The 72,089-nt window shown below is 43.4% G+C and overlaps 1 protein-coding gene across 3 annotated transcripts; it reads right to left on the bottom strand.

The window, feature by feature from the left end:
* Window positions 1-39,790: 39,790 nt before the first annotated feature.
* Fam114a2 (family with sequence similarity 114 member A2) lies at window positions 39,791-70,194 on the bottom strand. Of its 3 annotated transcripts, none has more exons than XM_051180630.1 (14): window positions 70,067-70,194; window positions 65,887-66,104; window positions 65,463-65,562; window positions 65,071-65,163; window positions 62,070-62,158; window positions 59,950-60,081; window positions 59,332-59,490; window positions 57,856-57,979; window positions 50,890-50,969; window positions 48,780-48,902; window positions 47,830-47,969; window positions 45,815-45,887; window positions 42,254-42,307; window positions 39,791-40,301 (listed from the first exon to the last, which is right to left on the bottom strand). In XM_051180630.1, the coding sequence occupies exons 2-14, from the start codon at window positions 66,085-66,087 to the stop codon at window positions 40,167-40,169; spliced, it is 1,503 nt and encodes a 500-aa protein (XP_051036587.1). In that variant the 5' UTR covers window positions 66,088-66,104; window positions 70,067-70,194; the 3' UTR covers window positions 39,791-40,166. The 3 variants fall into 3 exon arrangements, with proteins under 3 accessions (XP_051036587.1, XP_051036590.1, XP_051036588.1); XM_051180633.1 differs by having other exon boundaries at window positions 65,908-66,104; XM_051180631.1 differs by having other exon boundaries at window positions 65,887-66,101; window positions 70,067-70,165.
* Window positions 70,195-72,089: the final 1,895 nt, after the last annotated feature.

Raw genomic sequence — 72,089 nt, 5'->3', positions numbered from 1 at the left:
TACAAACAACAGAAATATGTGCTCCGTGTCTTCATTTACCAGGCTGACTGGAAGTAAATGACTTAATCATGAAACATCTTTGTAGAGAAAATTCCTCAGTAGAAACAAATAGACACGGTGATGCTAACCACCAGCCACATGTAACCACTGAGAGGTGGAAAATCTGAAATTAAGATGTCTTAACTATGTAAAACACAGATAGACACACACACAGATGTGGGGAGGAAGGAGAGAGGAAGACACACACAAATAGAGCAGGGTAGAGAGAATGGGACATACACAGAGAGAAAGAGACACAGACTTTTGTGTGTACCTGTGTGTGTGTGATATGTGTACGCACCTGTGCATGGGAGGACCAGAGGCTGACATAGATGTGTTCTGCTATTGTTCTCTATCTTCTCTTTTTAGATAAGCTCACACATTGTCTAAACTAACTGTCCAGGATGCTTTCCATAACTTGCTGTCTCCATTCCCTCACATTACAGATGTGTACAACTACACTGCAGATCTAAACTTGGGTTCAGAACTTGCATCACAGGCACATTACCCACAGAGCTATCTCCCCAGTCCAACTTCAGAGTCATAGTACAAAAAGAAGGAAAAAAAGAATGTTATTGCATTAATATTTTTGCTTTGGTTACATTATTTTAAGCTTCTGATATATTAAGTTCAATAAATTAATTTCAATTAATTTCTCCTGTTCACTTTCCTGTTCTTGAATATGGATAACTTTAAAAGGGTAGCATGAGCTTTGGGGGGGATTCTTAGTATTTTTGTTTTGTTTTGGTTTGTTTTGTGGGAGTTGTTTTTACTTTTTTTTTATTTTTGAGACAGGGTTTCTCTGTAGCTTTGGAACCTATCCTAGAACTCTTTCTGTAGACCAGACTGGCCTCAAACTCACAGAAATCTGCCTGTCTCTGCCTCCCGAGCACTGGGATTAAAGATGTACGCCACTAATACCCAGCTACTATGTGTCTCAAACATATATACCCCTCCAACTCACACCTTCAACTCCTTCCAGATCTTCCCCGTTTCTCCCTCACAACTTCATGTCCTCCATTTTTTTTTTAATTCATTCAGTCCAATTTGTGCTGCCCATATATATCTGGGTGTGGAGCCATTCACTGTGGCATGAGCAACCTACCGGAGTCACGCCCAAAAAATTTGACCCTCCCTCCCCCAACAGCTGTCAATAGATCCTAACCTCGTACAGAGCTTTAGAATGTTTTTTGCCAGGAATTTCCAGTCCTGTGACTCCTGACAAGCAAGTACCACAAAGGACTCTGGGCACATGAATTTTCTGACTCGTTAATTTTCATGCCAGAGACAGGTGAACCTGTCCTTGCTTATAAAGCTCCAATATCAAATCATAAGCATCACTGAAAAGAATGAGCTTCCTGGATCTCAGCTCCCCACCACTCAGGGTTCATAACACACTCCCTCCCGGGGATTTTTCTCTGATTTTTTCATCAATTTCAAATGTTTTCCCATCTGATCACATTAACAGAGCCTCTTGAATTAGAACTTAATGACTTTTGGTGTCTATGTATTTCACTTTACATCGCCCAGAGCAAGACCAAATCAGGTTTGTATTACTCTTCTCCCTGCCCCAGCAACAGGCCCTCTAATTCTTTGTTTCAGTTTGAGCTCTCAGAAGACAGTAGTCAGAACAGATGGATGAGTCCACTGAGCCCCAGGAATATGACTACATCATTCAGCCAGTTTCCCAAAGCGAACCACTCTGACTTCCCACAAGTGTTTTCCTGCTTTCCTGTGCCAAACCAAATATAAATGTCTGGACTTGTTTGTAGAAAGACACACTCTTCTCAGGAGCCCACAGAACTGACCCTAAGCAGGCCCCATTGTGGGTCACAAAGTGTGTCTTAATGAATAAAGAAGAACCTAAATTATACCATTATTTTATAGGACTATGGTGGAATAAGATTAGAAATCAATAAACTACTCAAATACTTAGGGATTGAACAATGAATTGTTTGTTTGTTTGTTTGTTTGTTTGTTTGAGACAGGGTCTCACTGTGTAGCTCTTGCTGTCCTGGAACTCATTATGTAGACCAAGCTAACATCAAACTCATAGAGAGCTCCACCTGTCTCTGCTGAGATTAAAGAGATGCACCACCAACTTGAGAAATGAATTCTTGAATTACCAGGCTATCATTGAATAAATGGTAACAGTGACAAAAACCACTAAAATCAAATGAAAATGAAATCAGAACTTTCCAGAACCTTTGGGAGGCTGTGAAGGCAGCTCTGAGAGGACAGATTACAGCTGTGAGCACTTACACTAAAAGAAAAAATCAGAGAGTTCAAAGAAACAACAAGTGATGCAACCACAAGTTCTAGAAAAGAAGAAGCCAAACCCCAAAGCAGCAGACAGCAGGAAACAGCAAGGGTCAAAGCAGAGATGAATTAGAGAACAAATGGAGAACACATAGAAACAAACAAAACAAAATGGGGGTTCCTTGAAAAGATACACAAAGCTGACAAAGCCCTAGGCAAACCAGCCAAAAGGGAGGGAGGGAAGCTAGGGATGAATATATGAGTGTGAAAACAAATTCCACTTAAACCCAAATACTTCTAAAACACATAGACTCATAGTCAAAAAAAAAATCTGGAAGAAATAAACCAATACCTAGACACGCATAAACTACCAAAATTAAATTTTAAAAAAATGAATGACTTCAACAGACCTATAAAAGGCAACAAGCCTTAAAGGAAGGCAGGCCATGGCTGACCTTTCCAGAGATCCAAGGAGGCAAACACCAACGGACCTCACAGTATCCTGCAAAGTACCCTGTTGCCAAAACCAGATCAGGATGAAACAGCAACAAAACAACAAAAGAAAGCCATCTGTCAGTCCTGGATAAACACACAGCTCCTAATAAAATTCCAGCAAATCATACTCAAGAACACATTGAGAAGATCATGTGACAAAGGACAAAGTTGGTTCATCACAATGCAAGGTTGGTTCAACACACACAAACCAATAAATGCAATAAAACTCACAGTCAAGCACAGGCACTGTATAGTCATCAGGAAAGAAAAGGGCTTGGATGAAGTTCAACAGCTCTTCCTGATCAAAGCTCTGGAGAATCTAGGGAAAGAAAGAGATTGCAGATCAGAGGCATTTTTGTTTCATGGATCTCTAAGGCATAGTAATTAAAACTTAACATGGAAGTCTGGCTCTCACACAGCCCCCAGAATTCCAGGAAGATATCTGACCTTAGGCAAGCAGGGCTTACAGGTAAGAGGCATTTTTGTTTTACAGTTCTCTTAAGCACAGTAATTTTAATTTTTGTTTTGTGTTTTGTTTTTCAAGACAGAGCTTCTATGTAGCTTTGGATCCTGTCTAGAACTCGCTCTGTAGACCAGGCTGGCCTCAAACTCCCAGAAATCCCCCTATCTCTGCCTCCAGAATGCTGGGACTGAGATTAAAGGTATGTACCACCACCAGCCAGTCCTAAACTTTTAAACACAATGTTCACCATCACAAAGATCCTATTTTTGCATGCTGACACAGAGACAATTTTGAAAAAGAAACTCACTTATGAATCAAAGACAGTTGACAGAAATCATTTTACTTTGGTCTTAAGGTTAGGACTATAGCTATGCATCATGTGTTTGGAGGAAACTACTCTCAAATCAACCAGAGGTAAGGGCACCGAAGAGCAGAGGCCGTGTTCCTTCTGGTGGTACATGATTGTTCTGGCCTCAAGATAGGTTGGTGTGCACTTAAAAATGATTTTTCATTATTTTTAAAAGTGATTGCCTAAAAATTCCTGGCACCATTTGGGGAAAATCTTGAGGACAAAGAAAACACAGTAATGCAAACTGCCTTGAACTTGAAGGGTTGGCCACTCTCCACGGGAGATCGAAGGCCTTGCTACATATACAATGGGGTTCTTGCGGTGTAGCTACAGGGATGTTCTCTTTAAACATGTAAACAGGTTTTACAGTCATGAAATCCTCCAGAGACCAACCTCAGGGGAAGACTGCAAACCAAGATGAGCCCATCTGTCCCCTGATATGGAAAGCAGGACGTCCGGAGAAGGCATAAACAATGTCTTCCTCCTTCTCCAACTCTATTAGACTGATAAACATCTATTAGTATTTCACTTTTTACAAGACTTCAGCATCGAGTATCTGAGGTCAAAGGCACTCCTATTTTGCTTTATCTTAGCCAGGATCTTGGGGACTGAGAAGAGATGAAACTTCTCCTCCACTTTGGGAATGACAATGGGATCTGTCCAGAGATGCAGAAACAGATGCATAATGCTGTGTCAGCATGGACGGGGAAGTGTCTGCCACTAAGCCTGTCTGGTATTAAACACTGCTTGCCACTGGGGGAAATGCCTGGAACATGGGAGGAGCTTATTAAATGAATGAATGAACCTGTGGAAATGGAGATTTGAGTTGACTGGGTTGGGGATGTGGGGACCTAAATGGAGCCATGAAGCCAATTCTAGAAGACTCAGATGAGATGTAAAAATCCTGATGACGCTTGTGGGAAACTTTCAGCCAAAGATATATCTAATTTTCTAGGATTCTAAAACTCTAGACACAACCAAGGGAGGATATCAATAGTCAGCTGTTTACTTTTTAGATAGAAAGAGATCAGTGAAATGTTAAGCCTTCATTCTAATTATCTCCTTTTTATCATAGTCTAACTCCTTACCCCTCCTCCAGAAACATGCTCCAAAGCAATAGGAGGATTGGGGGGGGGAGGTCAGGGTTTCTCTGTGTATCAGCCCTAGCTGTCCTGGAACTTGCCCTGTAGACCAGGCTGGCCTCAGGCTCACAGAGATCCACCTGCCTCTGCTTCTACTGGGATTAAAGGAGTGTGCTACCACCATCTGGTGGGGATTTTAGTTTTTATTCATCTACTTATTTACTTCTGTGTTGCTAGGGGTTGAAGCTGAGTCTTGTGCATGCCAGACAAGGACCCCACTATGAGAATTTACCTTCAACCCTTATATAAGTTTTATTGGGGTGGAGACATAATCTAGTTGCCAAGGCTGGATTTGAACTTAAGACCATCCCACCTCAGCCTTCCAAGTAGCTGAGACTGTAGACTGCACAGTACACTCAGAAATAAACTATGACGTACCAACCACAATCAATTTAAATGTGCCAAAATAAGCTGGGAATATAGCCCAGTGGCTCAATGTTTGCCCACCCTGTGTCAGAACCGAAGTATTAGAGGCTGGAGAAAACACAACTAACGTGTTTCCATGCCCTCAAACTTTCCCTTCCAGTTACAAAGCAGTGTTGAGCATTAGATTGCCAGATAAAATGCTAAGCATAGGGTTATAATTTAAGACAAACTTGGTAACTATGTCTTTTAAAACGAGACATATATGACCCCAGACACACATTAACATCCACAACCCATTGGGAAGAGAGCACTTATGGTAAACTGTGTCAAAATCTGAACCCCCTAGGAAAAGTCACTGCTCACTCCAAAGTACACAGATAAAGCTTGCTAAACTCTCTCCTAAGCCCTTTGGTGCATTTCCTACTGGCAACACCTGGAGCAGGCGCTGCCCTCTTTGTATATTCTTGTGGGTTTTTTTGCCAACTTGAGCCTTTAAAAAAAATGGGATAACACAAGGGCAAAGCTTGGGAGAGCTGGGGTGATGAACACAGCTCTACCAGGCTCAGGTCAGGCTACCAGCAGTAACTGTAAACCCTGTTTTATATGTCACAAAGCTCCCTACACTCTCTGTGAGTCCTCAGTCCAAAGCTCCCAGTATGCACTTTAATCAGTGGTTCCTCTCCTGATTCCAGTCATCTGGCCCATTTCTGTTGGTAAGCTGCTCATGGGAGGTCCTGATGCAGCCAGGCTAGTCTCATTGATAAACTGTGTCTAATTTCAAGATCTGTGATGTATCTCCATACCAGCATCCATTTGTCCATAGAAAACACAATGTCAAAGTAAATAAAAAATAATAATTAGCAAAGGCAGACATTCAAAAAGAGAGAAGACAGAGGGTACCAAAGTCATATTATAGTCTTCATTCCAGGCCTTGCCTAGGGCTCAGCTGCAGCAGCTCTGCCTATGGTTTCCATGAAAACAAATCATGTACATCCAACAAGCTTCCCTCTTACCTGGTCTAATTAAAGCCATCTTCTGTGACTTAGATACAGCCACAGCTATTATCACAAATAATTCACTTTTGAACTTGCCTCTCAACATAACGGATTTCAGGTACCCTGAACAAAGCATGGCAAGCTGATGAACAGAGGATGGATCAACTGACTTCTCAGAGTATACTCTTGGGCAGAGCAGCCAAAACTCCCATTCTTTCATCCTAACCCTGAAGTGTGTAACTTCAGTGTTACACACTGAAGTGTGTAAATACGGGCCTGCTCTGCTTTGATGCTGAAACACACAGCTGGTAAGGTGACCAGTGGTGTCACCCTCCCAGAGCTTTATATGTGTGCACATTCACAGACATAGACACATATGTACACATGGAGACACGCTCATACACAAACACACACAGACATAAACACACATACATATACATAAGCTAACAGACACATATGCTTACAGAGAGACATACACATATACACATACCAGACATAAACACATATACAAAACATACAAATATACATGCATATACACATAGATAAAAAATACAGGCAGACATAAGCACATACACAAAACACACATATGCACATAGATAAAAAACACATACACACATGCACACAAAGAGAAAGAGAGAAACATACACTCAGGTGTGAGCTGCTCTCAGGAAACATGAACAAAGCCTCCTCTCCACAGCCAGGCATCAGCCACAGAAACAAACTGATTCAAAGCCAGTGCAATGAGTGAACCAAGGAGCTGAATCAGGGCTATAAATAAGAGCAGAGGCAGCCTATGGACAGCTACACTGCTAAAGACAATATGTTTACCTCTCCAAGCAACCATTAAATGTCAACATATCCTTGGGTAGAAGGAAGGGCCCTGTGAGCCCCTCCCCAACTCCCATGAAGGGAAGATAAGGGACCCAATCTAGTTCAGGTGTCCCTTGGGCAATCACAGTGCAAGCTGCTGAAGAGGGCAACAGGCAAGTCACACCTGGAGGACACCATTCCAGCACACACATATGCACAGAAAGACACACACATATATGCACACACATATATTCATACAAACACATGTGAACAAGCATGCATAGGTGTGTACACATACAAGCACACATGTACGCACATATACTTAAGTGAACAAACTTGCAGAGATGTGTGTACACACATACAGAGGCACACACATGTGTGAAAGCACACATACACAAAAGCACACACATATGCACACAAGCCCACTCGAGTGCACACAGGCAAGCTTGCACATACACATAAGTACTCACATGTGCACACACGTACATACAAACTCAGAAGTAGAGGAGAAATTTCAAATCCAAGATATGTCTCAAAGGAAGAAACAGAAAGAATTGCTGATGCATGAAACACATGGAGGGAAGGAAGACAATTTCCGTGCCCTCTGGGGAGAATGATGACTTAGGCTATGGGGGCTGTTTCCTTTTCTTCCAGTGATCAGCCTGCCCCCTCCTTTCAGGAAAGTGTCCTCTCTGTATTTCAGAAAGGTAATTCAAAATGTCTGCTGGCCTGAGCATCGGAGAAAATAAAGTTCAACACAGACTGGTGAAGCTGTCTGTTAAACAGCAGTATATGGAGAGCATCTAAAGGACTACTATCTCAGTGTACACACCCCCGGGGGGGAAACTGGAGCACACACACACAGGGTACAGAATGTGTAACTGAAAGAAGAAACGCTCTAGATCCCTTCAGCAATCACACAAGTGTGACCCCCCCACCCACCCACCCGCCCCATCAGAATAGTGTGATCTAAAGGCACAGCAACCCCACCCACCCCTGGGACAGAAGACAGGGCAGGGAGCACACTATGAGAGATGAAAACAAGCCATCAGAACGCCCAAAAGAGCAGCTTGGTGATACTTCACAAAGAGTGAAATGTGTTTACCCTCAAACCCAGCAGTTCACCCCTCGGATGTGTCCCTATAGAAAAAGGACAATGGCATATTATAACTACAATGCATTCACAATGGGCATGCTCATAATAGATAGACAGATAAATAACCAAATAAATAAAACCTGGCCATGAACATGGGAACTGGTCATTGAAGCAAGTTGTGTGACACACTAAAAGTGGTGAGGAGGATCCGTTTCATTCACTGCCATAGGAGGGACATTGATAGTCTAATCAGGAAGCAAACAGTTGCAAATAGTGTGGAAACTCTGGCCGGATCTCCTAACTTTGAACCATTTTTCCAGGATACAGGATTTGAAAGATCCTAAAAGAATATGCACCACAATATCCCCAGGTTAGCTATGGATAATTAGGTTAGACTGGAAACCTACTTTCTCTTATTCAAGATTGTATGGAGGCAGGGGCTCAGAGGACAGCACCCCAGAGTGAGTTCTCCCTTGCCTTGTTTGAGGCAGGGTCTCTCTTGTGTTTGTCATGCTGCTTACTCCAGGCCAGCTGGTCAGTGAGCTTCTGGATGATTCCCCTGCCTCTGCCTCCCATCTCGCCATGGGGGTGCTGGGATCACAGATGTGTACCATGTAAATTTTGTTTTTAATATGCAGTTTGGAGATCAAACTCAGATCATCAAATCTTATGGCAAGAACATTAACCCACTGAGCTCTCTCCCCAACTCCTGCATTATCTTTTAAAATATACTTTCCAAGGTAGCATGGGGCTGCAGTTCAGCTACCAACACCCATTTTAAAAAGCTAGTCACATGGAGGGTAAATCTATAATCCCAGTGATAGTGGGAGACAATTAGCCAGTCAGCCTAACCAAATCAGTGAGCTTCAGGTTCAGTGAGAGACTTCACCTCAGAAAAAAATGTTGGAGAGTGATAAAGGCAAGCATTCAATGTTGACCTCTGGCCTCTGCATACACTCATATACATGTGCACACACACACAGAGAGACAGAGAGAGAACACCTTTTTATGATTTTTTGTGTGCATGCACATGACCATGTGCACGTGTTCATGTGTGCATAGACATAAATGCACACGTGTGCACATGGAAACCAAAAGACAACTTTGGGTGACAATTCTCAGAAGACATCCACCTCATTTTTTGAGACAAGCTCTCTCTGGAACCTGCAATAGCTCATTAACCTATGATCAGAGGCCACTCAGGCCCAAACATCTGCCTGTCTTCTATTCCTCACAGCTGGGATTGCAGACACAGCCTCTCATCTGGCTTCTGTATGTAGGTTCTAGGGATCAAACATTGGTCCTCACACCTGCTAGGCAAGCACTTTACTGAGATATCTTTCTACCCACCTTCTTTCTGATTTTTCTAAAGAGAAATGTTATAATCAGAAAAAAAGCTCATAAAAATATCATTGTGTAAAAATTAACTTGATAGCAATTAAATACTACAATATTCTAAAGGCCTAAATATATGAGTAAAAACTCTCAGAAGTTTAACTTGTGTGTTTAAAATGTTTAGATATTCAGCTTTATAAGCTGTCAAAGAGGTGGAGACTGAAATAAACATTCCAATTTAGTGAATTTTCTTTTTAAGTCAAAGCACACAGTACAGGTCTTTGCACAACACGATCAAACACTGTCAGCAGACAGGTAAAATGGTGACATCCTCTACAAAACAATGCTGCAGTATTGTTGAGAGGCTCTTAATTCTTTGGTTAATCCCCATACTTAAGTGCAACATTTGTATTTTGCAGAGTCTTTTAAAGCAGACCTGAGTTCAGATGCACAGATAGACAAGACTTGTTAATCGTAAACAGAAACTTTGAAACACGTATCAGTAGATGAGGATGGCTTTGTATATTTCAGGACAGAATGTCTTAAGACAATAGAAATAGTGTAGTGATTATGAAAAGCCTATAATACAAAAACACTTACTCTTTAAAATATGTGACACTGAATATGTGTGTATAATTTATGCAAATTATATGTGTATATGTAAAGACTAAGTCAAAGAAAATTAATGAGGAAAAGACCATTAATTCTTTTAAATCTCATTTTATTAAAGAATTTTGTATTTGCAGACAATGTGTCTTGATCATGTTGGCCCCTCAATTTTTCCTAGATTCCCCCATGTACCCCTCCCAACTTCATACCCTCTACTTTTCTTTAACTCCTTTTATAACCCATCCAACTTGTCCTGCTCATATATTTATGGGTATGAATCCATCCAATGGAGCATGGGTAGCCAGGCAGGGGCCACAACCCTGAGGAAAACTGATCGTCTCTCGTCTCTTCCTCCCCCCCAACCCCCCCCCTCCGCCCCAGCAGCCACCAGCTGCTGGTAGCTCCTCAGCTAGGATGAGTACTGGTGAGCCACTCCCCACTGGCTTGATCTTGTTCATGTCTTATGCCAGCAACCACAGCTGCACTCACTTTTAAAATATGTAAATTATGTGTATGTGTTAAAACTTAGTCAAAGAAAATAAATGAGAAAAAGAAAAACTATAACAAATTCTTAAAAATAGACTGTCAATAGTAGGGCTAGGGGTAATTTCTCTTTTTTGTGTGCTTTCCTCTATTTTCAAAATGTTAAGCTATGAATACAGAATGCTGTTGTAATTGAGCTTTACTACCAACTTTCTTCCCTGGATGTGTTAGATTTTTCTGCTCCATGAAGTTACAGCAATTAAATATCCTATTTGGAATACAGAGTCTTTCTGAATAGCTCATTTTTCATATTATTGCCTTGTCAAAACCTCCCCCAGTTTCCTGTTGCCTAGGATATGAAGGTCAAAGGTGGTATTAGCATGATGATCAAAAACCCAGTAAACTGCTCTCAGCCTCCTGGTCAACCTCATTTTCTAGTTACTACCCCTACAGTGATGTCTGTGTGCTCACTCTGACGACTAATAATTCAGTCCTAGCCTTGAGCCTTGCTCCAAGCTGTTCCCTCCCCGACACCAATAGCCTCTTGTGATCACTTCTTTCTCTCTAAGAACTACCTCTCCTTGAGTGAAGATAGACCCCACTGTTTCAGAAAGCCCTGCCCACCCCATCATGATTGAGTCGATGCCACTTGCTTTGACCCATCCCCGCACTGTCTTCCCTAAGTGATGGACAGAGCATTTTGCAGGTGGGCCGTGTATTGGCAAAACAAGACTCCACACATTGACACCCACTGTGCATTTCTGGATAGTCTCTAAAATAAATCAGAAAACATATGCCACAGCCAAGTGGCCATGCAGCATGAAATCAAGAGAGCATCTTTCAGAGGTTCTTCAGTCCCCTGGAAGTGTCCTCCTCTACCGTGACCTTCCTACCCAAGACACAGGATCTTCTCTGATCCAAGAGCCACTAAGTTCAGTGGTAGAAAAATTGCTCTATAGGAGAGCCCTACATCACCCCAGGGGCGGGGGTATGATTTACCTATGCATTCAGTGTTCAAAGGTAAAAGATTACTTACTTCCCAGTGTTAGGCAGTCTTGGCCCTTGAAATAACTCCAGTGTTAGTGACTCCTTGTGTTCTGTGATGGAGAGTCCCCTCAAGATTTCCAACATACATTGCTCTTTTGAGCACATCTGAGAATCTGGTCCCTTCCTTGGCTACTAGGTCATGGACAGACATAGGTATTCACTCCAGTGAGACTATAAGGATGAGGGACAGGGACCACTTAGTTGCTAATTTCTGGCCATCAGTATTACATTCATTATCACTTCACCATATGAATCACCATCAGTTTTGAGCCCCTAAGTCACCCAGAATCATGGCACACAATACCCAGTTCTCTGGATGTTGCTGGAGCTGGGAGTCATCAGCAACATGAGGGCTCCAGAGCAGCATCTACCACAGGTTATGTGCATCAGAAATAGTGCCAACAGGTAGATAGATACAACACTGTGCCTTCAGAGTCTGTTGTAGAGATGGATCAATGGTTAAGTGCTCACTGGGAAACTAAGGACTTGAGTTCTTTCCCAGCACCCATGTGGAAAGCCAGGCACAGGGGACTAGGGACAGGGCTCAGCAGGTAAAAGAACTTGCCACCAAGTCTGGATGACCTGAGTTTGAGCCCAAAGATCCACATAGTAGAAGGAGAAACCAATTCTTCTAAGTTGCTCTCTGACCTCCACATATAAAATGGCACACACACACACACACACACACACACACACACACACACACCAACAACAACAACAACAACAAAGCCTTTCCACCAGCCAGGAGCCTTTTTATACATCTCCAGACCTCTCTGATGCTTTAAGGACCATTCCCAGCCTCCCTCCCATCTAATTTAACTCTTGCAGCCGCAGCTTCAAGCCCTTTCTCTTCTTGGAGAAACTGGTCCCCAGGCTTCGAAGCAGTCATTTCTCTTCCAGGGCTGTAAAATCATCCCTTAGCTGCCTTCCAGGATGAATCATCCGGGCTTTCCCCTGGGCCTGATTCCTTCCACTGTTTCTGCTTCCTCTCTGTGTGGCTCTCCAACACATACTCCCCATTATGGAAGGTGTTTATGAATTTCCACAGTAGGCCCAGGGGAAATTTTTTTAGAGTAAGTTGGGAGAGATGTAATGGTTGGGGGGAAGGGAGACTTCCCATTCATCCAAACATCTTACTCCCAAGGGAAGTGAAATTTGATGGAGACTCAGAGGGTGTGGGCCAGGGGGATAACTTAAGAGTGAAAACAGAACAGTTCAAACTGAGATGGATCAGAAACATGGATTAAACTTCCCTGGGAGGCATGTGCTGCAGGAAACACCCTTGGATTTGGTTTAAAATGCAGAGTGTCTTTTCTTAAAGTAAATAAATAAGTAAATAGGTCAGATGTGGGATGCCCCCTGCCCTCTAAGCAGAACTAACCATCACCACCACAGATACCCACCACACAGAGTAAGGAGAAGTGGAAAGTCTGCTTGAGCACCCTAGTCTAGGGGCTAGTATTGCATGGCAAGGTAGCTCCCAGAAGGCTGAAAACTCCAAAATCCTGGACCCCAGCTTGGCTTTCCTACCAAATGGAAGAGCTTTAACCAATATCTTTACCTCTATGGATTTCCATTTCCTCAAACATATATTTTCACTTTGCAGTGCTGTGGGTGGAGTCCCGAGCCTTGCCCATGTAGACAAGGCCTCAAACACTGTCCTATGTCTCTAGCCCAATGAATCCTACCAGATGCTTGGCCAAAAAGCATTTTCTTGGTACCATATTGTATGAAATGTGTGTGAGAGACCTACCCCCTAAGACAATTCTATGAACAGTGGATATCAGTGGATACCAGGTTTGGTGGCTCATATCTGTAATCCAAGAACTTGGGAAGTTGAGACAGGAAGATCAGTGGTTCAAAATTAGCTTATGTATACTGGATTTAAGGCCACCTGGGCTACATGAGACTCTGTCTCCAAAAATCAGAGCAAAACAAAAATGACCACCACCAACAAAAGACCTCATGAATTACTTTACATAAAGGTTCTAAACAGCTCAAATCAATATAATCCAACAGGGCCTTAATTTACTCCACAGAACCCTTAACACTTGTTGTTGTTGTGGTGGTGGTGGTGGTGGTGGTGTTGGTGGTGGTAGTTATTTATGGTGGTGATTTTGGTGATGGTAGTTGTGGTGGTGGTGAGGGTTGTAGTTGTTACTTCATGGAATGCATTCTAAGACACACAGGTAGTAGAGCTGACATCTTCTTGCCTCTGAGTTTTATCCACATCTTGTATCCCTTCCCAACTCAGGAAATTCCACTCAAAGTCAAGTTAGTTGTTGCTGGGTGTTTTGTCCTATCCAGCTGTAACAGTTGGCTTTAATTGTCAATTTCACACAACCTTGAAACACCTGGGCAGAGAGTCTCAATGAATGTTTGCTTACATTGGGTTAGCCTGTGGGCAGGTCTGTGGGAGGCTGTCCTAATTAATTGAAGCAGGAAGACCAAGTCCACTCTGGGTACACCACTCCCTAGGCAGTGTTCCTGAACTACGTAAGTGTATTTGATGTGATAGTGGTGGTGGTAGCCTGTGGGGATGTCTGTGGGGAAACTTCTTAGCTAACTGATGTGGGAAGACAGTCTACTGTGGACAGCACCATCCCCTAGGCTGGGAGACCTGTACTGTGTAAGAGTGAAGAAATAGATTTAAGCACATGCAAGCAAGCAAATGAACATGCCTGTGTCTGTGCCTCTATGTTTTTGGCTGTGAATGTAATGTGACAAGCTGTTTAAGATTCCTGCCCTGCAGGCATACTCACCCCACAAGAACATTTGCTCAACTATGTTCATAGCAACAGTATTTGTAATAGTCAAATCTTGGAAACAGCCTAGATGCCCCTCAACTGAAGAATGAATAAAGAAAATGTGGCACATTTACACAATGGAGTACTACTCAGCGGTTTAAAAAAAAAAAACAGTGACATCCTAAAATTCACAGGCAAATGGACAGAACTGGGGGGGGGGGGAACATACTTAGTAAGGTAACCCAAAATCATAAAGACAAATATAGTATGTACTCGCTCATAAGTGGATACCAGATATAAAGCAAAAGATACCCAGCCTACAATCCACAACCCCAGAGAAGTTAGAACCCTCTTCCAGAAACAGGTGGAAGCAGATGCAGAAATCCACAACTAATCAATGGGCCAAGCTCCTGGAGTACAATCAAAGTAAGGAAGGAGTAAAAATGTAAACAAAGGAGTCAAGACCATGATGGGGAAACCCACAGAATCAGCTGACCTGAACTAGTGAGAAATCACTGAGTCAAGTATGACAAATGGGAAGTCTGCATAAGGCCGAACTAGACTTCCTTAATAGAGGTGACACACTGAGGTGTGACTGGGACAATTTACGAGGTCACTAGCAGTGGGTCCAAGATCTAACACTAATGAACAAACTGACTTAGTGGAGTCCATTCTATATGGACAGATACCTTGCCCAGCCTAGATACAGGGGTGTGGGATGGTGCCTTGGTCCTGCCTCAACTAGATGATGAGACCTTACCCTCTCTGTAGAGCAGATGGGAGGAGGGAGAAATGGGGGGAGGAGGAGGAGAGGAGGGAAAGGGAACTAGGATTGGAATATAAAAAATAAATTAATAAAAAAGATGTTTAAAAAAAAAGATTCCTGCACTGACTTCCTTCAGTGACAGACTATAGCCCAAAAGTGTGATTTGAAATAGGTCCTTTCTCCTGCAAGCTTCTCTCTGCCAGGTTTTATATCACAGCAACAGAACATGGCTATGAGTAGCTGACACCTGTGCCTGATCCCTGAGTATCACAGTCCAGAACCCACAGTGTCTCCTTTCAGACACTAGTTCTGGACACACATAAGCAATACTAAGGCCATCAAAAGAACTCTCTTGCTGATTTTGGTAAGGTGTCATCTTACTGAGAAGCTATCCTTAGTCTACTCTGTTGCATAACAAAACATGTCCAGCAGAAATAGGTTTTCTCAGTGCTGGAGATTAGAAGTTCAAGACCAAGGCCCCACAGGGGTGGCTTCAGTGGAGATTCTCTTCCTGGCTTGTAGAGAACTACATAACCTTCCCTCTGCTGGACAACAGATAAACGAGAGACTCTAATGTCACATCTTCCCCTTGTGAAAACACTAACACCATTGGATGAGCCTCCTATGACATCATCTAACTTTAATGATCCCTGGAATGAGTTCAACACCTTGAAGGAGGATCAATATGATGCATAATGGTGATTCTTCTAGATCTTTCTTGAGAAGGAAGAAGTGAGGAGAGTTAGGGAGCTAAAGAAGCAGAACAACCAAGAAGAATCAACACAGCAGGAATGGAAGAGAGTGAGTGGTCCAGGTACCTACATCCCCCCCACAACTGCCACACATACACACACACACACACACACACACACACACACACACACACACACACACTGTGCCCTAGAAGAGATAGGATGTAGACAGGGTTGCCTTGTGACACACCTTGAAAGGTGGTCACTGGGTAGAGGCCCTACAATTCCAGTTTGGCTCAGAAGGTGCAGAGCACCTGCCTTCAAGGTCAAACTGACTTGGACAATCAGGCTATCTGCATCACTTTGTGTCTGAGCTACCCAGCAAGTACACAGGAACAAAGGATGTGGCCTCACGCTCTGGGACAAGGAAGAGCCTCAGGGCTGATGGAGAATGATTCTCTGCCACACAGAACAATGAAATCCTACAGCATATTAAATTTAGGAAACAAAAATAGCTGTGGCTCTACATCACTCCTGGGTCAACACCCAAGGGAGATAACTCTAAGTAGAGACACTCACTCACCCCTGGTCCCTGCCTCTCTAGTCATAAGAACTGAGAAACAGACCCAGCATAAATGCCCATCAATAGATGAGTAGAGGAGGAAATGTGGTACATATACACACAATGAAATTTTATTCAGCCATAAAAAAAAAATCATGACATTTTCAGGAAAATGAATAAAACTTGATATTTTTATTGTGGAGAATTTCAGACTCAGAAAAACAAATATGTCTTCTTTCATATGTTTGAGAGAGAGAGAGATGGATGAAGGAGATGAAAGTATGCACAGGGCTTTGGGATGGATAGAGAGATCTTTTTTGCTTTGTTGGTTTATTTTGGTTTTTTGAGACAGAGTTTCTCTGTGTAGCCCTGGCTATCCTGGAACTCACTCTGTAGACCAGGCTGGCCTTGAACTCAGATCCACCTGCTTCTGCCTCCCGAGTGCTGGGAGCAAAGGTGTGAGCCAACACACCAACAACAGAAGAGACATTGAGGGAAGTTATGGAGGAGAACATGAAAGAGGGAAACGATGAATAAAAGTGGGATTACTGGGGAAAGGAGGAGGTCACCAGGAGAGAGCAGGGGATGGGCAAGGAGGGTCAACAAAACCAAAGGACACAGGGCTTGAGTGATGTCTCAGCAGGTAAGAATTCAATAAATGACCTAGGAGGAGATGAAGCATGCCTTTAATCCCAGCACTCTGCGAGTTCAAGGCCTGCCTGGTCCACAGAGCTAGTTCCAGGACAGCTTGAGCTACACAAAAAAAAACCCTGTCTTGGGGGAAAAAAGGAATTTAATTCCCAACACCCACGTCAGGTAGCTCACATCTACCTACAATTCCAGCCCCAGGGGCTTCAATACCTTGTTCTGGCCTCTGCAAGCACCTACACTCACACAGCACACAGACATACATGCACACACAAGTAAAAGCAAATCTTTTTTAAAGTATATCTAAAAATGTCATTATAAAACCTATTACTTTGTAATGGTACTTTTTAAAATCACTAATAAAAATATAGCTGGGGTATAGCTCAGTGGTAGAGCACTTACTAGCATAGGTGAGGTCCTGGGTTCTGTCTTTAGCCCTACAACAGATAAACGTGACAAACTTAATCTGAATCACTGGGCATTTCTCACCTGGCACTCTGCTGCCACATGCTGTGGGTTGAGGGTCGAATCCACACTGAACAGGACTGGAGGCAAGGCTCCTGGTGAAAAAGGTTCATCGCATTCCAAGCACATGCCTAGCTGGACGTCACTCAGAGCTGTGTTCATGAGCAATGCAGTCCGTGAGTCAGGTCTGATACCTTCAGGACAGCTGGTATGTGGCTCTACCATAATCTGCAGGTGACAAGTTCAAAATCAAGGCACCATCAGGGTCACACTTCCTAAGAGGCTCTGGGGGAGAAGTCAGCTCTTTGTCTCTTGCGGCGTCTGGGGGCTACCAGAATTCCTGGGCTTGAGGCTGTATCACTGGAATTTCAGCCAGCCTGACTCTCTGCCTTGCTCTAAGAGCAGTGGTTCTCAACCTTCCAAATGTTTCACCCCTTTGATATAGTTCCTCATGCTGTGGTGACTCCCCCAGCCATAAAATTATTTTGTTGCTACTTTATAGCTATAATTTTGCTACTATTATGAATCATAATGTAACTATCTGATATGAAGGATATCTGATATGCCACCCCTGATATCTTGACCCACATGTTGAGAATCACCATCTCAGAAGGACTCTCAAGCCCATATTCAGTAAACCAAGACAAACATCTCTCAGGAGCTTCAATCGCATCTTTTGCAAAATAAACTAACATTCCCAGGTTCCAATAGTTTGATGTGGGTATCTGGTAGGAGCTATTTGCAGCCTATTACAAGAGGGTGGGACCTTGAAAAGCCTGGCTAATGGTGACAGTGTGTATGATTAGAACAATGTGCTGGCAGAGCTTGTGGGAAGACACCAGGTAGACTGGGATCTTGGTAGTTGTTGAAGCACTGTGGAATGATAAACCACTGTTATGGACCACGCCTAATTGGGCCCCCAAAACTCTGTCATAGAAGGGGCGCTCATGAGGATTTACAGGCAGTTCATGGTTGCTGTGAGAGAGACATTTTCTTCAGTGGTGTGGCCATGGGGAGGTGTCCATGCTCCTATAAACAATCCTAATGAAACTCACTGGCTTGAGGGGGTGGGGAACACAAAAGTAGAAAGGGACTAGCTGGGGAAAGGAAGGGGATTAAATGGTGTGTGTTCAAAATAGCATTACACATGTATGAAAGTGCCATGCTGAGATCCATCCATGTGCAGGATGCTGTGAGAACTAAAAAGCTGTAGACGGGGCCCGCTCTTGAGAAGGCTTGGCTCGTTCTTTCCAAGTTGGTGAAATTACACAATCTCGGTAACTTTCTGTTGCTCACAAAAAGCAATCGAGAAGGGTGAAAGATTTGTCCTGGCTCAGGGTTCTAGAGGGACACAGTCCGTCATGGCAGAGAAAGCAAGCATGGCAGCGGGAGCAAGGGCAGCCTGGCAGTCAGGAAACAGGTGACTGCATTTCATCCACACAGAAGACAGGAGAGAGAGAGAGGAGAGAGAGAACAGGAATTGGGCCGGGCTATACAGCCTTAAGTATGCCCACAGTGATGCATTTCATCTGTCAAGGCTCCACCTCCTAAAGGTTTCATAACCTCCCCCAAACAGTGCCACCAGTGGAGGACCAACTGTCCAAACACATGAGCCGTGGGGGACAGTCCTCACTCAAACCTCACCACACACACAAGGCTTGGGGAATGGACAGACATGCATAGGAAGACCTTGGCTGAGAACGGCCAGGTTTTGAAATTGCCCAGTGAAGAGGGTGGAAGGAAACGCCGCTCCTGGTCTTCAGCCTTTCCTGAGAGGGAGGGAGATTTCAGCTGCAGGAGGAATATTACCTTTGATGAGAGACCAGCCCTGAGGATTAAAGTGAACTTGCCTTGCTAAACTTGTACCCTAAAGTCTTCTTTTCCTCTCACTTTGACACAAATGAAGGTCTTGTGACAGACTTAGCACAGCTAGCGGGCAGCCATTTGGATGCAACTGTAAAGAAAGAGAATGGGAAGGGAGAAACCACTTGAGTCTAGGAATGAGGAGGGAACGAGCACCCAACTGGGATGGCTTCTCTCACCATGAAACCAAGGTATCACCAAGGTGACACCCACTGCAGCCACCAGGGTGCAGGCAGAACCCCATTGGACCAGCTGATACCAGACGATCCTCATCACTCCCTCTGCCTTCTTCCCACTCCATAACCAACTCACCCCTTGTCTGCATCTCTGCCTCTCACACATGACTGCTCCAACCATAATCCATATACACTTTCCCAGAAGCCTTTGTTCCTTCAGTGTATGCTCAGCCTCATCTGTCAGCATCAGCATGTGGATCCTATGGTACCAAGCCCTATACCCTTCCGAAGCCTACACCTGGTAGCTACTGCAGGATTGTGCAAGCAGCACCTGCTTCCTACGGTCTTCCCATGTTCCTGCGCACATCCACCTGCTGCTCTGACTCTCCAATGACCTTGCCAGGCAATGATATTCCACTCTCGTACTGAAGATTGGGAAGCTGATGTCCTTGAACACTGAACAGCTCACTTAAGTCTATGCAGCCCTCAGGCATTGAAACAAGGTCTTGAACCCAGGTCCTCTAACTCTAGGACTCCAAGTCCCCCTAGGGGGTGTACTGATGCTGAACAAATGCCCAGTATCATGTGACTAAAGGTGTCACACACAATCCAGTCTTGGTGGTAAAACTGTACATTGTATTAATTTCCCTTCGGTTTCTTGTCCATGTGTCCTGTAATGAACATGCAATACTTTTATAGTGAAAGGAAAATTGATTTCTAAAACTGCATAGGAAGATCTAGCCCTACATTACAGCATGCTTCCAAATCCCTTGTACCCTGCAGGGATGTTCTCCTACAGCCATCTTATTCTCAGCTGGGTCTGTACCAACACCTTATCCAGCTCACTAGAAGGGGTACAGGAAAGGGAGTGTCATAGGCAGAGTTTTGAGCATCCCACTCTGTCAGCAGACACTGAAGGGAGTGAGCCCCTAGCAGAGTTCTTGTGGGTGCTTTTCTTCCCCCCACACAATCACTCCTAGAGTCCTGGGGGCTGAGAGGCACTATGCAGAAATTTCTTTCAGGCCCAAGGCTGAAGGGCAGCCCATCCTGGCAATAACTTCCCATGACAGAAGACAGATACCTGACTCTCTGTCCAGAGCTGGTTAAAAAAAAGAAAGAAAGAAAAAAGAAAAAAAGCCTCCAGTTCTGTGTATGAGCTGTCTTGGAGAGCTATTCCAAAAGAACACAAGACAATAATGTTCACTGCTTATAACAGGTATAGGCAGCGCCCAGTGACTTCCCATCTCTGAGGAGCCACGTCAGCCCCGGGGCAGAGAAGCCTGGAAAAGAATGGCACCATGCACCCTGACAACTCATCCTTCTGCCTGTCCTAGCTTGGAAATCTTTCTAATGGATCCTGAAAGCTTTCTGCTGCCCATGGTGGTGTCTGCCTTGAGTAAGCCACACCCAGCGTTCCAAGAGCTAGGACATCTTTTCTTGCCACGGGGCCATTGCACAAGCTGTGCCCTCTGCTTGGAACACTCTTCTTAGGGCAGACCTTTAGGACTCAGCCTGGAGTTGCCTGCTCTATGCTAAGGAGATCAGGTCATAAAGTATGGCCTCCCAGCCCGAAGTCTCACACTCAAAATGATGGAAAGTGGCCCAGTGTTAATGATGGACAGCCATTAGAACTAGTTCCTGGGATGCTGTGATAATGAGGAAATGAAGGGCACTGGACCAGACCAAGCGATGACCTGGTAGTCTTGGAAAACAGCTCCCCGTGGGAGCTCCTTGGGCTGGTGTAGAGTCCAGTGTTCATATTGACTTGCAGGAGCCCCTGAGGGTCAAGCTCCATCCCTCTGCCCTTGCCTCCCAGCAGACTCACACACTTCTTCCCAGGCCCAAGGCCCCATCTCCCTCCTCCCACAGCTGGCCTTCTGGCTCTGGTCTTCTGGACCCTTGCTGTGCAAAGGACAACAGCAGTGGCTCCTCCCCTAAGCAAACAAGAGAGTCCCAGGACTCCAGCAGGGGGGTGAAACTTTGTGGATCCCCATGACTGCCTGTCACCAGTCACCAGCCCCACCCACCCTCATGTTGCTGGGCTGTTCCCACCACATCCTGTCCTCCCACCCAGTCTGGACGCAGGCATGCAAGCCTATAGTTTACATGCAGGCTGACAGGTGGGGCTGGCTTGGTATCAAAGCTGGAGTCAGAGATGGGAGCATCAACTTACCATAGCTGGGTGGCAGTACAAGACCATCTCCCTGGTTGGGCTAGGGGGCATACATGGAGTGTATGGGCGCTCCATTGGCTCTGCCCAACCTCAGTAGAGACCACCAGCCTTTATCCAGTCTTTGCTATCGTCCTATAAAAATCCTGGAAAGCAAAGTCAACAGCTCTTTTCTCTCTTGGGAACCCCTCCCAACTCTCTTACCTTTCTCAAAGTCTCATTTTTCTATAATAATTGCTAAGAAAACCTGCTTCCCCTTGGCACACACTCACAAGTCCTCAGAGAGCTCGGAGCCTCTGTCCCAGGTTGATCTTTGATGACTGACAGTCCAGTATCTTAGGTCTTGGGGTCATGTAGCACTAGACCATGAGCAGTATGTGCTCTTAACCACTGCAGCCCCAACAATCTTTGTATTAAAATGTTCAGTGGGCTTAAACAAGTTGATCCTATGAGGCAGGAATCATCACTCCATAAAGTTACAGTTGTATAAAAACTGCTTGCACATAATAAGTCCTCAACAGAGAGCAGAAGCTATTACCACCATTCACAGAATTGTTGACAGGTTTATGAAGTGGCAGTCCCAGTAAAAAAAAATTTATTGTGAAAATGTGATACATTTACACAATGGAGTACTACTCAGCAGAAAAAAAAAATGGAATCTTGAAATTCATATGTACTCACTCATATATGGATTTTAGACATAGAGCAAAGAATCACCAGCCTACAATTCATACCGCCAGAGAAGCTAGGAAACAAGGAAGACCCTAAGAGAGACATACATGGTCCCCCACAGAAGGGGAAAGGGACAAAGACCTCCTGAGCATATTGGGAGTGGGGGGGGGGCAGTGATTGGAGAGGGAGTTAGGAGAAAGAGAAGGGGAGAAGAGGAGGGAAGAGGAGAATGTGAGGGACCAGGAAGACTGAGTCAGGGGAAGAATAGAGGAGAGCAAAAAAAGAGATACCATAATAGAGGGAGCCATTATAGGTATAAAGAAAAATCTGGCACTAAGGAAATGTCCAGAGATCTACAAGGATGACCACAACTAACAATCTAAGCATAGTGGAGAAGCTACCTTAAATGCCCTTCTCCTATAATGAGATCGATGACTACTTTATATGGTGTCCTAGAGCCTTCATCTAGTAGCTGATGGAAGCAGAAGCAGAAACCCATAGCTAAACACTAAGCCAAACTCCTGGAATCCAGTTTCAGGGAGGGAGAAGTGATGAGCAAAGGGGTCAAGACCAGGCTGCAGAGACAGCTGACCTGAACAAGGGGGAGCTCATGGACCCCAGACTGATAGCTGGGAAACCAGCATGGGACCAGACTGACCCAGACCCCCTGAATGTGGGTCTCAGAAGGCCTGTCTGGGCAGTCTATGGGACCTCTGACAGTGCAATCAGGATGTATAGCTGGTGCACGAAAGGACTTCAGAAGTACATTCCCCAAGGAGGGATACTCCCTTAGCCTAGAGACAGGAGAGAGGGCCTATGCCCTATCCCAAATGACTTAACAGATGTTGATGATCCCTCCTGGAAGGCCTCACCCTCCCTGGGAAGTGGATGGGGAATGAAACGGGGGGGGGGGGTTGTGTGGGGGGGGATGTGAGAATGGGAGGGAAAGAAAGGGAACTGGGATCAATATGTAAAATAAGAAAAAAAATAATAAAATAAAATTCTTTATTGTACAAACATAAAAAGAAATCATGTAAAACCAAAAAAATTAATCCCCTGGAAATACCACTTCATAACCCTGTTGAGAAATATGTATTTCTTGTACAATAAAAAGAGAACGAGAACAATTCAATTCCATTAAAATATCACTGTGGAAAAAAATTCTATTGTTGTGGAGGTGGTTTTAATTTTCTCCCTTTCACTTACTCACAATTTTGTAGCAAGGAATACACACTACTTGGGTAACATAGCGGTGGGCCATTTTCATAAACAGCTTACTTTATACTCAACCCCAGGCTAGACGTGATGTGAAGAGGTTGTTCCTTGGGCTCTTTCCACATGGAATGAGCCCTAATGGATAAAGGACCACTCTGGAAACATAAAGACCAAGTCAAGAACAAATTCATTGCCCAGCGAGGCTGGAGGACCCTGAGGAGGAGGAGCAGCCTGCTTACTGGGCCCTATAGCAGCAAGACAAAACAGGGCCTCCATGCTTGCCCGTCATTCCTGGAGATAGCATCGGGAGATGCAAGTTGGTTTTTAGGGAAGTTATGTCTTTTGGCAAAAGTCACCAAGATCCTTGGCCCTGCCCTAGCTGAAGGCCTGGAATGCCAGAAGAAAACATGCTTTCTTGGTCTTGTTATCTCTTCTAAATGACCACCCTGCCTGGAAGCGACACAGGAGGAGGTGACCCAAGCAGAGAACAGACACCTGGATACTTTGAGGTTCCCAGCTGGTCCTCTTCATGCCTCACCCCAGTCATTACCATAAATCCTATTAAAAGACTATCGGTTGGATGTTGTCTAGTGTACAGAGGCCTGCTTCTATTGTTCAGGAGCTCGGTCTCCTTTCCTAAGTTCCTACCCATGCGTCTATAATAAAACTCCTTTGCAAACTCAGCATTTGTCCATGAAGTTCATTCTTCGAATCTGAGAGAAGAGAATCGACTCAGTGGCGGATTTGTGTGACTGAGCATTTAGTACCTGACTCCCGAGTTTAAGCCCCCCTGAGCCCGATAAAGGAAGCCTCTGTGTTACTCAGAGACACCCCGCTTTCCCCTTATTACTAGGTGCCACGGTGTGTTGTGACACAGTTCCATGAGGAAGGAGAAGTCTCCGGACTCTGCAGTGTGCCAGGAAGTATTTGTATCACATGTACCTGTGTTGTACCAGAGCCCGGGGAGAGTAGGGACCATCAAGCCCTGCCACACACCTGGTCCATTACTGGGAGAGGGCAAGTTAAAGAAGGCCCAGAGCTACAACCCCGACCCCCTTCCTGCTCTGCCACTCGCTCCTGAGTGAATCCCTCCCTTCTCTGGATCCCAGCTCAACTTCTAGGCTCCAGCGGAGTTCTGCCCTGCTGTTTAACATTGGTCCAGCACTTGAGCTTACGGAAGCCCCAAGGCCCCTCTTCTGAGCAAATGGGTAAGAGGACCAAGGTCCTGTGTTTCGGATTTGACAAAACAGTTCCCGGGAAGGTCCTAACAAGGCACCCTTCACACATTAAGTTTGAGGTATGGGAACTCTAATTGAAACCTGCGTCTGAATCTGTCGCGAACGGCTCTAGGGATCCGAAGTTATGAAACATCACAAGCCGGAAAAGAGAAATGAGCAGCCCTGTTCAGCGAGTAAAAGGCTCTAGTCCCTGTACAGACAAAGGATTCCAGCAACAGCGGCTCCCCAGCTCATATACTAGAGCCGGCACTGCCACCTGCTGGTCAAAAAGGAGCTTTGCAAGAAGGTGCTTTCCAGCTGGCCCACATGAGAAATCAACCTCCTCTAATCCTAGGAGACTGGACACAGGTGTGAGGACCAGAGATGGAGGCGTGATCAGTGGAAAGGACTGAGGGGGTAGTACTGAGATTCTAGAACTATAAAACCTCGTTTCAGATTCTTGCATTTAAACATAGCAGCTACACACTAATTAACTTCCCAGGCTGCCATTCTCTGGTCCGGGAAACTTCTATTCTAGTTTTGTTTCTGTTATAATGAAATACTTAACAAAAAGCCACTTAGGGAGGAAAAACTCACTTTGTTTAAGATCCTGGGTTCCATTATTAAGAGGAGATCAAGGCTTTAAGCACTGCATCCACAGTCAAGAGCAGGAGAGAATAAACACACAAGTTCTTGCTTGATTGCCCTCAGCAAGCTTTCTTGTCTTTACACTGTTCATGGCCCCAGCTTAGGGGATGGTGACACCCACAATAGACTGTGTCCTCCTACATTAGTTAATAATCTAAACAATCCCCCAGAGACATGCCCACAGGCCAACACCTAGAAAGCGCCTCATTAAGACATTTCTCAAGTGATTCCACTTTGTGTCAAGTTGGCAATTAAGCAGCAACAACAAAGAAGCCTAGAGTGAAGGACTCATTTCTTTATTATTATTATTATTATTATTATTATTATTATTATTATTATTTTACATGTCAATCCAAATTCCCTCTCCCTCCCTCCCTCTTACCTTCTCTCCCCTCTCACATACAGCCTGATCACCCTCCCCTCCCATCCCCCCCACCCCAATTCCACATGTAGGGCTATGCCACCCAGGTGGGGTCATGTAAATCTGTCAAGTCATTTGAAGTAGGGACTAGGACTTCTCTCCTGTCTCTAGGTTAAGGGAGTATCCCTCCATGGGGGATGTGTCCACAAGGTCCTTTCATGCACCAGAAATACATCCTGGTTCCACTGTCTGAGGTCCCTTAGACTGCTCAGTCCGTGAAAGACTCATCTCTATCACACAGGAAAAAACCCAGACCAGAGACTACATGTAATGGAAGACCCTTGTTACTACCACACTGCATGCTTTCTTTAATATACTGCAAGTAAAGGCTGGGCCATGGGGTAGTTCAAATAAGAATGGCTCCTATATGTAAAGTATGTTTGAATACTTGGTCCCAGTTGATGGAACTATTTGGGAAGGATTAGGAAGTGTGGCCTTTTTGGAGGGTGTGTGTCACTGGGGGAAGGCTTTGAAGTTACAAAAGCCTGTGACATTCCCAGTTAACTCTCTCTCTCTCTCTCTCTCTCTCATCTCCTCTGGATCTATGAGTACACACCTTGGCATCCCTGCTGACTCATATGGTCCTCACCTCTCCCACCACTCCATCGCCTATCCCTTCTCTAGAACATCTGGGAACATTCTCCAGTTGTGGGCTCTCAACCCTATTCTCAACCTCTTCAGGAAGTCCCAACCCCCTCCTTAGTTGTCATTGCTGTAACCTCCAAGTTCAGATGGTGCTTGCTCAAAGAAAGTTCCATCCTAGAGAAATGGACTTCGATGTGGTCACAGTGAACAGAGTTAAGGCCCCCGGGGAAGCCAAGTCAGAGAGATCATCTCAGCCTGGCTGTGGTAGACTAATTTTACTGTGAACATGACCGTGTTAAGAAATACCTTGAGCACTGATGCTCTGTGAGGGAGTTTCCAGAGAGTTCAACTTGTGGTTGGGGGAAGACCCACCCACCCTGAAAGTGGGTGCCACTGCTCCATAGACCAGTTGGTATACTAGCTGAATAAAACAGGGAAAGGAGGAGGTCAGCTGAGCACCTCATTGGTCTCTTTCTGCCTCCTGATCCTCCCAGATGTGACCAACCAGCATCACATTCCTGCCACCATAGCCACAAACAGCCCCTGCCTTCTCACCATGATGGAGTGAACCCTAAAACCATGGCCAGGATAAGCCCTTCCTCCCTTACACTGCTTCTTGTCAGGTATGGCTATGGTGGCAGGAAAGGAGATGATGCACTGAGGTTTCCCACACTTACGAAATATTGGGGGGGGCTTTTTATTCTTTTAGTAAAATCTATTTAACATCCCCAAAACTGGAATTCAGTGAACCACGCTAAGGAAATGAGAGGAGCTGGCTGTCTGGGCAGTAGATACGACGGTCAGGAGACCATCCCTTCCACTCACCCTCAGCTCCACTCCTGTAAAAAATGTCTGCATTTTCTAGGAGGTGCAGCTAAGATAAAGGGACAGAGTCTCCTGGTAGAATTTAACGGTACAGCCAGTGTCCGGGGTGGGAGGCATCACAGCCATCATGTGTTAAAGGCTTGGGCATCTGTACACTCCTTTATTTCTCTGGGCCCCACTCCTGTCCTGTCAACAGTGTGACGATGGATCAGACACAAGTTAACAAAGTGCTCAGGCCAGTTCCTGAAAAGACTCACAGCCTCCAAATAGCTGTGCATGCATGCATGCATATGTTCATGCATGTGTATGCGTACATGTGTGCATGTCGTTGTGTGTACACACACTATGTGTGTAGGTACATATAGGTACATATACATATAGGTATGTATGCATAGGTGTGGAGGCCAGAAGTCAATCTCAGGTGTTGTCCCAAATTTCATAAAAGAAGCAGTAATAGAACTAAAACCACAGATCACCCACACCACAGAGAGAATGGGGGACTTCAATACCCCACTCTTACCAATAGATAAGATATGGGACAAAAACTGAACATTAAAAACACTGAAGATAAATAATGTCATAAATCAAATGGAGCTAATAGACAGACAAAGCACTTCACTCAAACACAGAAGAACCCACATAGGTTTAAATGGCAGTCTATAGAACTTCCTCCAAGACAGACCACATATTAGGATACAAAACAGGTCTCAACAACTAAAATTAAAATAATACCCTCTGTTCTAACTGACCACAATGCAATAAAGCTGGACAGAAACAATAACAAAAACTATATGAACTCGTGGAAACAACACACTAGTGAATGATCATTGGGACAAGAAAGAAATTTTAGAATTCCTAGAGTGAATAAAAATGAAAATCTACGTGACACAGTAGATAGTCCTAAGATTAGGAAAGTTCAGAACACTAAGTGTCTACATCAAAAAAAAAATTTAAACCTCAAATTAATAACTGAATGATGCAACTGAAAGAACAAACAACACCTGAAACAAGTAGATGGGAAGGGCTGGAGGGACAGCTCAGCAGTTAAGAGCACTGGCTACTCTTGAAGAGGACCCACGTTTGGTTCCCAGCACTCACATGGTGTCTCTCAACTGAATAAAAGCCCAAGGCCAAACGGATTCAGAGCAAAATTCTACTCAAAAGAACTTCAAAGGGAACTAACACTAATATATCCCAAATGACTCCCTCAAAAGAAAATGAGGAGCATTTCCATACTCTTTTTATGAAGCCAGTACTACCCTGATACCAAAACCACACAAAGACCAACAAAATAGAAATTATAGGACAATATCTCTGATGAACATGGATACAAAAACCTCCAAGCCAAATTCAAGAACACATTTTAAAATAGTGTCTATCATCCACCATGATCAAGTTGGCTTCATCCCAGAGACACAGGGATGGTTCAATATAAGTAAATCAATAAACGTAATCTACCACATAAACAGACTTAAGGACAAAAACTTCATTAGATGCAGAAAAGGCCTTGGACAAAATCAACATCCCTTCACGATAAAAGTCTTAGAGAAACCAGAGATAGAGACACTAGGAATGTACCTCAACATAATAAAGGCAATTTACAGCAAGCCCACAGCCAATATCACTCTAAATGGAAAACCCAAAAGCATTTTCATGAAGACCAGGAACGAGACAAGGGTGCATACTCTTTCTGTTCCTCTTCAGTGTTGTAGCCAAAGCCTCAACCAGAACATAAGTGAAGGAGATAAAGGAGTACAAACAGGAAAGGAAGAATTCCAAGTATCCTTACTTGCGCAGGATATGAGTTTATACATAAAAGACCCTTAAAACTCCTTTAGAAAACTCCTGCAGCTGATAAAAACATCCAGCAGAGTTGCAGGATACAAAATTAACACACAAAAATCAGTAGCCTTTCTGGCTCCAACAAGTGTACCAAGAAAGAAATAGGGACAATACCCTCAAAAACAATAAAACAGCTTGCAATGAATTTAACCAAGGAAGTACAAGTCTTATACAAGGAAACACTGGCTGCTTAAATGTGGGTTTTGGGATGAAACACAAACCCCCATGCTTGCCTGAATGGTACCTTACCAGTTAAACCATCTCCCCAGAGCCAGCCTCTATATTTAACAGCTCTTATTATTTCAAATTAATTTAGCATCTTCCTGTTCTACTCTCACAAGCAACGTAATGGGCTCATAACCTAGTAAAAGAGGCCTTGATGTGACATAATTCTGGAACAATGGGCACAAAGGTCCCGAGAAGTTTGGGAAGGAAGGAGTCCTGTACTGCAGGTCACCCAGGACGGCTTCACAACAGAAAGGAAAGGTGAGCTGGGCCCTGCATGGACAGCATGGACAGCCTGGAGCCCTGGGAAGGCACTAGCATCACTTAGCAAAGACCTCCCGGCACCAACAGTCTGGGCTCTGTGCGGTCAGGTAGTTCACTTCAAGAAGACCAAACCAACCACTGTGAGTTTGGCAGCCTTGAGGGTGGCTTGTAGAGGACAGAGTCATCAACTGGTCCTGGAGGAAACCCAGAGTGACAGCCAGCCTGTTGAGCAGAACACAGCAGCAGCATTTGCCATAGCTTGAAACTTGCTTTCCCTGAAGAACTGAAAGCTCCCTCCCCAAAGCCACCACCAAGGGGGAAGAGCAACTTTGAGAGTGACAAACTGTGTCCTGTGGTTGCTGGGAAAATGTGGGGCCTCTCAGAGACAGCAAGCCAGGAGGGGCAGGGGAACCATGGAACTGGAAAAATATTCAGTCCTGGGGCAGCAGGTTCATCTGCCCCACCTCTATCCCCCCACCCTATCCCCCACCTCTTTATCTCTCCACCCTATTCCCCACCTCTACCCCCCTCCTCTACCCCCCCACCTCTTCCCCCATCTCTATCACCTACCTCTCAATCTCCTCACCCTATCCCTCCACCTCTATCCCCCCACCCTATCCCCCCACCTCCCTGTCTCCCCAGGCCTCTCCCATCCTTTCTGTCCCAATATTTGATGTCATTTGCTTTTATTTGGTTTGGTTTTGGTTTTGTCACTTTTAAATAGGTTCTCACACCATAGTCTAGCCTGACCTCAAACTCATGGTGACCCTCCGAGGTTCAGGAGCTACTGGTGTGAGCCTCCATGCCTTCATTAGGCTTGGTTTTGTTTTGTTTTTGGTTGGTTGGTTGGTTGGTTGGCTTTTTGAGACAGGATTTCTCTGTGTAACGGCCTTGGCTGTTCTGAAACTCACTTTGTAGACCAGGCTGGCCTAGAACTCACACAGATCCACCTGCCTCTGCCTCCTGAGTGCTGGGATTAAAGGTGTGCACCACCACTAACTGGCATGATTGTTTTCTTAAAACAGCCACTCTGGATCAAGATGGAGTCTCAGTGTAGTTTTGATTTGCATCTCTTTTGTGGCTAAACATGTTAAATGTTAGTCTCATGTCTTTATTGGTATTACTTTTGTTCTTTTTGTTTTGCATTTTGTTTTGAAGACCAGACTCAAAATAACCCAGGCTAGCCATAAACTGGGTGTGTAGCTGGGGATAACTTTGAATTCTTGATCTTGCTACCACCTCCCAAATGCTGGCACTGCAGGCAATATCACACACACAGCTTGAATTTCTTCTGTTGCAGACAGCCTGATCCATGTCCCCATTTGCTGACTGGATGGTATGGGTTAACTCTCCTAGTTCTCTGTGTGCTTGGGACAGCAATTCCATGTTCGATGGAAAGTCAGCAAAGGTTCCTCTCACTGACTCTTCACTGAGTATTTCTGCTGCTGTGTACCCATTCACTCCGACGCAGCCCATTTGTCTGTTCTTGCTGCCGTCTGCTGTTGGAGCCTTTCAGGAAACTCTTACCTGTCCCTGTAGATTGAAAGGCCCTTCTGTATTCACCTCAGGGTTTTAGTCCTTACTCAAGGTGTTTGATCCATTTGGAGATGATTTTTGTAGAGCATGAGAGAGGGATCTAGTTCAGTCTTCTACTCGGGGATGTCCGAGACTGTCTTTTCTCCCATGTGTGTTTTGGAATCTTTGACACAAGTCAGGTGACTGCAGCCTTGGGGTTATTTCTGGGTCCTCTTCTGCTTGTCTATGTACCCATCTTTGTGGCTGTGCCTGGTTGCTTTATCAATATGAGTCATGTAGCTTGAGTTTCACATGTGATCATCTCTCCAGTGTTGCTCTTTGCTCAAGACTGTTTTGGCTATGCAGGGTGTTTGTGTGTCACTATGGATTTTAGGATTTGTTTTCTTAGCTCTGTGAACATGGTCACTGGACTTTTTATGGGGTTTGCATTGAATATGAATATCACTTTTATTAAAACATCCATTTTCACAATATTAATTCTGCCAATCCATGAACATGACGTTTTCTATCTCCTACTGTCATATTCTCTTCTCACTGCTGCTTTTTGAATCACTTCCTGCTCTCTACAACCTCTCTACTCTGAGGCTCCATAGATCCTGTGCTAGCAGACAGCAGTTAGCTCCTAGTGTTCTAAGTGACTTGGGAAAAAACAGAGACATGGAAATTTAATACTTTGGCAGAAGGCTCACTAACTCTTAATCCAACCACCCATTCATCCTTCTCAGCTGTCTCACAGAGCTGATTGGCCCAGGGAAACTGAGGATCAGAGAGGCAGAAAAGAGGACCAGAGCTGTAGACAAATGTGGGGCTCTCCTCCTTTCCCCCTCCACATTTCATTCCTCCAGGAATGCTCTGGCTTGGAGAAAAGGAAGAACACCCCACCAAGTCAGACTGGAGCTAGGAGCTGGAGTTGGTCGTCATGGTAACAAATGGATAGAACACTGTGGGTATTACTTGGCTCTGCCTGCTGCAGGGGAGAGATAGGGGTCAGCCAGAACAGAAGGTCTGGTGAAGGAGGAAGCAGGTAAGAGGTGAACTGTATGTGTGACCTGGAGTGAGTCCCTTCTTTTACATGGGCCTCTGTGACTGCCAGAAGCGTCAGGCCCTATGGTCTCCAGCATCCTCTAGTCCTGACACTTGGGACTTCTACTGTAAATGAAACTGAGAGCTCTCAGAAGACTGAAAATAGCACCAACATGACCGAGAGATGATAGCAACTCTCTGGACTCTCGGGACAACTGTGACATGTCCAGCCCTCCCCCGAGGCCCCACAGAAGATAGACATTTCCTAGAAATCTTAGCCTTCCTGAATTCTTATTGAGGGTGGCATTACTGCAGAAAGGTACAGTGGCCAGCAGATGGAGCCAAGCACCCTGGAATCCTAAACAGATTTCCATCTGGGTTTGGGGGGGGGGGGGGAGGGCTTTTTGTTTCCTATGTGTTTATTTGCTTATTCACTTGCTTGTTTGTTTGTTTACAAGGACCATATACATGCCACTGTGTCTGTGACAGTCAGAAGACAACTCTCAGGAGTTGGTTCTTCACGTAAATCCCATAGGTTGAACTCAGGCTTCAGACTTGGCATCAAGTACCTTTAACTGCTGGGCCATCCCACTGGCTCCTATTTCCAGTTTTTTTTTTATTTCCAAGGCTATAGGGGAAGAAACAAACCCCCTATAAGAAATATGTTTGAGGCTTCCCACCTGCTAGCTATCAAAGCTAGATGTAAGACTCTAGGACCATCTGTTATCTTTTTTCCCTACTCTCCTCTGCAGAGCCAGCAGAACTCTGATCAAGCAAAATATAGTCCAAGATACCTTGGTCTAATCATAGTTTGCCTGTGATAGATTAATAAGGAATAAGGAAGGGGGTCACCAGTCAGAGAAATTCAGATTAATTCAGCACCTAGGTTTTCATATGTACATAACACATGTCAAAGATGAATGGCTAATACAAACACAAAAGTCTTAATGAGTATATGTGGACTGTTTTACTGTTGGCCCCTCCTCGTTTCCTCATTTCCTTCCATCCTCATCCCCATGGCTGTGAGCTGGGTCCTGAGGCTAGGCACATTTTTTTTTCTGTTTCTTGGGGATCCCTTCCTGATTCTGTGTGATAAGCAATCAGACATTACCAAGATGATGAAGCAGAAGAAAGTGGTGGAGGCTGGATGGCCAGGTCACATGAGAGCACAGGGGTCATGGGAGGCCCATGCCTTCCGGTCCATCAATTGCTTCACAAGCTAACCTTCTAGAACTCCATGTCCACTCTATCCCCTCTCCTCTCTTGTGTCTCCAACCTCCTTCTACAGACTCTGGAGCCAGTCTGTTGCCAGCTGTGAACAATTCTTATCTCCCAGAAGCCCATGCTAATCCCTCCCTCCCCAACCAGACCCTCAGATTTCCAGGTACAGGTGTTTCTCTGTCGGAATCTTCTGGAGGCAGAGTGTCCTGTCTCAAGGCCAGGATCACAGTTTGGGACAGTGGAAGGGACACTGTTCTAGTTTGATACCTACCAATGTGGAAAATATCTCTGCCCAAAGGCAACTGAGGGAAAGAAAAGGTTTATTTCAGCTTACACTTCCAGGTCACAGTCCATTGCAGAGGCAAGTAGGGCTGGGAACTCAATCAGGAACCATGGAAGAGCCAGTGCTTACTGGCTCTCCATAGGCTATGTATGCTTACCTAGCCTTATACAACCCATGATCACTTGCCGAGGGGATGGTGCCACAGTGGACTAGGAGGCCACCTGTGTCAAATACCAATCAAGACACTCCCCGATAGACATGCCCACAGACCAACCTGACAAAAACAATTACTCAATTGAGACATTTTCCTAGGTGATGCTGGGCAACCAGGACATGCAATTGTAAGGTCCACAAATTCAGTTCAAGTCTGAGCCTGCTCTGATACCCTGTGACACAGGGCATTCCTTCCAACTAGAGGTCCCATGCTTCCTATTCAGTTCACTCCTCCCTAGGAAATGGCCGAACCAACTCTGACTCCATGTGACCTTAGCCAAGACTCGGTATGCCTGTAGTACCTTTCTGGTGGTGATCCACAGCTGAGTGCTCTCAACAGCATACCACAGGTTTTTTTGCTGCTACTCTGCCCTCCAGCCAGGGCCCTGAGATGAGACATGCACCCCCATTTTCTATAGTCCTCAAGGGACTGGAGACTGACCTATCTTTAGAATCAGCTGGCTATGAAATACATACAGAAATCAGACATGAATCCAGGTCCTGAGTGTATTGTCATTTTAATGCTACATAAATAGAATTAGGCAGCATGTAGCCTATAAGGCCTTTTTGGTTTGTTTTTGTTTTTCAATCCACATAATTTATTCCTCTGGAATTGACCCAAGCACTTACAAAGATCTACTATGAGTTCTTGCTCTAATTGCTGAGCAGTCCATATAGGATGGCTGTTTCAGAGTCTGCTGCTTTCCAGCTTTGGGGGTGTGACAAGTGTTGCTGCTAAGCATACTGCATTCTCCTTTCTGACCACTAATTATCACAGATGACCTTACCTCACTGAGGTCTTTGTTCTTGCTGTGGCAAACATGTTCTGTGACCACATCCTCCTTTCTATGCCAAGTCCTAGTGGCTCTGGAAAACCCTAACCAGATGGTTCCAAATGGGTTTTATTATTAGCTAGGCATCTCCATGTCGTTCCCTTCAGGAAATAACAGAACAATCATGAGGTTAAAACCACACATAGCAGGCTCTCCATAAATGCTTTACACAGATTAATTTACTATGACTGATTGACAGTGTCACAAAACTGATTTTACAGAGAGAATTGAAGAGTTGGTCACTTGTTTCTTGTCATAGAGCTAGAAAATGAGTAGAGATTTATTTATGAGTTTGTCTACACTAGTCTTGCAACCCCAAAACTAGGGGTGCCATTACCCTATGAGAACTAAAGTACACTCCATAGTACTTCCTGTTCAAAGTGCTCTCTATATGAGCTTCCTTTTAGCTGTTGGTGGTTGATAATTCTGTAGTCCCAGATTCTAGGGATATCAGCTCCTTGCTTCACAAACCAGCCAAGGCAGCAACAATGGTGTGATGAGCGTACCTATAAACATTGGCAATATTAACCTGACTAGACAACCAGACTGGAGACAAGTCCACCCAACCCAGCCATGGTTCATTATGAGCAGCTACCCACTCCCTCCTTCTGAGGCCCCTGCTGCTGCAACATGGAGAAGACTCAGCCAGAGCCACCAGCATGAACCAACCTGTAACAGAACATGCACACTCTGTCTCTTCAGCACTTAGCCCAGTATCTGCACACAAGCCGAAGTCAGATGAGATCTAATGTTGGAGAGACACAAACAGATCAGAAGACCTTGGTACAGGGCCCAGCTGAGTCTCCTGATACTGCCTCTTAAGAGGCTTCATTGTCTCTGGCTGGGAAGTAACACAGTTCAACCACACACTCTGGATGCCTGTGTACTGACAGAATGCTCTAAACTCATTTCTATGTATTGCTTGGCTCCCTTCCTTCCTCTCTCTGTCCCTTCCTTTCCTTTCCTTCTCTTTTTACTAAACAAGTATTTGCTGGCATACCTCTGACCCTGCAACAGCACACCAAAGTGAGCTATAGAGTTGTGATATCTATTTCTGGTTATCAGCTTGACTACATCTGGAATCAACTAAATTCCAAAAACGGAGGGCACACTTGTGAGGGATTTTTGCTTAATTTGAAGTAGGAAGATGTACTCCTAATCCAGCTCTTTGAAATATGAAGACATGCCTTAATCCAGGTCTTCTGAGCTGGGAGAAGACACGCCTTAATCCGGATCGTGAAGTGGGAAGACACACTATTGGGATTTAATAAGGATCAGGATAAACAAATAGGCCGAATAGGTGTTTATTCAGGGAGAAATAACTTACAACCTAGACAGATGAACACCAGCAAGTTCCACTGAATGCTCTCCTCTCCGAATCCTGCCAGCAAGAGAGCGTTCCTGGGCTCCTCCTCAGACCTAGTCCTGCCTATCTTGCTTTCCTATTGGCCAACAGTGCTTTATTCATTAACCAATAAGAGAAACATATTTACAGAATGACATCTCCCATCAACACACCTTTATAATTTGGGCCACTTTCTGCAAGAAGCCCATATAAGGACAGGAATGGTGAATGGCAGATCATAAAGCCAGCACAGCTGCTTGAAAAATTCAGCAAAGTTGAGCCACATGACGGCCACCATGCCACTTTTGTTTTTTATTTCCACATGTTGCATGCTTGAGGGTTTTTTTTTTTATATTTGTACATTTTGGGGATACTGGGCTGATGGGAAATCTCTTATGAATCAACTACAAATACTTCTCCCAGCATTGCCTCTCAGCTTCCTCGGGAAGGTCCTGAACACACTCCCCCTCCCGCTTGCAAAGAGATAATTATTAACTACTTGAAAGTCTTCCTTACACCTTGCAAGTTGTGACTCACAATAAGAAGCCAGAGATCTCTTTATGAGGCTCTGAGATATTCTTGAAACAGCTACCCCTGTACTTGATCAGGAACAAGATAATCAACATAAAGTTAATTTTAAAAGGTCAACAAGATTTGGTGGGCTAGAGGAGTTGACTGTGGATCAGATTGCAAGCCTCTTCCCACTGTACACTCAGGTTGTTACATAGCATATATAGCACAAAAGTTAGATTAGCTGAAGTTACCTCTGTCCTACACAGGGACTTATATTAATGGGCAAAGAATGGTATGGAAAGATGATTAAAGAATGAGGTGTCAGGACCTCCCTTTCTTAGGAAAATTAACTCATACAGAGCCACTGTGATGTCATATGACTAAGGACAACAGAATATCAGGATTAGACATATAAACAAATGATAAGATATAAAGTGTAAGACATTATATCATGCCAGAATTTGAGTAATAGCTGCAGCAACTTTGCCTAAAGATTGTTCTGACCATCAAGAGTTAACAAGACACTGCTCTGGACATGGCAATCTTCCCTGGGCTGGCTTGGAGGTTTTCTTTCTGTCTAGTGCCCTTGAAGACACAAAAGCTACTAGTATGAGAATAGGCTGTCATGTCTCTAGATTCTTAAAAATTAGGTTTTAGGGTTGGTGAGTAAAATGATTATAAAAGGTAATTCTGTTTATCAATGCTGACTAAATTTAAGAAAAAAAGGAATGTAAAAGATAACTTTTCCGTCACAGTTCATCAATGATGATTAAATTTATGACTCCAGATGTGCAAGAGAAGTTAAACACATACCCAGAAACAAAAATGATATGATCTACATTTTGGAACATTAATCTATCTCTGATACTGAATTCTGTATAAATAAAATTCTGCTAGTCAGTCAGATTGCAAGATTCTTGCCACCACTTTGGCCTGGCTCGCTTCTTCCCTCGCCTACTCCTTACCTCCTGTCCAGAGCCCGCTCCCAGCACACATGAAAGTAGGAAGCTTTTGCTACTTTGCCCACTCACTCCTGCCATTTCTTCACTGGCATTGGGGCCTACTTCTTTGGGATTCCAGTGAACACAGAAGACCAGCTGGGACATCCACCCTCACAGACTGAGCATCTACTCCATTCTTGAACTTTCCATTCCTAGGCAGCATTGTTGGATTGGCTGGACCACAGCCTATAAGTCATCCTAATAAACCTTTCTATAAAGAATAGCTCATTCTATAGTTCTATTACTCTTAGTAAGTTCTAGAACCCTTACTAACACCCCTACTAAGCACATCCTGATTTACTGAGGACAATGCTCAGAATGTTCAGTTTCTGGGACTTCTCCTCTAACACACAGATGAGCTATGCAGCCTGAATTATTCAGTTCCACATGAGAGGTAAAAAGAGGTTCCAGTTGCTTGAAAAACTTAAGCCCTTGGGGTTTAAAATCTTGGTTGAAATTCCTGAAGTCACTGTAAGTTACTCAGATAAGACTGCTCATTCTAGCTCATAAATGTGCCTTCAAGTTATACAAGCTAGGCAAGGTGGTGAGTCCTTAATCCCAGCACTTGGGAGCAGAAGCAGGCAGATGTGGCTCCAGATGAGCCAGAGATATAGAATAAGACTGTCTCAAAAAATAAAATTAAGTCTATCTAGGTCAATGTGTAGAAAATAAGTGAGAGTGGAATGTTCAGATACAAATGTGACACCTATACCACACCCCATCCCCACGAGTAGGCAGACTGTGTGAGCAGAGTTTGTAGAACCATTGAGAAAGTGTTTTCCAGACATGGCAGACACATTGCCACTCATAAGCTCATGGCAGCTGTGGTGGCCTGCACACAACCTGAAAAAAAAGTCAAGCCAGTCAACTTTCTGACACGGATGGGAAGGGGCTCATGATGGCTGCTGTGGAAAGAATGAGTCTGTCTTCAAGGTGAGGTCCATGCTGCAGTGGATGGCCCCACACATAGCACATGTGGGGCCCCAGTGGGTTATTGAAGATAATCTTTTTTATATGAAGTTGTGAGGGGATGTTGTGGTGGTGGTCTAAGAAAATTAGAAATGGGACTGGGATCCAAATGTGTTGTTCACATGCACACAATTCCCAAACAGTACCAATGCATGCACAGCCACTTGACTTCCACTTCAGTACACAACAGCAGCAATGTGCACAGAAAACACAGGTGTGGGGCTCACTACGGCTTCCTTCTGTACAGGTCTTCACACAAGGTTAGACCACTCAGAAACACAGTGTGTGGCAAGTGCAGCACTGACTTGTCAATCAAACACCCACCACTCTTCTTCACCTTTAGCTCAACAAGTGGCTGTCCCCTTAACTCTCCGGGAAAGTAACAGATACAAAACACTTAGGGACATGGGAGTTCTCCAGACAATACAATAACCAGCAAGCGTTCTTTCTGAACAGAAATGAGCAGACTGCTATGTGAGAAGCGGACCACAGCTGGAGTCAGCAGGGTGTGGATTGTCCAAGTTCCCCTCACAGATTCAACAAGGGCCTTCAAGACATTACCTAAGAGGCTGGTCTTTCTCAGAATATTGCTTCTCAAATGCTTCATTTTTAAGCCTTTTATGAAAATGAACAACATTAAAGTAAAATATCTTAATTCTTAAAAGTTTTTTAAATATCACACCTATAAATTGGGATAATCATATTTTATTGTAAAGGAGTTCAAAGATGAAGGACAGGGCTCTTAAGTTACCAGAGCCAATAAAAACCACGAAGTTTACAAACATTTTTAAAAAGCCTGGATACCAAAATAGCTTTTAATTGTTGAAAAGTGCAAAGAAGGCTTAAGAGTACAGAATAGCTGTTGAACTTTTTACAAAGTGCACTAACGAATACATTAAAACAAAGAGATAACAAGGGGGAAATGTATTATGTCTGATTCTAAATCCTGTTATAAGTAAACATTTTCACAGGACTCAACAAAAACCCCATCACCAAGAGCCTCCTCTCCCTCTGGAGTAGGCAACTGAAGAATGCACCCTGCATGAATGCAGCCTCAAGCAGGGTGTGCACAACACATCTCAAAGAGACTCAAGCATCTGCAGACATGCAACTGCATGGCCTTGAAACAAGTTGAGCAGGGGTCTTGCTGGGAATCATTTGAAGCCAAAGGGCACTTTGCTGTGGTTCATACATGTAGCTACAAGTTTCTCCTCTGTGCCAAACATCTACAAGATGAAAGGGCAGAAGATGCTGTCTGACCATCTCACTCGGGGCTTATGTAGTCTCAGTTCTGTAAAAGCCATAGTCTTTATTCCAGTAAAAAGAAAGCCCATGGTGAAAAGAATGTAGTAAACCTCAGGGTACCAAATTGATGTTTTATTCTCTCCTGTTCAAAAACCCACTGACTACAAATTACATCCATGGCAAACTTGTTAGTGTTTTCTGATATTTCTAAGAAAGTCCAGCATTTTTGCCAGAATGTCCCACTGACTTTCCTGAAATATGTCTTTTCAAATAATTTATTACTTCTAAGACTAGGAAGAGCAGTGTAGGACCTGAGTGTCTCGGCCACATAGACAAGCAGACACCCCGGGCACCCCTGTAAGCCTGCGCCCTGTGAGCCAGCGCCCGTCTGGGTTTCACACACTCAGTAACGTCATGTTCTGGTTGCAGGGCTTCCCTGAGGAAAGTTGGGTTTCTCAGCCTTCATGATCTCAGGCAAACTGTTCTTGGTTCTTCAGTGCTCTTTCAGAAGACTCTGGGCTGGCAGCTCACCCCTGGGTGACTCTGTCTTGCTCTCGATAAGAGAGATCTGCAGCACAGGCAGGAGAAGCTGGAAGGCATCTTGAATGTAGGAGGCACTGTTTGAGGCCTGGCAGGATTGAAAAGTCATCAGAAAGAAAACAAGGCTACAATCACCTGAAAGAGAAAACACTGAAGGACAACAAGATGACAGGCCTGTGTCTGCAACCCAGTGTGTGATGTAAAGAAAAGACAGGCCTGACTACTGCACTCGCTTGATATGGACAAGACAGATCTGGGAAGTAATACGGCAACACCAAAAAGAATGGCATCACCCCAACTCGCCCAATAGACAAGGCAGCTTTGATGGCTGCTCAAACTTGACATTCAAGGATTGTCTAGACTTGACTGCATGGGTACATCTGTTCCCACACTGAGTCAAGAACTGACATGCTCTCAGGAGGCACTGAACCACCACATCTCTCCCATGACTCAGTGCCATGACAAAGCATTGCACTCAGGTAAGGACAGTTATGGACAGGTCTGCCTGGTCAGTAGACATGAGAGGAGAAGCCTTGGGGAATCATCACACTTAGTGTGTAGATCTGATCTCTATCTGACCAGCCCTACCACGTCATCCAAAATAACAACAGGTAGTTCATTACACAAACAGAAATGGACATTGTCAAGGACAAGAATGTTTCAAATTTGTGTGTATGAATAGCCTGTTCAAAATGGCAACAGGGAACTCACACCAAGACAGCCTAGCCTGCCTTTTGTGACTTATCAATGGCTGGCACTCCTATCAGAACTTCAGTGGGACACTTGATAACACACTTTCCAGACAAAAGAGACCTTAGAAATCACCTAGTTATAGCTCCTTGCACTTAAAACAAGATTGCCAGGAAGGGCATCTCCAACCGAGGACTACAGAACACTTGGGGAGGCCCAGGAAGGCCTCCTAGCAGCAAAATGCTTTCAACTCTGCCAACTACTAAACCACAGACTAGTGTTTAAAAATAACTGATCACAAGAGCTATAAGCTACTCAAAGCTGTGTGGTTGGAGGTTAAAAGCATTTCCTTAGCAGTAACTTAAAATAAGTTTGAACTAAACAGTTGAGTTGGTTCTTAGTTTACTTACTCGTGTGTGCACATGTGGGAGTATGCATGCTATAATACATCTGTGGAGGTCAGAGAACAACTTTCATGAGTTCATTCTCTCCTTCTACCTGGAGCTCACACACATGCTGTCAAACTTAGTAACAAGCACCCTTACCTACTGAGCCATCTCACTGACCCTCAATTCATACTTAAAACCTAGCCAGTAACCAACATATTTCTCTCACTAGCTTTACATAAGTGTGTACTAAACAGGTCATCACAGGTCTCCATTGTCAGAATTCTGAAAGCACAGACTCCAGAAACCACACCACCCTGGTGGCAATTTGATCAACTATGGCATCCTCTCACACCTCCTCTGGAAACAATTTTGTTATGTGCATTGGTGTTCTATCTGCATGTATGTCTGTGTGAACATTATTAGGTCCATGGAACTGGAGTTGCAGACAGTTGTGAGCTGTCATGTGAGTGCTGGGAATTAAACCCCAGGTCCTCTAGAAGAGTGCTCTTAACCACCTTGTCATCTCTCCAGCCCCTCTTCTGAAGACTTCAACCCTGAGGTCCTAATACTTATAGACTGACAAGGATATGCACGATCTGGTACCACTCTAGCAAACAGGATTTTTCTTTGGAAATGGCCAAAAGCCTTGTTTTCTAACACCTCTGCATGAGGTGCAGCCCTTCAGAAATAGTGCTTGTCTGAGTGAGTATCAGTCCTTCCTGTTCAGCAGCTGGTCTCCAGGTGTTTTGTTACTGAAAACTGTGCCTTAGCTGTCAAGGGGTAGGGACTGAGTAATGACAGCCTCTGGCTTCTTCCATCCAAGTTTACCCTGCAGCTTTGTTATACCTTCCAAATACTGAGTGGGGAATGAACATCATATCTGTATCAGCAAAAACTAAGGAGGTAATAAATTAATGCATAATGCCTTCGGAGTCAAGGATGTAAAAACCATACTACTGACCTCTAGAAACACTGCAGTGATTAATGGATTAAGAACATCCGCCTTTTCTCTGACCTGGAATAAAGGAGAGAGTTTTGTCACAGTGCACCTTAAGAAAACAACAGCAGAACAGGTTCCCACCTTGAAACACACATGGATAAACAAAGGCACAGAACATCTCGACCATCTCTGCAAAGAAACTTTCAGTGCTGTAAACTCCTTTTTACACCTTTCTACACTACCAAATTGAGAATGCCCTGCTTTGTAATTTGGGGGGCTCTGCTGCTATTAATGTTCTGTGTGTGTGTGTGTGTGTGCATGCATGTTCTCAGGGTACACATGAGCCACAGAACGAGTGTGGAGGATAGAGGACAATGTTTCAGGAGTCCGTTCCCTTCTTCTACCATGGCTTCTCAACTCAGGTCATCAAGTTTTCTCAGCCAGTGCTGAGTCATCTCACCAACCGGTAAACATTTATCTTTTTTAAAATCTTCATTCTGTAAGGTGTAAACACAAAATGGAGTTTTATGCGGGCAAACAGAGAAATGAAGGAATGTCACTAGCAGAAGAGATGACAGCCTCTAGTACCATCCTCATGCTGAGTAGAAGAGATGGAATCTGGAGTGGCATGTCTCTGTGTGTATGGACAACAGGGTGGGAGAGGTAGGGCAGTATAAGCAGGGCTATTTAAGAGACAGAAGATCACCAAGCACTAGGAGGGAGGGACAAGAGAGGAAACTGGGGGTGAGTCTGTACACAAGACAGTGTCAACTTGACAGTACCCAGAATCAGCGGGGAGACCGTATCTGAGCGGCCTATGAGGGGTTGTCTGACTGGCTTAAGTGACTGCAGGTGGGAGCACTCCCTAAGCAGGGGCTTCTGCAATGCTGAAGACCAGCACACAGGCATCCGCTGCACTCTTCTTCTGACTGCAGACAATGTGACCAGCTGCCTCAAGCTCCTGCTGCTTCATTTCCCACCATGGTGGACTTCATCCTGTAATTTTCCCCCCTTAGACTGTGTTGGTCACAATATTCTATCACAACAGCAGGAAAAGAAACCAAGACAGTGCACTCAAAGAAATTAAAATAATGAAATACATATGCAGATAAACCATAAGAGGAAAGTAATCTTCATTTTAGAAGGGCGGTTGGAACTTCAGAACTTCAGAACAATTCTAAAACAAGCACAGTCAACCCCTCAACTATTCTGAAGGAAGGCCTCTTGTCTCATTTCATGCATACACAGCATGGATTTCTTTTTCTATTTTTTTTAAGATTTATTCATTTATTATATATATATATATATATATATATATACACACACACACAAACAAAACACATACATACATACATGCATACATACATACATAGTGTTCTGCCTCTGCATGTACCCCTGCAGGCCAGGAAAGGGTACTAGATCTCATTACAGATGGTTGTGGTCGCTGGGAATCGAACTCAGAACCTCTGGAAGGCCAGCTAGTGTTCTTAACCACTGAGCCATCTCTCCAGCCCTCACAGCATGGATTTCAACCGAACATGTCAGCACTCTGTAGTTGACAAGCCACCTTGAAGTGCCTTCACAGAACACACAAAATTACTCTATTCAGGAAACCCAAGAGCTCATTTAGAGAAAATAATAGGAAGGAAGAGTAGCTACAGCCTAGGATTACTCCAAAGAGAAAAAATCCAAACTCCAGCTTTAGAATTTCATCTAGCCACAGTTATGCTAAATGTAAGCCCCACAGCAACTCTGCACCACAACAATGAAATGCACACTGTGGAGTTATTTTCATCTGCTTTCGTGCCCTTGGTTTATCTCATTCTGTGATCACTGGTTTCCCAATCACCTTCCACATCATTTGCTGACCTTCAGCAATCTTAGACCATTAAGGTGGAGCAGGCAGACAGCCAGAGCAGAAGACTGACTGAAAACACCTTCAGTCACATAAAGAACAGAAAGTGAACTGCAATGCTACAAATTCTCAAAGCCCAGTTCCAGTGACCTACTTCCTCCATCAAGGCTCAACATCCTATAAATTCCATGACCTTTCGAAAACAGCACTGGGGACCAAACACATGTGTCTATGGCAAACATTCCTCATGCAAACCACCATGGTACAATACATGGTGCTCAAAAAAAGGATGTAAGAATAAAACCATGTGTCTATTGTCTCATGACTTCTGGCAAGAAGACAGAGACTTTAGTGGGGAAGGGGGTGACTTTTACAATAGAACCTGAGACAGAAGAATGCAAACCCATGAGGTGTACACTGCCACTCACACTACACACACTATTTAACTCAACATTCATCACAGAAGTTAAGAGCTCAGTTGATCTTCCATTAGTTAACACCTTCTCAGTTAAAACACCAAAGTTGTATGTGATGATGAAGACCACTGAATGTAGAATTTTGTTGACATTTTTAAACTATACATAAAACACTATCAAGAAACTAAAACAAGAACCCAGGTATAGTTGTACATACCTGTAATTCCAGCAGTCAGGAAGCAAAGGCAGGAGGATAGCAAGTTCAAGGCCAGTCTGACCTACACAGACCCTGTCTCAAAGACCCAAAAGTTGGGTCTATTACTCAGTGGTGGAGTATTTGCCGTACATGCATAAGTCCCTGGATTTGCTCCCCAGCACTGCAAAAGCAAACAAGCACTGAGGGAAAATCTGTGCCTATCACATACCTGACAAACTGACTTCCATAAGACACAAGAAGTTCTTACATGTCTATAGTAAAAGCCAAACAACCCAATTAAAGTTACTGCATCAAACATCTCTCCAAACCCACACAAGTGGCCAAGAAGTGTGTGGAAAGACACTCAGTATCATTAGACACTAGAGAAATGCAAGTCTACTCAGCAGTGAGGCACCACTTCACACTCACCAAGGCATCAAAACCCACAAAGAAACCACAACTAATATAGGTAAAGATACAGGAAAACTGGTACTTCATACCTTGCTGATAAGAATGGAAAACTATGGAGCCACTTTGAAAGCAATGACATTTATTATCTCACCTACAAAGCCCAGCAGTTCTGCATCCTGTATTCAACCCAAGAAAACTGAAAACATGTTAACACAAGAGCTCACACCATGTTCACGACAACATCATTCACAGCAATCACAAATAGGAACAGTCCAAATGTCTATCAACTGAAAAAGATAAAACGTGGTATACTCAGCCATAAAATAAAGTATTAATAAAAAACAGGAAAAACTAACACATGCTAAAAAACAGGATCAAATTTAAAACTAACACACTAATCTAGCAAAACATACACATGTGATCTCACTAAATAAAATCTAGAATAGGAAAGCATTGTGGAGACAGAAAATGCACCATCATTGCCTAGGATTAGGGGAGTATTGAAAAAGAAATAGGGAGTGCTACTGTGTGGAAAACTTACAGGGCTGTGATGAAATGTCCTAAAATCCAATTCTAATAACTGTACATCTCTGTAAACAAATGTACTAACAACCATCAACTTGTACCCTGAAACATGAACTTTATGGTATGTAAATTATATTCAAAGCATTCAGCCATTAGCCCCACGAGGCAGGAACGCTTACCCCAGCAGTGGTGAGGCAGGTGGTGAACTCTTTAGACAGAGAGCCCAGGTCTTTACACAACATGACTGTCAACCTGGAGAGAAGAACACATCAGAAAAGTTCTGTTCTTCTTTCTATTTCTACTCCTTTAATAAACTAAACACATCACCCCTAAGAACAATGGAGAAGGAAGCCTTAAAAGGTAGAAACACACCTTTCTCTCCCAGTGTTTCAGTATGAAATACACAATTCTAAAGTGATACACTTAGGAGTCAGAGTGACTCTGTCACTTGCTTTGTACTCCATCCTGGGTTCCTGTGGCCATCATCAGTACCTGGGGGGTGTCAAGTGCTGGTAAGTGCCCATTTCTTCCTGCAACAGACAGACCCTTACCTGCCTTTTGCTACCAGGGATGCTTCTTGGGTAAAAGAGCTCTCTGACTCTGCTCTGGAAGCCATGCTTTTCTTCCTCATCATATCTTGTGAACCAACCATCCTCTCCCAGGTTCCAGTCCTTGAGGCAGCCCCTCCATTTTCTAGCTCCCTTCCTTCTTGCCCAAGTCCCTCCAGCCTGAGTTACAAAACCAGCTCCCTGTCCTTGCTCATCTCTCATCTCCATGTGTTTTCTCAGCTCTTCCACACCTACTGTGACAATTCCCCATGCTCAAACACTGGTGTATTCTCCTTATCATGTGTGATTCCTTTACTCTCTCAACACAACCGTAAGTTAGATGGGCACTGATATTATTGTCTTGTTTCATTATTGTTGGTTTTTGTTTTTATTTTGTTCTGGGTTTTTTGTTGTTGTTGTTTTTGGTTTTTTGTTGTTGTTGTTTTTTTGTTTTTGTTTTTTTAAGATAGAGTCTCTCTATATAACTCTGAATATCCTGGAACTATGGAGACCAGGCTGGGCTGGTCTCAAACTTAGAGATCCATCTGCCTCTGCCCCAAAAATGCTGGAAAAACAATGAAACTAATGAAAGTTAAGTAAGCCAGCCACTATCACTCAGCTTATAAATAACAGCTTCAAAAGATCAGTTACAGGACCTCCTAGTACTAAAAGTCTGCTTAGAGGAAGTAGTTTGGAAAGAACGACGCCCAAATTACCAAATATTTTCTATAAATGTTTGTTTCCATTTAAATGGACTTGGTTATTAAAAAAAAAAAGTCTGCTTAGAATCCTCATATTTTGGGGTATCTATCTATCGGTCTTATCCTGACTATTCACAGTGTCCCTTTTTGGCTCTCTGAGGCATGTTTCAACAAGTAAATATTGAAATCTCTTCCGAAGTAAGGCCACACTTACTAGAAGTTTTTCCTAAGAAGCCTGCTTACTTCCCCATCAGAAAACTATGAGCAGTGCCGTTGAGCTTAGCACCGAACACCCACCTCCCTTCCCCCCCCCCACCCCATGTGTGTACACATACTCTCCTGCATCTGTCTGTCTCTTTCACACACACACAAAAGGATGCCCATTTAGATTTAGAAACTACTAGGCTTAGGTGTATCCTTCCTACTGGAATTATTCACATTTTATTACTTTGAAATATGTCTGTTCAAAACCAACAAAAAAAAAAATTTTTTTAAATTATGTGTCACACTTGGGCAGCCTCCCTTAACTGCCCGGGGTCCACTGCTCCTCCATTTGTAAAGCTGTGCTAATCATTTACCTTGTGTGCTGCTGTAAAAATTAGAACTAATACATGTTAATCCCTTAGCATGGCGTCTGGCATACAATGAACATTGGTAACTAATAACTGTAATTAAGAGCTGAAGTACTTAGAACTACTTTCTGTTGTTACTTGTGCCAAGGTCCCCTCCTACTGACACTAATAATATGCAAAGAAATAGTTTTCAGAGAACAAAGCTGTTAATGAAATGGGCAGGCTTATTGTCCCTGCTCACACAATATCCTAACACATACCCATGTGCAATGGGAATAGAACCTTGTTTAAAAAAGCAAGTTTCTAAAACCTGGTAGGAGCAAGAAAAACCTCTCCACAGTTCCCTTTGAGAGATGCAGACCATCATACTCACTGGGAGAGCGTCTGACTCCTCTCTAAGGCTGTCACCTCCTGCTTCTGGCCATGCAGAACCAACGCCGCTGTTTTGTGGAACAGTTCAATTGAGCAGGCAGTCAATTCTGCTAAGCTCCGGATTGCAAATGCATGAATATCCTAAAAGGCAAACAAAGAAACAGAATATTATTATTGTTGTTTATCGCTGTAAGCAGAGATGGCAGCACCTTGCTTCTCACACTAAAGACCATGGTGCTTCCAAATAGAAAAGCAAAAGGCCACTGTTTAATACACCTACTCTTCTTCCACAGGACGGCACCTGTCACAGTTTGGTTCATAACTACAGAAGGCTCCTGCACAGCTGGCTGTGACCATGTGACTAAGTCTGGCCAAAGGACTGAGATAAGTGTCTGACAACTTACTCTGCGTTACAAACAACTTCCCTCCCTCCCTCCTTCACTTTCACTATTTTTCTTCATTCCTCTCCTATAGCCTGGAACTAAGATAATACCATCCTGAATCATAACGTTTAAATTATTGATACCAACATAACAAAATAAAAGGACCCTCATCTCAACTGCAATATCAACCTCTGTCTGGGGGGAAGGGGAAGGCGGGGAGGAGGGATGCACTTACCTCTGTGTGTATGTATGTGTGTGGAGTCCAGAGGGCCATGTCCAATGCTTTCCCTTCCTCTATCACTCTCCCCTTTATTGTTTGTGAAAGGGTCTCTCACTGAACTTGGAGCTTACTAATACAGGAAGACTGGCTGGTCAGTGACACCTGTGAGAATCCTCTTGCCTTAACACTCCTACATCCTCCTGCACTGGGGTTACAACTGTGCAATACCACACCTGCCCTTATATATGGATGCTGGGAACCCAAGTTTAGGTCCTAATGCTTGGACAGTAAGCACTTTACCCCCTCAATTTTATCTCTTTTTAAAATGAGCTTAGTTGCTTTGGTTACCTCTATTGAATTTCTTTTGGCCTCCTCAGTATTTTCTGTCTCCAGCTGTTTTTCCCCTTCTTCTTTCTCTGTTACTGGCTTAACCAGAGATGTTCTGATCCATTCGTAGGCTGTATTTCTTGCCTAAATAAGGAAGATAATTCAACAATTCAATGCAGTTCTTACTAGGATACATCAGCACCCTAGAGGACAAACTCTTCTTACCAGAACAAACCATGTGACTTTTAAGTCCTTGTCTTACTAAATACAAACTCCTACACTAAATCCTGTCCAAAGGCTCCTTGTGAAGCCCCCTAGTTGTATGTGTATGTTAGGTAGATTGCATGCATTTGGAGCACAGATCAGACATGTACATGTGCTTCTGAGGCTGGAAGCCAGGTCAAGCTGCAGATCACTCCCCCAGCCCAGAGTCCTCCACATCCCTTACTCAATCCTACTCACACCAAAGACTTCTACTCACCATCTACAACCTCAACCATTCTTAAAATTCATAAAAATAGGCCCTGCCTTCTTCTCATTTGTGCCTGCATGTTTAAAGCACAGCCAATGTCAGTCACACCCACAGTCACATGTACCAATTCACTGACTTACTGTGTGAAGATGGCCACTCCATACAAACTCCATGATTTCCCTTCCTTCTGATAATGAAGCTTTCTCAAGTTTCCCTGTTTTTTTTTTTTTTTTTTTTTTGTTTGTTTGTTTTAACATGATCTTCCGGTTCTTCACCAACCCTCACAACCACTGCTTCTCAGTGTAAAACTGATCTTGCTGGCCTGCCAATACTCTACAGATCTCACCCCACTCACCCTAGTACTGCTTCTGCCTACAACATTATTTCCAATCTTAACTTCTTTCTCTGGAATATTAAAACACCACAGGAGCTTGAATGCTAGAATTAGCTGCTGAGCACACTCTGGCTAATGCACCATCTTCCCCAGGCCAGCACATGGGTCACAACACAAAGCCTCTTGCTCCTCACCTGCTGGGAGGGAAGAAAAGATGGCTATACTGACTCCACACAGCCAGCAGCTCTGTGGCCAAGCAACAATGCATGCCTCTTGCTGACTGCCCCTGGAGGCAAGAAGCAGCACATGACAACACACTATCTCATAAGCAGACAGTGAAATACATGGGAGCTCCCTACTCTGAGCTCTGATAAGACTCTGTCCCAAACACATGACAGCAGTTCAGAGTCTTCACCAAACAGCAGGCTCAGTCACGGGACTTCCTTGTTCCTACATTCTAAGTGGTCATTAGCAGAGTCAATGTCAGTCATCGTGTGGCAATGTTGAGCTCTAGGTGCAAACGGCAGGGCCCATACCTCATCATTTCTGATCAGAAACCTCATTTGATGGACACTTTGGTTCCATGAAGTTTGGTCAGCATTGTCAACTTTAAATGCTCAAATCTACAGGCTCGATAAAGCATTCAAACAAATGATGTATTACATATAAACAGGTCAAGATGGAACATGTACTGAGGAGGTAGACATGGGATCTACACACTAATGTGGAGAGTAGGAGGCAAGGAAAAGATATAGAATCCCTTTCTGGAACTATCAAGAATATATCCTCATCTGGGCATTGGTGGCGTGTGACTTTAATCCCAGCACTCAGGAAGTAGAGGCAGGCAGATCTCTGTGAGTTTGAGGCCATCCTGATCTACAGAATGAGTTCCAGGACTGCCAGGAACACAGAAAAACCTTGTCTCAGAAAAACAAAACAAAAAACAACAAATATATATATATATATACATATATACATATATATATATATATATATATATATATATCCATCCATCCATCCATCCATCCATCCATCCATCCATCCATCAACCCTCCATGCTAGCAATCTTACTGGCCAGGAAATTACAATCTTATATTCATCATCCACCAAACTATATGTTCTGGGAATGTTGAGACAAGGTCTTGATAAGTAGCCCAAGTTGGCTTTGAACTTACAATCCCCCTGCCTCAGCCTCCCAAATGATGGGATCATAGGCATGTGCCGTCACACCTGAAACCCATTGAAATATTACCAACAAGATACTGAAAACTCCCCAAAACAGAGTAACTTACTCTAATGAAAATCCCCAAAATGAAGCAACTTACCCTGGCAAGTTTCTCTGGTCTGGATGAGACATGAAGCTGAGCAAACAGTTCTGTTATCTCCTTGGTAAACTCTTCATCCCCTAAAAACCAAGACCCACATAAAACATTTGAGGAAGCCTGCCAAGGATACTATGCTGTCTAGATTTAAGTTAACTTGATACAAGTGGAGTCATCTGAGAGGAGGGAACCTCAGTGGAGAAAACGTCCCTCTAAGATCTGACTGTGGGCAAGCCTGTAGAGTGCTGTCTTCATTAGTGACTGGTCAAGGAGGGCCCAGCTGATTGTGGGCAGTATCACATCTGGGCTGGTGCTCCTGGGTTCTATAAGAAATCAGGCTGATACCTCAAGGAGATGAGGGGACAGACTTAGTAGACTTCCTAGGGGAGGTCTTACCCTCTCTGAAGATCAGATGGGAGAAGAGGTGGGGAAGTGAAGGGAACAGGAGGAGAGGAAGGAGGGGAAACTGGGATCAGAATGTAAAATATAAATTAATAAAAAAAAAAGAAAAAAAAGAAAAAGAAAAGAAATCAGGTTGAGCAAGCCATGATGAGCAAGCCTGTAAGCAACACTGTCCATGACCTCTGCATCAGCTCATGCCTCCAGGTTTCTTCCCTGTCTAAGTTCTTTTCCTGACTTCTCTCAGCAATGAACTGTTGCCTGAAAGGGTTAGAAAAATAAACCCTTTCCTCCCCAAGTTGCTCTGGTCATAGTACTTATCACAGCAATAAAGATCCTCACTAGGACAAGGAGACACAAAACATGCAAGCAAATGGGGGTCATGATCACAGCACATAGAGACATCTAAACAAACAATAATAGCCTCCTCTCTTCTCATCTAAATCTTGTCCATTGGCCCCTGCTGAGATCCAGCCCATACAGTGCCAATCAGAGCTCTTAAAACACAGAAATCTGTCAGCACGAACATATGTAAGAGTGTTTCTTAATCGTAAGTCCATTGGGCATAAGAACAAAGGAGTTCTCCTTTATACCTAATACTTCCTCAAAAAGATCCCCAGAAAATTTCCAAGGTGTCATCTTGGTTCTTCTCTCAACTGTACTTTCACCCTCTCTTCAACTATCTCTCTTGATAGTTGAAGCAGAGAATAAAAATGATTTACTGACCTCCAATATGACAGGTTTTGGGAAAAGCTCATCACTGATACAGCCCTCACTCACATAACTCATGTCAACAACTCCAACACAACCAACACAACCTAGCACAAAAGGAAACAAAACCTGGCTTCCATAGTCATTTGGTTTTCCCAACCAAGCTCTAAGTGTGACTGGGTGTAAGGTGGGACTCTGAACCCACCTGGAACACACAAGGTCCAGGGAATTCACAAGACAACCAAGTGCACAGAGGAAAGAACAGGAATCTATGCTTGCCCCCACATAAATATTTTATATTTTAGGTTGTTCATAACAGAACATTACAACAGTGCACATATTAAATTTGTAAGCATTCAAATATACTATGAGTTATCAAAAAGCTGTTACTATCAAAAGCAGTGATTAAAAAAAAAAAGTGTGGTAATTGCTGTCAACTCCTGCTACACAAAACTGAGTGAGTAAACAAACAGCTGCTAAATTAGAAGAGAAGTAGTTGTTGGGCTGGGTGTGTGGCTCAATGACCCAGTGTTTGTTTAGATTCGTGGCTGGAAAGGAAGCAGGGTACTACTGCTTAAGAGGGGCAGTGGGAAGAGGCTGGAGTTGCCCACACGGAAAGACTCTGAAATGAGGTCTAAAGTGAAAGCAACCAACATCAAGAGCTGGGCTCTGCACTGTCTCCTCCTGTTATTCCCTCATTTCTGTCTTAACAGCAACAGTGGCATAAATTAACTCCCAAGTCACTGAGCATTTTCCACCAGAATCAGAGAACTGGGACAGGGCAGGCAGGAGAATCACAGAGGACAGCTGCGGCAGGGCAGGCAGGAGGACTGTGCTGGAAGCCATTGCTGTATTTTCAAAGACTTCATTCCTAGCAAAGGTAAAAAGAATGTCACAGACTGTTCCATCTGTTCAAAAAACTTGAGGCCCTCTGAACAGTAAAGAAAAATGAAGATTTCTACTTACTGTGCAAAGCCTAGAAATTGACTAAATTGAACACAGATACTGTTAATTGTCCCATGTACAAATAACTTGTGTACAAATAATTAGGTTGACAAATATATGGGAACTGTCATACCCTTGGTCTGGTTAGGAACAATGAACAACTTAAACCAAAACTGCTTTATTGGTTTCCTGATACGGTTTTTTTTTTTTTTAATTTTATTTAATTTTATATAACAGTCCAATTAAATGAAAACACCTGATACGGTTTTTAAGATGCAGATTTTTTTACCTAGATATTTATGGTTTCTAAATTATGAAAATAATAGCAAACATTTGTTAGGTACCTATTATGTGTCTGGCTACAAATACATTTAATTTATTCCTCATAACACCATGAGAGGAATGAGACCATCTTCTAACCAAGATAAAAGGAAGGCTGCAACACTTGTAGCGGTCACATGGGTTTGTGAGAGGTGGGTCTTCATTTGGAACCCAAGCTCAACTTCAAATTTTATCATTTGGGTTACTAAACTGGCATCTCAAGAACTCTGAACAATTTCTAAGACATACATTCAAATACCATTTCTAATCAAGAGCTGAAACTTTACATAAATTGCCACTTAGTAAGACTTTACATACACAGCCAGTTTGACTTCTCAGTACACAAAGAGAACAAAAAACATCCCTGTCTAAGTAAAGTCCACACTCAGCCTCTGTTCTTCTCGCACAGAAGAGACCTACAGCCCTGTCTCAGAGGAACTTTGCTTTGCTCTCAGGAGACTGAGTAAGTTGTTTGATTTCCCACTCATAGTAGATTGGAAATGAAAAAAATTAAATGAGACTTAGAGCTGTCCAAGGCAAACGTCCCATACTCAACAAAAGTAAAAGGTAAACTCACAGAAGACTGAGACACACAGCACTAAAAAGCAATTGCAGTGGATTTTTTAAGTGCTGCAGATTGGTATAATTAACCCAGAAATTCTCAAACATTAAAACCCTGTGGCAAGCCAGGCATTGGTGGCACAGGCCTTTAATTCCAGCACTTGGGAGGCAGAGGCAGTGGCAGAGGGATCTCTATGAGTTCGAGTCCAGCCTGGTCTACACAGCAAATTCCACGACAGGCTCCAAAACAACACAAAAAAACCCTGTCTCGGGGAAAAAAAAAAAAAAGTATTCATTAATAAACACTATAATCAGAATATATTATATAAGAAAAGAATCTATTTTCAATAAAATAAAAAATGCAAAAACTAACAATAATAATAAACACAGGCTAGGAAGACAGCTCCATCCTGCTGTGCAAGGATGCTGACTTGCATTCAGAGCTGCAACATGCACATAAAAAGACAGGTGTGACAGCTCATGTCTGTAATACCAATGCTAGAAGGCAGGACAGAGGACACTGGGAGCTCACTGGAAAGCCAGCCTAGCAAAAACTGTACTCCAGACTCATTGAGAGATCTTGTCCAAAAAAAAAAAAAAAAAAAAAAAAGTAAAACAGAAAACAACAGAGGAAGGCATCCAACATCATCCTCGTCCTCAATAAGAACATGCATACATAGGCATGAACCCTCACACACACACACACACACACACAAAACAGTACTAGCCCTACTACTTGTTAATAAAACAAACTTCTTTTTCAGACAGGATTTCTCTGTGTAACAGCCCTGACTGTGCTGGGACTCATTTTGTAGATCAGGCCTTGAACTCACTTTGTAGACCAGGCTGCCATCTAACTCACAGGGATCCCCCTCTGTGCTAGGATTAAAGTCAGTGCCATCACCACCCGACCAAGTCCAACTTCCTTTTGAAACAGGGACTAAGCAGTGAGAGATGAACTTGAACAGAAGCTCTTGCCTCTACCTCCCAACTGCAGAGATTACAGTCGTGGGCCATCATGTCCCATTTTATGTGGTTATGGGACTAAACCTAGAGTTTCATGCATGCAAACATTCTACCCACTGAGCTACACTGCCTGCCCCAATAAAGCATACATTCAAAGAAAAATACATCTTCCAAAAAAGGAAAAATTAATGAAAACAATGTCATTGTTTTATATCTTTGTTACATGTCTAACAAGTAGCTTAATGAAAGAGAGCTAAATTATATTAAGCAGTTTTACACTTAGACTGTTAAGACAGGAGATTTCAAGTATGTAGACAATATCCAACCTTACAGAGATGCACTGTAGCAAAGGGAAAATACATTTTAATGACTTTGCAGACACCAGTAACAACTACTCTTGAATAATCTTGTGTGTGTGTATGAGGAAAAGGGAGAAGGAGGGGGGAAAGTGGACAGGAAAGGAAGAGAAGAAGAGGGATAGGGTGATGGGGACAACCTTGGGTGTGAGTCCTTCCTTTCTCTTTGTTTAAGATAAGACAAGGTCTCTTTGACTGTAGTGTCTTCCAGGCTAACTGGCCTTAGCTCCCAAGGAGTCTCCACTTGCCACCTCCCTGTAAGAATGCTAAGATTACAGAAGTCCTCTACCATGCCCAACTTTCACATGAGTTCTGGAGATTCGAAGTCAGTTCCTACACTTGCATGGCAAGCATATTACCCACAGAGCCATCTCTCCAGCCCCCACTGAATATTCTTTAATACTATGGAAATATTCAACAGGTGGTTATTTCTTAAAGGTTAGTTCCAATAACCTATATTATAATGAACCTGAAGACACACATGGTTGTCTTACATTAAAAGCCACTAGGCTATCTCTTGCTCAGGTGTAATTTTATACAACACACATCAGTCAGTGAAAAAAGTTCACTTCCATTATGAAGATATCCAAAATGCTGACACATCTCACTGTAAAACATACAAAAGTGAATGTTACTGTTACTATCACCACAGGATTCCTCAGAAGAGCAGCACTGTAAACTGCCAAGTTCATCAAAACAATAAATACATTTCACAAAATTCTAACTTTCACTTATTCTTAATTTCTATCATCAGTGACTTAAACAAGTCAAGGGTAATTTCATTCACCTTGTTTTGCTTTTTTTTATAATAATTTTTTTATAATTTTTATAATAATTTTATATTAATTATCTTTGTGTTGGGAGGTGTATATGATAGTTTGAGTAAGAATGGTCCCCACAGGCTCATAAATTTGAATGATTAGATTGAGGAGTGTCACTATTTGAAAGGATTAGGGGCATGGCATTGTTGGAGTGGGTATAACCTTGGTGGGTAAGTGTGGCTTTTTTGCAGGAAGTATGTCACTGCAGGTGAGCTTTGAGGTTTCAAAAGCCCACGCCAGGCCCAGTGGCTTTTTCTTCCTGCTGCCTGAGGATCGGGATGTAGAACTCTCAGCTACCTCTCCAGCACGTCTGCCTGGGTACTGCTATACTCCCTGCCATGAGGAAAATGGACTAAACCTCTGAAACTGTAAGCACGCTCCAATTAAATGCTTTCTCTTATAAGAGTTGCTGTAGTCAAAGTATCTCTTCACAGTAACAGAACACTGACTAAGATGAAGTATGTTCATAGAGGCTATGAGAAGGCTCTGGGCCTCCTGAAAATGAGGTTACAGGCAGCTTGTAGGCCACCTGATATTGATGCTGGGAACCAAACATGGGTCCTCTGTATGGGCAGCTCTTAATCACTGAGCCATCTCTCCAGCCCTGTTATTATTCTTTTTGGTTTTTGTTTGGTAGGTTGGGTTTGGGGTATTTGAGACAGGCTGGCCTGGAACTCATTGCATTCCTCTTGCCTCTGTCTCCCAAGTACTGGTGTTATAGGCTTGTTCCACTAACTACTCCCTTCTGAACGGCCTATGCAGCTGCTCATACTTCTAAGTGAAAACAGTCTTCTTTGTTAGAAGAGAGTTCAGCTCAAACTCAACACAACACGCTCTTCCTGGGACAATCATCCTTCAGTGTCCGCTGCACAGTATATGGAGGTGCACTTTAGAGCGGACATCTGACAACACTGATAACTCACACCATTTCCTCCCAACTCAAGGGTCAGTGAAACGGGCCCTTCTCTTGTAACTCTGAATGTACAGCAGTAAAGACACAACACAGCAGTGCAAGCCAATGCTGCCTGCCACTTGGACAGAGCCACATCGTGGCGGCACATTTCACCTGTTGCTATTCTTCATCATCCAGGTGTTAAAGCAGTAAACGCTAAACTAACCCTCTTCAGAGGGAGGCTCTGTTCCATTCTCACAGTACTGTGTAGTCTGACTCCCTGAGGGTGACAGGGACATAGGAACGCCACGCTACACTTCATAAACCACCAGCTTAACCTGCCACACAGGTTATGTATGCAAGGATGATCCCTGAAGGGATCAACTTCAATGTTTCTAACTGCTTACTTCATTAAAAAAAAAAAAAAAAAAAAAAAAAAAAAAGGCAAAAGGCAAAAGTAGTCATTAAACTCTACTTTCTTGATCTTGGAATTATTTTCAACTGAAATATCCAAGTAAAACTGTCCTGATCAGAGATTAATATGCACCTGCCCAGAAACTACACTATAAACCATATTTCCTGCTAATTTTGCAAAACTGCGTGGTTTCAACATTTACATTCCCTAACACACACAGACATTAAGTAAACATGAAAAAGAAAAAGGATCATCCACAGTCTGGGGTAACAACTGCCTTGCCTGCTTCAAGATGGGACAGGGGTTAGAACAGCAGAAAAGGCACAGAGGAAGTGTCTAACCAGTAGGAAGGCTCACAGTGGCGACCTGTCAAACAGCAAAGAATCTGACAGGAGCACACACAGAGCTGACAGGAGCACACACTCAGGGAAGTGGCAGGGCCCTGCAGCAAAGGGTGAGCAAGCCCTGATGAAAGAAAGGCATGGAGATTCTGTAAGAAAACTACAATGGCCAGGTGACTCCTTCAAGGGCATCGCTGCAGCCGACAGGGAGCCACTCGCTTGGGTGCAGAAGCTTCCTTACCTTGTCTCTCCTCCTCGTCATCCTCACAGAACTCCACTAGGGAAACCGCTTCTTTGAGCTGCTCTAATTCAAGTCTTGTGGTCTGTAATTCTTCTCCACTTAGAGAACTAAGGATAGATTTCACCTAAATAGATATAAGACAAACAGGTGGGAAAATTAAAAGATTATCAAATAGAGATGAGTCCACAGGTCAAATGGAATCTAAATTATAAACTAACTAATCGGCACAAGTTGTTCTGGAGAGGAAGGAGGAGCAACATCCCACCATATAGCCCAGACTAGTCCTGAAATCTCAAGTCTCCTGCCTCAGCCTACTGAGAACTGGGACTACAGGCTTGTGTCACCATGGCCAACTTCTAGTCCATAAAAATTTAACTCAGGGCTGGAGAGGTGGCTCAGCAGTTAAGAGCACTAGCTGTTCTTCCAGAGGACCAAAATTCAATTCCCAGAACCCACAGGAGAGCTCACAATTTCTGTTAACTCTGGTCCCAGAGAACATGACACCCTCACATAGACACCCTTGCAGGCAAAACACCAAAGCACATAAAAAAAGAATAAATTAATCATTAAAAAGAAACCAAGAATTTTAATTCAAAAAGCTAATTCCTACAGAAAGAAAGGTTGGGAGAATCTGTACTTTCCAAAGTAAAATGGGCTAGACATATCTGAAAACTATTAGTGCTTAACAGCAGCTTATAAATAATGGGACATGAAACAGTCTTCAGTTGGGCTGGAGAGTTGGCTCAGCAGTTAGTTAATAGGGTTTGCTTCTCTTCCAGAGGACCTGAGTTTAGATACCACTACCCACACCATGCTGCTCACTATCACCTACAATCCCTGCTCTAGGGATCTGGTATCCTCTTCTGGCATCCATGGGAACCTGCTGCACAGGCATACACATACACAAATAATAAAAAATAAATATTGATCTAGGTACAATGATGTCCACCTTTAATCCCAACACTCAGAAAGCACAATCAATCAGATCTCAGTGAGTTTGAGGCCAGCCTAGTCTACAGCAAATTCAGGCTGGTTAGGGCTACACAGTAGTCCTATTTACACACTTACACACACACACACACACACACACACACACACACACACACACAAAGCCTTGAACCAACTAAAAGCCAATAGTTAACTATATACAAACTGGAAGCTTAAGTCAGTAAATTTTTGGAAGCTAGAGCCAAAGAGACTGCAGAAAAAAGATAAATACAAACAGACAGACAGATGTTGGAAAATTACAAATGTGTTAAGAGCTTTTTTAACCCTGTCCTTTCTATGTAAGCAGGACAATCACCCTTGATTTTTTCCAGCAATTAGTTCATATATGGTTTCTGCTTGCTGTGCTGGCACTTCCAAAGTCTCAAGCCTCCACCAAAAACATCTCTCTTTCCAAATGTACAACAGAAACACATCTGCAGCATCCCCTTGTGAGGATATTTTTAGGAGGGGTTTGGGGTTGGGAATTACCTTTATTTCACTTTCTCGGGAAAGCATCTCCAGAGCTTCTAGATGTGAAAGGCCTTGAAACTCATCAAAGAGTAGCCCATAATGAGTTTTCTTGTCTGTTTCCATGGTTACCTCATTGGCGGGCCACTGCTCTTCTTTGTCCTTCACCTCTCGTAAAACCTAAAAAAGAGATGGAAGCATTGCACTGCACCAAGTAATGAGAGCTCAAGAGTGAGATTACAGAGCAGAAGAGAGCACAACTGCTCACACAGGCTCCATTCAATCCTGGCTTCGCAGTTCAAATCCAAGAAGCTGGGGAAGAGCATCAATAAAGTTATCGCACAGAATTGGATGCTAGGCATTAAATAACACCCAAAACACCAGGTGCTGTTCTGCAGGTGGCTTAAAAATTAATCTAACAGCTCTGACAGGGTTTAGCATTCCACTCTGCTGACAGGAGGCTGCTGAGAGGGACAAACAGCTGGAACTCCTCTATGTACTGGAGCCTCTCACTGGCTACCCCACAACCTCAAAGGATTCAAAAGAAAAAAAAAAAAAAAAAAACACTAACAAGGTTCCCAAGTTAGCATCAGCTAAAATCAACACACACAGGAAGTGCACAGATGAATGAAACAGTACCTGTGACAGTGTAGATCGGTTCATCAGGCCCTTGGTTCTTTTAAATCCAGGATCCCCTTCTGCTATGACATCCATTGTCTTCTTTCCAATGAACTCCAAGGCATCCAAACCCCCACTGATAACACTCTTGCCCTGGGAAAGCCATAAAACTCCATTACAACAACACTGAGAATGTTTACACTTTGACTATTCAGTAATGGCTGAACAGTGTGGGGCTGGCAATGCAGGCCTATAGTTGCAGCTACTCAGGAGGCTGAAGGAGAATGTTCAGGTACAGCAAAGGAACATTCAGTAAATTCTGGCCACTGATGAGAACCCTCCTCAAAATAAAAAGTAAAAGGCAGTTAGGGATGTATTGCTAAGTTTAGTGATAGAGTATCTGTCCTGTGTGAGGCAAGGAAGGGCAGCTGTAAGGGTTCAGGCATTACGCTGGCCTGCCCCTGTCACCTGGCAGAATGCACTCAGGCAGTACTCTGGTCAGCCCAGGGTTCCAAGAGTACTAGTCTGCAGGCAGGTGTAAAGGACCCTTTAAAAGTCAGACCCCTGCCCACTTATGCTCTCTTTTGCTTTCTCTCTTCTTTTGCTTTTGCTCTCTTTCCAACTCTTCTCTTTGCTCTCATGTTCTCTCTCTCTCTCTCTTCCTCCCTCCCTCCCTCCCTCCCTCTCTCTCTCTCTCTCTCTCTCTCTCCCTCTCTCTCTCTCTTTCTCTCCCCTCTTCTGTTCCAGGTGCCTCTATGTCTCTTCCCTTCCCCCCTCACTTCCCTTTCTAAATAAACTCCTCATTTAAGCTCTATCTGCATGGCATGTTATTCCCTCTGCCTAGGTCACCCTCACCTGCTATGGAACCTGCTATGTTCTCCCACGTGGTCCCTCACTTTAAGACCACCCACTCAGGACCACCCCCCTTTCTCCAGCTTTATTCCTCCAACTATAACCGAACAACACCTAGGCTCAATCCCAGTACCAGGAGAAAAAAAAAAAATTAAAAAAGAAGCCAACACTACCAAGCACTGAGCAGCCTGAGAAGTAGCTGAGTAGCTGAAGTAATCATATGCCACTAACACAAATGCACATAGGTAGAACCACTTTGGAAAACTGTGGGTCAGTATTTATTGCAGCTTCATTACCCAGCAACCCACTCAAGAGAAATGTGTATACACCCAAGAGAAATGTGTGCAGAGATGTAGTAGAAGACATGTATAAGGGTGTGCAATGCAATGCTCTGTAATAGCTTACTGGAGCCTGGCTTGGTGTTAACCAATGGTAGGAGCAATAAAATGTGACCAAGTCACACTACAAGTACAACAAAGTTGCAACATGGATGTATTACAGACACAATGTATGAAAGACACTGAATGCACACCCATGACTCCACTTGTACAAAGCAGAAGAGCAGGTCAAAACTAACTCAAGATAGTAGAAGTCCTGGGGGTAGCTATCTGAGTTGGGGGAAGAACACATGCCTCAAGAAGGAAAAGCAATGGACTTAAAAGTTTCTTACTATGGTTGAAAGCAGTATACTGTGAAAATTTAAACTGAACACATATGCTATCATATTCTATGTGCTGCCATATTTCAAAAAGTTACAGTGGGGTTAAGCATGGTAAGGCATGCCTGCAATTCCTATTCTGGGGAACAAGGGTAGGTGACTGCATTCTGGAGGCTGTTGGTGCTTCAGAGCAAGACCCTGTCTCAAAAAAAAAAAAAAGAGTAAAGTCAAAAACCAAAATAAAAACTACTAGCCACCTACCCTCATTTAGGAAAGACATTAAAGGCCCGATGCTATCCTTTTTTAAACATTCATATCATCTATAGTTCAGCAAACGTCCATCATCCATCAAAAAGATCAAATGTCCCTTCTGCTCAGAAGGTGAAGTTATAAGAGAACTATCTTTGTAAAGCAGAAACACTCCCTAAGGACACCAAATCAGGACTTGCAGTCCCTAAAATAATCAACTCACACCCCACTTCTCTGGCTCTTACTCTAGCCCTGAGAAGTGAGTGACTCTCAGTGATCTGGACTCCCTTAGGAGCAACAGTACTCAGGCATCACAAGACAGGGAGATAGGCACACAGCCCACCATACCGACACAGGGCAGGCTCGTGGACTTCTTGCTTACCGTGCTCTGCACTGCTGTTGAGATGGTTGAGAGCATCCCGAAAGGCCCAGCCACTGGTGAGCTTTCAATCTCACTGGCATTTGTTTCTCCTGAAATAGAGGTTTGTAAACATGAAAGAAAGGATCATTACTTGCTCTAATAGCAAATATGTGTTAGATTTTTTTTTTTTTTAATTAGACCCTGTTTCTCCACACAAAAGCTTCAGGCCTATCTGTATTTATTTAAAATAAAACATCTGTCTATGTTAAAATTATAAAGCTAAAATAGGCTTATTTTTCATTTATTTCATTTCAAAAACGAAGTCAAGTCTTAAACAAACTAAAGGTTGTTGTGAAGTCAGAATATATACTGAAAGGTCTCAGAGACACAAACTTTTGGACAAGGGACAACTATTCAGCACTGGAAAAAAGACAAGTGATTGACCAGGGAGAAGAGTTACATGAATCTCTTTGGTAATAAAATATCCTTAGGTTTCAAGTATATAGATCCCGGGAAGTACCTATCACTGTTCTATTGATTACACATTCGAACATAAAACTATACAGCTAAAAGTAAACTACAACTCACTTTGTCCTAGAAAACAATGCTCACTAGTTGCCACCAAACGGACCTGCATTACAAAGGTGGCCATGCCTCAAAAACAATCTGTTCCAATTTATTAACTTTCAAAATCCTGTAAGAGGCACACGCCATTAATCCCAGTACTCCAGAAGCTGAGGCAGGTGGATCTCTATGAGTTCAAGGCCAGCCTGATCTACAGAGCAAGTTCCAGGACAGCCAGGATTATTATATAGAGAAACCTTGTCTTGGAAGAAGAAAAAAAAAATTCTGTAAGAGATCAGTTTTGGGGGATAAGGGGTTTGATTATGTGTTCATGCATATGTAGTACACATGTGTGTGCATATATGTGGAGGCAGGGGTTAACTCTAACTGTTCTTCAGGAAAGCTTTTTTTTTTTTTTTTTTTTTTCCTGAGACAGTCCCTCTCACTGGAACCCAGGGCTCACTGATTAAGCTAGCCCCATGTGGCTTCATGTCTCTGCCTTCCCAGTAGTAGTAGTTCAGCTTTTCTCACACAGGTTCTAAGAGTGGAACTCAGGTCCTGGTGCTATAGCAAGCAGTTTACAGACTGGGCTACCAGATAATCTGTGGACTTTTTCTTCCAGTTACAATGTATTAACTGCTGTTGGACCTGATCTCCTACCATGGCAGCTCCAAAACTGCACAAGAGATTAGAAACAATTTCAGAATCATACAAAGAGAGTTTGAGCCAACAAAAAAGAGAGAGAAAGTGACTCCTATGACTGAATTGGCTTGCTATCCAGGAGAACTTTCCAACTATCGCACAGGGAGGTAAAGGCAGAGATAAGAGACAGCAAAGATTGAGGGGAATCTGCAAGACTGGAGAGTATGGAGGCATCTCAGAATTCTGAGCCTCTACACACATATGCCTGAGTGCCTTTCCATGAGTACTGCACTGCACAGCATTCAGTATATAGGCACAAGGAGACTCCCCAAGGCTGGAAAAAGAATCTGCCTTGGACCAGTAAGCTAAACAATCTCCATAGCTCGTACTAGGCTAAGAAACTTGACTACTGAGCAGACTCATAAAGCACTTGGGAAGTGGAGAGAGCTCCAAAAGAGCTGGGCCTAAAACAAAGCCTTCGAGTAAAGGCTACTCCATGCTATGAAAAGCGCCTCAGATTCACATGTAGAGGCCTATGGGGCCGTGTATGTGTAACATGAACTTGTCTTCTGGCCATAACTAAGCTGCAGTCAAGAGACCTAATGTTAGTGCCAATCTAATTCTTACTCCAAAGAATTCCTAAGTGGGAATAACTGGTCCCCGGTACTCATGTATGCCAGAATTCTATAAAGGCGAAGCTGGAGAAAACAGAGAGTTAGGTGGCTTCAAGAGGAAAATGATAGAAATAAACAAAGAAAAATAACAGTGAGAAACAATAAGACCCCTAAGAGACACAAGTACACCTGGTCTTAAAACTCTGTTACAGCCCCTGACCCTCCTGCTCCCTAATGATAATTGTGTCCTTTGGGTCTGAGTGACTCTAGGTCTTTGAACCAAACAAACCAGAATAAAGCTTCACCTTCATAAAAAAATCCAAGTAAGAACAAAAAAGCTAACACACTAAAATCTTTTTGTCTTGCCACGACTTATTCAAACGTAGCTAATTCTAGTAATAATAAACCTAATTATGGCAAGCAAAACACCGAGAGCAGTTACTCAGAGTCTATGCTTTACTGCTGAATGTTTACCAGTCCCCTGAATCACTTGCTGTATCGAGAATTCTAATTGGTCTTAATAATTAAAAAAAAAAAAAAAAAACCCAAGTCAGATACAGGGGTTAATGCTAAAAGATCAGAGAAGCAGAGCAGCCAGCCACTAGTTCTTACGTCTACTAAATCCTCAGACCAAAGGGCAATCCTGTCTAAGAATCCTCAGACTGATGCAATGAGCTCCTGTCTCCTCCTGCCTTATATTCCTCTCTCCATCCAGCCGAATCACTCCTGTCTCCACCTCCCTAATGCTGGGATTAAAGGCGAGTGACTCCCAAGTACTGGGATAAAAGATGTGAGCCACAACCACCTAGTTGTGTTTCTCTTTTAGACTGGATCAATCTCACATAGCCCAGGGTGGCCCTGAACTCACAGAAATCCATCTGCCTCTGCCTCCTGAGTGCTGGGATTAAAGGCGTGGCCACCACTGCCTGGCCTCTATGACTAACTAGTGGCTTAGCTCTGCACTCTGATCTTCAGGCAAGCTTTCTTTGTTAGATCACAACCAAAATATCACAACTTCATGTATGCAGAAGTGCAGTAAAGAGACACATGAATGGTTTCAGGAGACACAGCTAGCACTCAAGATTCTTCCTCACAGTCTGAGTGTCAAGTGTCAGGTACTCAATTAGTATTGTTACCAAGCATTAGTGCTAGTGCTGAAAATGAACTAAGCTTCTACCAAAACCCCGAGCACATGTACTCACCTGCTGCTTGCTTGACTTCAGTTGAAATTTCAGTGGGGCTAGGAATTCCAAGAGAAGTCTCTGCCTTCTCTATGACATTTGAAATACCTTGTCCTGATGAGAAAAACAATGAACATTTGTGTGCTCTGTGCTGTTAAAAAAAACTGAATAGTCAATCAAACAAAAACCCAAACCTGCAATTCTTCTAAAACCATGGTCCCAAAACCACATTATTTTAATGATATATGTATTCTTGTCATTATCTCCTTACCAAAAAAAAAAAAAAAAAAACAAAAATCCCACTGACTTAATATCTCTAAAACATAGGCTTAAACTAATCCCTAAATTTCAACTTCCCAATAGAACATGAGCACCAGTGTACACAAAAAATAAGGGCCTAACCAAAGTCTTACCTACTGTGGCCACTGTAGCTGAGGCTGAGGAGAGCAGGGACTTGCCCCAGCTGCCCCAGTAACCCCATCCAGTCTGGGATGCATCTTTAGAAACAGTCTCCTATTTGTTCCAGTGAGAGAGAAAACAAGACAAAAGAAAACAGGAAATTAGAGGAGACTCAGACGAAGTATTAAGTCATCAGACAAGCACAGGTGGGCAAATCTGTGACCTAGGTAAATACTGCCTGACCGACAGGTGAATGCCAGCCATCAGCACATAAATACTCTGCAGAGAATGCAATTACTGATAAAGGTATTTCTAGAACTCAGGAACCTGTTACTCTATGACTGTAAAAAGAAGGAAATGTCACCATAAATTAGTACTGCTACCATATCTCTTTTAAGCTTTGCATTTTTAAATCCCAAAATTTTATCAGATTGTTACTTTGGCTACAGCCTGTGACACCTCAGCAGGAAGCTGGGAAGCCTCGAAGTCCCTGGAAGGATTGGTCTCTGGTCTTTTCCGAGTGGATGCTACAGGCTGAGGCTTATCCTCTGGCTTCTCGGCTGGCTCACAGTTCCCATCTTTAAGGATTGGGGTTGCTTCTGTTACCGTTGAGGTCTCTGTAGCATCCTTATCTGACATGACTAAAACATCACCTGCTAAAACAAAAGCTCAATGAGAATCTACTGACATTGACTTCTTTAGTACAAACTATCTACTTCTACTGACATTGACTTCTTTAGTATCAACTATCTGCTTAATGTTGAGACTTACAACTCATACACTAGTACAATAATACAAAGAGATCCGATATACCTTCACCCATTTCCCCCCAGTCATAAAATGACATTGTTACAATCCACCAGTGTCCTTCCAAGCTTACACCTTTTACATATACTCATATATGTGTACATAAGTTATATAAAATCTTACCACATACACACCTGTCCCTTGATATCTGCAGAGAACTGGCTGCAAGAACCCTGCAGACAACAAAATCTGCAGTGGTCACTTCCCTTCTATAAATGGACAGTATCTGCATATGACCAAGGCACATCCTCGAAGTTTCATCACCTCTACTTCATTTGTAATGTCTAACACCATATGTAATGCTATGTAAACTGTCTTAAGAACAGTAAGTCCATATAGGTTTAGCGCAGATAAAACTTTTCCAACTGTTTTCCACTTATGATTCATTGCATCTATGAATGCTGAGTCCCAGATACAGCAGGCCAACTATTTTCAAAGTTCACATACAGGATTTTATGTGAACATAAGCTTTGTCTCTGGAATAAATGACAACTACTTTATTAATAATATGATAAGTCTATGATTAGTTTTACATGAAACATGATTATAAAGTAAGACCATGCTTCATTTTACACATAACTGTCATCTTTTCCAGAACAGTACAAATGACCAAAAATGTCTGTATTCTGATCAGATGTTTTCCCCTAACGGAGACACTTACAGATATGTGGTGGTAGCTCACTGTGGCTTTTATGTTGCATTACCCCAGTGACTGGACACTAAGCATCTTTTCAGGTGCTTATTTGCCATCTGAATATTCTCTTCAGAGAAACATCTGGTAACATTTTTGGCATTTTTTTTAGTTAGGTTGCTTTGTCATTTTCTGTTGAGTTTCGAAGCACTTAATATCTAGGTTCAATATCATACTAGTCTAAAGCTTATTTTCATTGTCTTATTTTGTTTTGCCTTTTCAGACAGATCTCCCTCTTTGCCGGCCACTAGCTTATGGCAATCCTCCTGCCTCAAACGTCCAAGTGCTGGGACAGACATGAGGCACCACGCCTGGCTTTTTCATTATCTTCATAGGGTCTTCCACCAAGAATTTTTTGATAAAGCCCATTGTCAGTCTTTCCTTTTACTAGCTTGCCCTTCAAAATTTTTATCATGAATTTTTATCAGTTTGTTTTTTCAAAAAACTTTCAACCAAGTAACACTGTGTCAGATCAGCTTTCTATTTTTTAAGATTCTTTGTGAATATTTCAAATATGGTTTTGATAGTTAGACCATCTGATGTAACCAAAGCATAACTGAATTCCACTTTTTTATTTCATATATTCTGCTGTGCTTGGATCAAACCCAAGACTTCATACATGCTAAGTAAGAGCTCTATGCCCTAAAAACATTCACTGGCCCTCAGGTCAGCTTTGGAATAGCAATGTTACCCAATTTGATGCCTCCCTAAAGCACAGCTCTTTGGCAATTAAAGCCAACATATTACTGGTTCTTCCACTAAAAGAAATACTAGTTCCAAGAATAACCAGTTATCACCAAGGAACACACATATACAACACACACACCAAGTATGCTGACATACATTTTATTCAGGTATGTACTACGTTCGAGATAAATCTAACTCATCAAGCTATCATGCTTTTAATGCACTAAAAAAGAAATTAACAAGGCATATAGCACAAAAAGAAATGAGCAAGGAAGGATATGGCACAATAATTAAAGCATATACAAAAAAAAAAAAAAAACCACTTAGTGGTGCATTTAGTCTCAGCACTTGGGAGGCAGAGGCAGGCAGACCTCTGAGAGTTCAAGGCCAAACTGGTCCACATAGTGAGTTTCAGGACAGGCAGAGCTACATTGTGAGACCCTGTCTCAAACACACACACACACACACACACACACACACACACACACAGCACTAAACTTAAAGATCAGAGAAGACATTATAAGCAGAGAGTGATTGGTAGAGTGCACTTAAAATAAACCTAAAGCCATGGTCACAAACTGGATATTTGTTAGTTAATTATAGCCCACAGGTGTTTTTAATTGGCCTACACTGTTTAAACAGTTTTAATTAGTTACTACCATTTAAAGTTTCATCTTCCATAGGAAAAGAAATAGAAGTTTCCAATACCCCTTGTGAAAGTGAGAGACGGGGCAACGGGGGCCATCTGACCAGGCAATAACTAATTGGTACCAAATGGCTTTTGAGCCCTTTTGGATGAAGGGTATTCTCTCATTCTACTATCTCCAGATTTGTATTACTCATTTATAGCAATCTGACCAAACCCTGTATACATTTGTGTTCACAACACCCACCTTCAAGACACTTAAGATTTTAACGAATGAAAATGTCAATTAAAGGATGAATTCAAGGGTGTGATGGTCAATTTCAATTGCCAAACTGACAAGTTTTAGAACCACCAGAATCCACTGGGCACATCTATGGCGGTTATCTTGATGAGGTTAACAAATATGGAAAGACCACTACAATGGGAGGCACAATTTCATGGGCTGGGATTCTGAACTGTATAAACAGGAGAAAGAGGGCTGATCACAAGCATTCACTGCTTTCTGCTTCTTGACCATGGATGCAATATGACCAGCTTCCTATGTGGCCTTCCTGCCACTATGGCCAAGTGAACTGTGACTCAAGATAAGACCAGCCTTCCTTGTTTTTGTCTGGGTAGTTTGTCACAGTAACAGGAAAGTAACTAAAACAAAAGGTATGGAAACAACACAGGAGAAAGGTCAGTGATCCATGATATGGTCGGCTCCAGTAATGACTATATTAGGGAAAAAGCAAAGGGAGGCACGAGGCTAGAAAGGTGGATTAAAACAACACACTAATACCTAAACTTTGTGGGTACATGGCATGCATATATTTAATTCATGAAGAAAAATAATCCATACAAAAGTAACAACTGCCACATAAACCAACTAAGAATCTGTCATTCATGGCAAACATCTTTTGCATTCGCACTATGTGCCCAGCTCTGGAGACAGAGGAGAAATGTAAGGCAATTTCTGACCCATTCGGTCCAAAGGCTGATCTAATAAAAAGACACCAACATGCTTGGACAAAGTTCAGAAGGTATTCTTGGGCAGTATTAAAAAAAAAAAAATGTACCTTTTAAAACTACCTTTTTCTTTTTTCTCCAGGTTTCAACATATGGTAATAGTTCATAGATGTACTATATGTAAGCAAATACACATTGCAAAAACTCACTTAATATTATGAACCTAGAACATTCCAAATTAGCAAACTCTGTCCCTATTCTTTCACTTGCACAACAAAGATTTTAGTAAGCATCGAGGACGTGCCAGGGGTTTAGGCAGAGTCAGACGACAAGATTTTGTGTGCAGTGATGACCGACTCCACCGTCCCTGTAAACCAAACCAAACACATACCAGACATACGGAATTGGACTATTTTAATGTTTGCCGGGTACTCTGTGGTCAATGTGTTTTCCTGGCTGGAAGAGAAAGATCCAGATGACTGGACAAGTAGAACGCCTTGAGGCGCCTCACAGTCGAGACATAAACAAACACACTCGGTGCACACGCGTCCCCATCGCATTTCCCAGAGGGCTGGTGACTCCGACCCGCTGAGAGCACCGACCCCGGTCAGCGCAGCAGCCCATCCCCGCGACAAGGAGTCGGGGCAGCAGGCAGCAGCGGCTCCCGGGCTAGCGAGGCCAGTCTCCGGTCTCCGCACTTCCACCCGCAGGTCCCACCCCGAGGCCTGAGGTAAACAAGCTCCCCAGCCCCTTGAGCGAACGAAAACCCCAAACACATCAGGAAGCGCAGCAGCCCTTCAACCCGTGACCCCAGCAACCCCAACCCTCGCCGCCCTCACCAGGAAGCCCCGCAATCCAGACACCGCCCCTCACCGCGGCCACGGCCGCCCGCTCGCCACTCTGCCCGCTCGCCACTCCGACGGAAGTACTCCTGACCTCCGCACGGAGGTGGGGTCGCCTTCCAGCAGTGCTTCCGGGTCAAGCATCGGCTGGGGCGGAAGAAGCTGACTCCTGCACGGTGAGTGAATACTCTGCTCCGGTAGCTTCCAGAGAGATTGGGGTGCTTGGGCTGGGCTGGGCTGGGCGCGGAGGGTGAGGCGATGTCTGCCCTTCGGGAAGGCCTGGTGTGGGTGTGGGGGTTCCACCGTGAAGTATATACAGAATACTAGACCAGGCCTGCGCCCCCGCGGCTCGCACCGGGAAGCCACTCAAGACCCTGCTCCTGGGCACTGCTAAAGCGGTAGGGAAGGGAGACCACGAACAGGTCAAAACAGCGGTGTCTGAGATGATAGTCAAGTGCTTTATCGAAATTTAAATGAAGTGATGGAACAGGAACTGGGTAAGGAAGTGAAAGGGAGGAAGCCTTCTGCCTATCTGGAATAAGAGTAGAACTTTGCAAGAAGAGAGAATAAATAGCAAAGGGGGACCACACGGAAGGAGGGAGATGAGACCAGAGACCTGGGCACTGGGTCTTTGTCGGGTCAGTACCAAGAAGTTTGACAAAGTTTAATTTGGAACTTGGTGGGAAGTAATTAAAGGTTTCTAAGTAGGAGGTTGACGTGCTTTTGATTTATAATTTTAGGGTTGCTCTAATGCGCACTGAGTGTGTCGCTTCATTTGCCCCTGAGCAGTTTGAATGCACAAAATGGCAACAGACGTTTAATGCCAGGAAGGCATTAAACACAATTTGGTTTTTAAAAAAAAAAAAAATGGGAACACCTGAAGCCCAGGGAGGCAAAGACATGCTTTCAAGTGTGCAGATCTTGTGTGGTGTATAGCTCAGTGATAGTGTGTTTGCCTGTCGTGTGCAGTGTCCTGGGTTTGATCCCTATCACCTAAAAACAAACAAACAAACAAAGGATCCAGGCTTCCTCCTTCTAATCACTCCCTTATCTCAGTGTCCAGATGTAATTACCACTTTCTAAAACCTTTTAACTGTTTTTCCTTTATTTTTTATGATAATCTTTAAATTTTGGCATACTGATGTTACTTGGGACCTTACTAATTAATGTCTGTTCCTTTGAAGTAGGACTGCAAGTTAAGGCTAGCCTTGGCTAGCTACATTGTGAATTCTAGGCCAGCCAGAGCTAAATACTCACATCCTGTCTCGATCAAAAATGTCTGGTCAGCAAATAAACTAAAAGTATAAAATGAATTCCTTCTGGTTTTCTTTTGTAAAGGAAAATGTATAGACTAGGAGTGTATCTTGGTCAGCTACTGTCTCATCTTTTACACATTGCCATTATTAATATAGCAACAATTGTGGTAGTTTTGGTTTGGGAGTACATTGCATGTAAATTTACCAAGAATTTCAAAGGATTTTGTTTATAGAGATTACAACTACCAATAATTTCCATTTAAGAAATCAAAATCCAATGGGCAGTGGTGGTACATGCCTTTAATACCAGCACCTGGGAGGAAGAGGCTTGTGGGTCTCTGAGTTGGAGGCCAGCCTAGTCTACAAAATGAGTTCCAGAACAGCCAAGGCTACACAGAGAAACCCTATCTTTAAGACAAAAAAGAAAAGAAATAAAAATCACTCCCCAAAAATTTAGCTTAATTTAAAATAGTAAGTTCATTAAATGGTAATTGACATTTCTATAAAAAATATTTCTCCATTGGAAGTTCTGGCACATGTCTGTAATCCTAGCGCTTAGAAGATGGAAATACAGGCAGGAGTTCAAGTTTATCTTGGGGAGCAAATTTGAGGCCAGTCTGGACTACGTGAGACATTTTCTCGAAAACAACAAAAATACAATTTCTCTAATGCTTGGCTTCCTAGAATACAGCTAGGTTCTGGTTTCTCCTGTGTTCTCTGGAAGTATGCATATCCTTGTGTAACCTTTAGGAAAAAATTTGTCA

Source organism: Phodopus roborovskii, unplaced genomic scaffold (genome assembly GCF_943737965.1).
Source record: "Phodopus roborovskii unplaced genomic scaffold, PHOROB, whole genome shotgun sequence".
NCBI lineage: Eukaryota > Metazoa > Chordata > Mammalia > Rodentia > Cricetidae > Phodopus > Phodopus roborovskii.
The sequence above is the reverse complement of the archived record's forward strand: the minus strand, read 5'-3'. Positions and strand labels throughout refer to the sequence as shown.

Bases quoted from the DNA above. Each gene is read 5' to 3' on its own strand.
- Fam114a2 (XM_051180630.1), bottom strand. From the start codon at position 66,087: ATGTCAGATAAGGATGCTACAGAGACCTCAACGGTAACAGAAGCAACC. The intron at 60,082-62,069 runs GTAAGCAAGAAG...TGGCTTTCCCAG, and splicing joins CAACAGCAGTGCAGAGCACG to GGCAAGAGTGTTATCAGTGG. The intron at 45,888-47,829 runs GTGAGTATGATG...TCTTCTCTCCAG, and splicing joins AGGAGTCAGACGCTCTCCCA to GTTGACAGTCATGTTGTGTA.